Source organism: Phaseolus vulgaris, chromosome 7 (genome assembly GCF_051622355.1).
Source record: "Phaseolus vulgaris cultivar YP4 chromosome 7, ASM5162235v1, whole genome shotgun sequence".
Taxonomy (NCBI): Eukaryota; Viridiplantae; Streptophyta; class Magnoliopsida; order Fabales; family Fabaceae; genus Phaseolus; species Phaseolus vulgaris.
Window position 1 is genome coordinate 57,860,003 of NC_143504.1, and position 72,089 is coordinate 57,932,091.

The window sequence follows — 72,089 nt, forward strand, 5'->3', positions numbered from 1 at the left end:
GGGGTTGAGCCTAACTTGGTGCTACCCTGAGTATAAGTCTATCTTCGTAAAAATTGTAGTTGACCCCAGTTCATCTAGCAATTCATCAATAGTGAGTATGGGGAAGCGATCACGTATGGTGACTGCATTGAGGGCTTTGTGATCAACACAAAAGTGCCATGTGCCATCTTTCTTTTTAATGAGCAGGACTGACGAAGAAAAGGGGTTGTTACTGGGTTTGATGAACCCTTCCTGCAGCATGGTATTTTTTTGAGAGTGAGGGTAACAGTATGGGCGTACATTAATCGAGTCAGTGTTGGTAAAAGGGGGATATGGTGGTCATGGGGGCGTGGTGGGGATAGACCATGGGGTGATTTGAATATTGATTGGTGTTTATGTAAAATCATTTGAATGGATTGGGGTAATTGGTACAACAAGGAGGAGGATGTTTGCATGCTAGATTCCAGGGAGATGGAAAGCGGGGAATGGGTATCAACTGACAATAGATGTAGGGAAGCAGGGAAGCAATGGTGTTAGTGGCAATGTTATGTCAAACTTGATGGTAAGTGTCTTGAATTGGGGTTGGCGAGGTTGTAGTTGTGAGGGTGATATGTGTATTGAGGTAAGTGAAGGAAATACTGGGTATAGAAAAATCTACTTGAATGTGGCCCAACTTGCGCAGCCATTCAATGCCAAGAACCACATCAGCACCCTCTATAGGGAGGAGATAGAAGGGAATAGTGAAAATTGCAGTTTGGATAGATATCTGGATAGCAGGACAAATGTTTTGGCATGTTATGGAGGCATTGTTTCCTACCATGACTCTAAAAGGTGGACTGGGCTGAATGGGTAGGTGTAAGTGTCGGAGTTTATGAGAACAGTGACCGACAAATTGTGGATGAGGCCTTGGAATTTTAGTGTTTTGGGGGGAAATTTCATGTAAATGTGTGGGGGGATAGATAGAAATGGACTATGTTTGTTGTGTGGGTGGGATCAGGAGGGACGTCTAGGATTTCGGAGACAGGTTTTGTATCATCTAAAAGTAAAAGAAAATGTGAGGTGGAACATTTGTGGCCTGGAAGAAATTTTTCGTCACAGTTATAACACAAGCCAAAAGCACTACGCTCTTGCATCTGGGTTGGTGTAAGGTGTTTAATTGGGAGGGTATGGGTTGTAGGTGGTGTGGTTTGAGCACGGCTGGTGGAGGTGTTGGTGGGGTTAAAAGCAGTGGTGTATGCAGGGGTCGGGTTGGTCTAGGTTTGGAATCTTTGAATTTGTCTTCAATGAGCTTAGCTAGGCCAATAGCTTGTGAGATGGAATAGGGGTTCAAAATTGAAAATTCTCTCCTGATCTCAAGGTTGAGACCTGATATGAAACTTGATGGTTGGTATATGAGGAAGATCGCCCGAAAGGTAATTCCAAGGAACGGGTGAAGGAAGGTCTATCAGTAATGAGATTATTTTGGTGCATCCATTTAAACCAGCTAAGAGCTTCTCCTTTCATGTAAAAAGGAACCATGGATAACCTATTTTCTGGGGAAATATGATAAAAGTTAAAGTATTGTTCTGCTTGGAATAACCAATTTAGAGGTTCAGGTCCTTAAAAAAAAAGTGAGTTGTAGTTTGGGTGGTCTTAGAGTTGGAGGAGGTGGGGTAACGATGGTTGTGTGGTCATGTGAATTAGTAAAAGTTGATGATTGAATATGAGGTAAAGTAGCAACCTGGTCCTCTAACAGAGTAAGGGAAAAGTGGAGGAAATCATTTTTTACCTCAAGATTGGTCTGGCAAGCTTCATTAGACTTCAATTAAGATTGAATGGATGTGAGGCGGTCCTGGATGGCCTGTAGGAGGTCTTCCAGTTCCTTGGATTGCAGCTTGGGAGGCATGGAGGAAGACAAATGAAAGCACCAATGATAAAGTAAACTACCATAGCTACAATATTAACCAATACTCGGGAAAAGATACTAGGATAAAAAGTTCTCTACCCTTTTATTTACACAGATAGCATCACTTATATAGTGGTGCTTTAGGTTACAAAATTTAGGTTATACTCTGGGGTCATTACTTTTTACTACAAGCACCTCCCTATATGTAGTCCCTCATTCATAAAGGCTGTTTGTTTTGTCAGTCTTGTCCACTCGCAGGTTTCTTCTACCAAAACTGTATTACACTATTCTAATGTATAGGATATTAGGACTCGCTTTTCTGCACATTCTTCCTTTGGTTCTCTTGTATTTTTCTCATCATAAGCTGATTCTCTATTCTTCATACAAGTACCAATGTTCATAATTCTGCTTTATCGTTATAATGTTTGTTATTTTCCTTGAATGATGAGCAATATGATGAAAAGTGGTTTCATATGACAACCTTTTCAGTTACAATCTTCTTCCAATACCTTATGAAGTTGTTGCTACTGATACTAATATTGCTTTAAAATAAACATGCAACAATGGTTTTAAAACTGACTCAATTGTTTTGGTTAGGTCCAGAGAATCTTTCCTGTGTCCATAAAGAAATTGTGTTTAAGAAAAAAGAAAAAGACGTTTTTGGTGAATGAATACTATTAATTGCTGGACTGCAGAATCCATATTAAAATAGATTTCAACATACCAAAGGAAACAATGTGTCGGCGAGCAAATAATTTCCAATGCTCACTTAATTATTTTCTAAGCATAATTCTAGACTACATGTACCCATAGTATTCATTTAAATAAGTATTAATAACTAAATTTAGAAACTAAAAATAATTATTAACTATATTAATTAAATTAAATACTAATTTAAAAATTAAAAAATTATTCATATTTAAAATAGTTTTTATTATTAATAAAAAATTATAAAATAGTTTTTAAATTTGTATTTAAATTAATTACCTAGTTTTTAACAACTAATAACTTAGATTCTAAATTAGTTGCTAAAAATTAATAGAGATTAATTTAAAATATAAAGTAATAAGTAGTTAAAATTTTGATAATTAATTGTTAGATAACAATTTAAAAATCATTTTATAAATTTTTATTAATTATAAAAACTATCTAAATATCAATAATTTTTTAATTTATAAAATATCCCTAATTTAATCAAATAGTAATTAATTATTTCATCTCTAAAATTAGTTTTTATTTAATAATTTTTTTTAAGTAATAAATAAGTTAAAGCAAATTGTAACTATCATACCAAATTCTCAAAAAATAAAATAAAATCCTATATATAATTTGTGACCCAAACATTTCATCTCGTCAATTCATGGGATTTAGTCAAACCCATTTTTCCTAACTACAATGAAAATTTGAGAGGAGGAAAATGGAGAAGAGTGTCCACAAATATTTAAAACTATTATAAATTCTAAAAACTAAAACTCAAAAACACTTTTTTTTCATAAGCTTTCGTTTAAAAATATTTTAATTATCCAAATCATAGGGATTTTCAAATTAAGTTTACTACTCATATAACAATTTATATAATATTTTTTTTTCATCACATCATTCAGTAGCATGTGGATCTCCCAAAAAATATTTCACTTCCTATAGTAGCCCAAAACGAGCCCAAAGGTTCCCAACATCAGTTCTGCGCCCTAAATACCTATAACATATTACTTATAATATGATATTTAATGTTCAAATATTTATTCAATATAGAAGAAATTCATACTTAATAAATATTCTTAGACCTTATTTACAAAGGATTACTTTAAAGTAATATTAAAATCATGTTGAAAAAATACTTGAAAAATGTTTTAAATGAACTTATTAATAATGAAGATTGAGTTATTTTTAATCTCATGTATTGGTTAATTTTAATGTTACAATTTTGCTTGATACATTCTTTATAATGAAAACACACCTTATTTAACTAAAAATTCACAATTGAATGAAATTAATCAATAATTCCCTAGGAATATGATAATTTTTTAAAAAACTATAATTAAATATAGGCACATCTACCAAATAAAAAAAATTATTTCTGCCAAAAAATTTCAAACCTGCACAAAATATATAAAATTTATCATTTAGAATCAGTCATATGACAATAATTGTCATTGACTGATATCAAGTTTTTAGAAAATTTCTTAATGAAAGTACTTATAAAGAAAATATCAAATAAATTAAACTTTTTTCATGCCACTAAGTTAAAATCAATATATATATATATATATATTTATTTTAACTAATAAAAAATATGTTTATTTATTTTTATGTTGACAAATTTATCGAAAATAAGTTCATATTATTAGTACAATCCAAACTTGTGATAAAATAATTTATCTTACTTTTATGCAGCGAAATAAACAATCATGTTTTTATCACTACAACAATAATTATTTTTGTCTCACTATAACAATAATAGAATGATTGGTGAGTAATAAGTGATATTTATAATACTCTTGAAAAAAAAATAGGACTATTGATGATTAATAAGTAATATTTGTAATATTTTTTATTAAAAAAATATTGATGATTAAGGAATGTGAAGAAATGTTCTCTTTTTATTATTATTATAACACTTGTTGATCATTGTTTGAATATTTAAACAAAATTAATTTTTATATGACTCAAGATATTAAAGATTTATATGGATTAGAGATATTTTATGGTATATAAATAATTATAAATTTTATTTTATAAATTAATTTTGTAAATTTGAGTTAGAGATACTGATAAAAAAAAATTGCATGCAAAATAATATATATTAATATAATACTTTTATTAATGCATATGACTTCATTAGTACTTCAACTTAGTTAAGTTTCAATCATTGTGGTTTTATTTTCTGCTTTAGTTGTCCCCTAGTGAACCCATTACACATTCAAAATTGACAGCAACTTAAACTATATGTCTAGTTGACAATTCTAACTAACTTCATCTTAAAGAAATAGGCCTTCATATAATTAACAACCCCTACAAACTTTAATTACCTTCTCACAACTCTTTATAATAATTTTTAATTCAATAATTTAACTTATATTCCAATTAAATAACTTAATATTTTATTATTAAAACCAGTTAAAGAGTTTTCTTCCAAAGAAAAATAAAGTAAAAAAAATGAATGACGCGCTTTTTCTCTTCTATATATACACATACCACCTATATTATGAATCAGAAAAAACCCACCAACATCTGCGAATCAATACATAAAATTATGAACCATGTTTTCTACTAACAACACTTATTATTATTCCCTTGTGGCCACCATTTTGTTAGTGTTAACATTTGTGTTTCCTTCAGAAGGGCAATTGAGTGCAAGCTTCTATTCCAGCACCTGCTCCAATGTGTCATCTATTGTGAGGGATTCTGTGCAGCAGGCTTTGACATCTGATTCACGTATTGCTGCAAGCCTCATTCGTCTCCACTTTCATGATTGCTTTGTCGATGTAAGCTTCCATCCTCCATTTCTTTTTTCTTTCTACCTTTTTTCTGGTGTCATTATAGGATTAATGAAGGTTTCATCTTGTATTACTACTAAATTTTTCTGTGTTTGTTCTCTTGTTGAACAGGTTAAGTGTGTTATTGTGTCTGAAATGTGTTTTGTATGGTTGGATTAGTCTTTTGTACATGAGTCGGATCACTCGTGAAACGATTCGATTCATATATATTGTTTATTGATGAAGTATTAATAAGTGTTGTTTGTGTTTGTGTGATTAGGGGTGTGATGGGTCCATTTTGCTGGATGTAGGTGGTAACATAACAGAGAGTGAGAAAAATGCAGCTCCCAATGAGAATTCGGTTCGGGGATTTGATGTGGTTGACAGCATAAAGAGCACCATCGAAGCTTCATGTCCTGCTGTTGTATCTTGTGCTGATATTCTTGCACTTGCAGCTGAAGCTTCTGTGTCCTTAGTAACTTTCTGATAACAATCTCTTACAACATTTTCCTTTTTCTCAATATAAAATACACACAGACTTTGAAAGTACTTATAAGAAGATTGTTCTTGTGTGTTTCGAACTTTCATAATAAATCACTGAAGTTGACCTAATTAACTGTTTTAAATTCTCATAATAGACAAAAGTTCCTATACATTTAAAATAACAGTTGTGTTTATAGATTCTTTAATGAAGTGTAAATTTTTGCAGTCACAGGGTCCTTCATGGACTGTATTACTTGGAAGAAGAGACAGTGTGACTGCAAATCAAGGTGGTGCCAACACTTCCCTTCCATCTCCTTTTGAAAACCTAACCAATGTCTCATCCAAATTCTCTGCTGTTGGCTTAGACACAACTGATCTTGTTGCATTATCTGGTAATAATAATATAGTTTTGTTATGTTTTTGAACAAGGGTTGAAACACTATTAAATTATTAATGTTTATTATTTTTTATTTGTTGGTAAAAAAAAATAATATGAAGAAGTTAAAAGGATAAAATAGAAAATTTTGTAAAGTATTTATAAAGTGTTTGAATAAAATTGAACTTTGATTAGGTGCACACACCTTTGGTCGTTCCCAATGTCAATTCTTCTCCCAGAGATTGTTGAACTTCAATGGCACAGGAAGCCCTGATCCTACCTTGAACACAACCTATTTGGGCACTCTGCAACAAAACTGTCCCCAAAATGGAAATGGAGCTACATTGAATAACCTTGACCCTTCAACCCCTGATACTTTTGACAACAAATATTTCACCAATCTTCTCATCAACCAAGGTCTTCTCCAAACAGATCAAGAACTCTTCTCCACTGATGGTTCTTCCACAATCTCCATTGTTAACAACTTTGCCAACAACCAATCTGCCTTCTTTGAAGCTTTTGCTCAGTCCATGATCAACATGGGTAACATCAGTCCTTTGACTGGAACCCAAGGACAAATCAGAACTGACTGCAAGAAAGTTAATGGAAGTTGAAGACAGTACTAACACTATCTTCAAGAAGTTCTATAATCTTATCATGTATATTTAGTTTTGATTCTTCATTTGTTTGTGGCTAAGAAATTGGGTACAGTTTAATGTTTGCATTTGTGTATCTAGGGCATAAAATATGGTTTTGTTCTTTTGTCTTTCTGGGTGGACTACAAAATTATTCATAAATTATTGTGTTTACAGCTGTTGTATTATTCTCTTGTTTCCTAAAAATGATGTTATCAATAATTCAACCTATTAACTTGCATTGCACTACACCATTTTCGTTTCTCACACTAATTGCAATGAAAAAACACACACCAACTAAGAATAATAAACTCCTCTAAAACAATAGAATTGTTGCAACCCCTTCCTTTCTATTGGTATAATTTGTCTAATAAAATATTTACAGGAAAATAAATGTAATGTTTCCTTTAAATTAATTTTTTTAAGAATAAATCATCACTAAAAGAAAATCATTAAATATAAAAGAATTTTAAAAACAAAAAAAATAATAAGTTTCTATATTGATTAAATTAGATATTATTCCAAATACTACAAAAATTAATATAATAAAAACTAATTTAGAATAGATATCAATAATTTTATTAGTCTTTGAGATAGTATATAATTTAGTTAATATAATAACTAATTATTTTTTATCTTTAAAATTAATTTTAGTTCTTATATTTTAATTAAAAACATATTTTTAGTATTTAAGAGAGACTAAAACTAAATCACTTTTAACAAATATATAAATTAAAAGTGAAAACAATTTTAAAAAATCAAACTGAAATTCGTAATATTATCAAACACAAAATATATTTAGAGAAAATAACTAAGATGGTGGAAGTACAAAATTAAAAGTAAGAAAAATTTACTTAATGGTAATACGGCTCTTACATAGTGGAATTGGATCATCATGATGATGGTCCAAATCAAATCAAGCCCATTGGTAGAAATTTCTCTATATCTTGGGTCAAAATTACAGTTTCATGAGGCTGAAAGCCCCAATCCCAGAATATTTAGGGCAAGTTCTTTCTGCACCCTATCAATTTCAACCTGCACCTTATTATCTTTTAAATTTCTCAAAATTACCTTTTATTTTGGATTTGAAAATTTGGAACTCGAAAAATATAATTTAAAAATCAAACTTTTATTCTAGAAAAGGAAATTCAAAATGTAAAAAGTACATTCCGAAAAAGAAAAACTGAAACACAAAATTTGAAAATGCATTTCATAATAGTATTTTCAGAATTCAAAAATATATCAGATCTAAATTCGGAAATTTATTCCCAAAAGAAAAATCTGAAACACAAAATCTGAAAATAAAATAATTTCCAAAATTTAAAACTGTGTTTAGAAAATTTAAATCCAAAAATATATTCCAGAAAAAGAATTTCGGAAGTATTTTTTTATATACATTCTTCTTTCATATAAGGTTACTTTCGTATTTTTCAGGGGTATTTTTGTCATTTTTCAGGAGCATTTTTCTCATTTTCAATGACTGGTTGGGTGTATGTTGAAATTGATAGGGTCCATGGAGAATTTGCCAAAATTTAGGCTTTTTATTTCAGGATGTGATTAATGGGCCTAATCCCAAATAAAGGCCCATGTACCACCTGTACAAAATGAAGTAGGTTTCGTTTTTGTAATTTTGTATATACTTCCACCAAAAAAATGGCATTTGTAAATTCAATCAAACGTCAATTGATTCACTAATTGAGTTTTGATTGCAACCTATTCAATAACAACATTTTATTTTTTAAATATATTAAAAAAAATGTTCAATTATAAAATATTGTTATCTTAAACTAAGATCGAGGTGCATTAAATAAGAAGGAAGAAAGTAATTTTGTTGCACTCCAAACACGTGACAAACATTCATTGATCCAATTTATAAGACTATTCAGCAACAGTAGATTTTATTTTATAATATATTAAAAATAATTTATGATTTATTGAGAGGTGAATTTGGAAATTTGAATTGTTTTTGGTAGATAGAAATAAGAAAGTAGAAAGGGCATGATTGGACACACGAGTGAGTGTGTGTGAAGGCATCTTATCTGGTGTTTGTTTCCATTGTTTTGTGGTCAACAAAAACTTGGCACCATCATCATCATCATTCCAAACTTCACTCTTCTTTTTATGCTTCCATAATGAAACCCAATATTCCATTTTCTACCCTAAACATTATTTCTTTTCGACAAACTTTCATTATTCTTTATCATTCTTATCATCACTTTCATAATTATTATTATAATAATTATTCACTCATCCCTCTCAATCTCAGGCATGCTTCCTCCAAATTCAATTCCATGTCTTTCATTTATTCAATTTATTATTTCTCAAAACATATGTAGTAACATGAAAAATATTGGTTTATTATTATTATTATATATTCTCCTGAATGCAACCATTACTAGGCTCTACCAAGTAGTCTCTCGTAGAAGGTACGAAGGTTGTGGAAGATCATGAAAAATTTCTGAGTTTTTTTTTTGACAATGTGAATTATAATCCACAGCAAAATACTGTAAAGAGTCTGTGTGCCTTGTTGCTTTCATCAAACTTTCTTTGTACCGTTTGTACTGAAATTGAAACTTTATTTAAATGGCACTATTTTTTTAACCATGGGTCTTAAATATTTGATTTACAGAATACTTAAACAGGAATGTTGATTATACGATAAAACAAAAATGTTCTTTATATAACATATTGAATGTTAGTAATGAAATAGAACTCTTATAAGATACGCAAGTTTCCACCAATAAGTAGAGATTGTCAAAAAATCATTTGTAATTGATATAGAGAGATTACAAATCTCTATATTCTAACACGATGAGTTAGAATTAAAATAAAAAATATAAGCTAAACTATTTTGTGACGTGGTTTTACCGGTCGGACCCGAACAACCGAAAATATGATTGAATAATGGTTACAACATAATAAATACGTAATAAGGAGATAATTACAAGATATTCGGATAAATATCTCAACACAACGATAAATCGAAAGATACATCTCCATGATTTCAGGGAGTCGCTACACATGTTCTGACCAACTGATTATCTGGCTTGCACAAGTCGAGGCACAAGTCAACCTATAAATAGAACTTCTGAAAGGAGAAAATATATGTTTTTCATATCCTAAGAGAATACATCAATTATACTAGCACTAATGTGTCGGAGTGCAATCGCAGGTACCCCAACCGACGAAACACACACAGCGAGAGGAAGAACTTCAAATGATTAAAAAACTACCAGCACGTCAATAAATTATGTATCAGTGGATAAACATTACCTAGACCCTCTCATCCATACAACTACATTTAGAACACTTTACACAAAAATCCTCACTATATTTTAATTAAGACATGGAAATCTAAATAAGAATGTGGGAAGTCCCATATAATTAGTGTATTGATTGAAGAGTGTGGGGGCAGGAGGTTGTGAGTTGTAGTAATAGTTTTGCATGATGAGAAAGTAAAGATTTGAAAAGGATGAAGAATGTAATGAAATAGAGAGGCAAGTGCAAATATTTTAGGGTGAGTTGTCCCATGCTTTGCCAACAAGACGCAGCATTCCAGGTTGGAGAAGTTAAAGATTATGATGGAAATCATTACAATCATCATAATTAACCAAAACAACAACAACACCATCTCTAATGTCTCATAATGTCTACTGTCACTAAAACCAGCTAACAACTTTTCTAATACTCCTTCTCAAATTATCCTAAATTTTTATTGATCATCTATGTGTAAAAATCTTAAACTACAAATAATTTGGGGGTCAAAGTAATATTTGAGGTTTTTTATATTTTTCATATTAATTGTTATTTATTTTTTCTATATCAAGTGAAAATTTTATTTTGTTTTCCATTGCATAGTTTTAAATTTAGTTTTTTTACTATTATTTTAGGATATTTTACATATTTTTTGAAACATTTTCTTAATCAAATTACATTCATTGAATAATAGACACGTATCTTTTTAGTTCAAAAGAAAAATCCAATAGTGTGATAACAACTCTTCAATGTGTAATTTTTTAGAGTTGTTTTAACTCAATAGATCAAACTCACTAATGAAAGCTCTTCTCCACTAATACATTAGAAAAAAAAATGTATAAGGAATACAAATTAGGTCGTAACTTTTGTAAAATGCATTTTCTTGGAAAATTCATTTTGTTTAAAGGTGACAAGGCTCTTATATATCAAGATCTTTGTCAACGACCCTTTGAAATTTGGAAACATCTACATCATTGGAGTATGGTTTCCTTAGACAAAGATTTCTTTCAATTTTATAATTAATATTATACAAGTTTAAATAGTAAAATATATCTAGGTTGTTTTTAATTATAATTTAAAGAAACAGAAAGGATTAATATTGAGTTTATTACATAAAAATATGAAGATTTTTGTGTGGAGAAAGTATTTTGGTTTTGTGATGATCGTAGACAGCAGTGGAAATTCTGAGGAGTTTGTCGATTAGGGTTGGCGTATATGAAAATTATGGGTTGGATGGTGGTGACAGGAACATGGGTAGTGATGATTACAAAAAGATTAGGAACAAGAGATTGACCATATCTTCATTGAGTTCCCTGCATCTAGATTCTACACACTAGCTCTCTGTGCCTAATGCCTAATACTATTTATATTTATATTTATATATATGTAAAAATTGCAAGGAGACAACACCTATATATATGATTGCCATAATTTATTACAGACTAAACCTACCCTTACTTATTGTTCCCTTCTATTATTATATATTTCCACACAGGACCCATTCTAATGTTCATTCATAATTTAATGGTTATAAAAAATTTGGAAAATGATATTTTGATAATTTAGAGTTGTATATGACTCGAAAAAAATATTAAAATAATAGTATCGAGAGTTGTAATGTAATTATATAAAAAATGGGAATTATTAATATATTATTATCCTTTCTAGTATATAATAGGTTTTCCAACTCTCATACGGTTCTTATCAAGTTTTTGTTGTTTTCAAGATATTTATAATAAGATTTTAACGCTTAAGTTAGTTTTAAGAATATAAGTGTTGTAGGTGTGTATTTGAATAAAATTGTTTTTTTTTATCAACAATAAAAAATAAATAAATAGAAACTACTTCAGGGGTGGTCCAACTCTTATACATAAATAGCTAGCACCTTAACAACCTCCAACCAAGGAACACCTTCCTACTCAAATAAGAAACAACCAAAGCTACTCAAGAAAGCATTAAACAACCAGCCTCATAATTGTTATGATATGTTGTAAATGTACGGAATTATCTACCCTCGTAATCTTTTGGGATAAGGTTTTTGTATATGGATTAGAGTTCCTTAAGTACTCTTAGTTATATTTTTTTATTGTTAATTAAAAAAAAGGAATGTTGTAGGTTTTAGTATAAGAGTTTCATTACCTTCTTTCGGAGGGGTGATTTCCTATTTATAATTATAATTTTGAATTTCAGAATGTTGTGTATTAATGCAGTTTCAACTCAATCTAGTTTTTTTTATTAGCAATAAACAATTAAATTAAATTGGTTTACTTAATAGGTGGTTCAACCCTCATACAAAGAATAAAAGATAAAAGTTTCTTTCTACCTTCGTAACTAAAATCCACATATTAACCTTCTAGCATCAACATTAAATTGAGTACATACATACCAAGGGTACAAAACACCAAAAAACTCACTGAGAATATCTTTGAATATCTTTGAATTAATCTAATACCAAACCTTGACATGTGTCAGATTTTTTAATTGAATCCAATTTATTGTCCGAAATATTGTAGCCATAAATTTGTTTGTTAGATTTCATTTGTGTGCTAATTAAAAGAACCTTTTTACAATTTGAAACAAGCATTTTTAGAGTAGTTTTTGCTTCACCACTTCACGTGACATCTGTTTTACTCAAAGTTGGTATAATCCTTCGTATCTTTAGAAGGACAATAAATATATTTTTCTTTTACTACGAGGATAGATCATTATTATTGGTCTGGTTTATGTTGTAGTTAAACAGTTACAACATCTTCATTAAAAAAAACTTTGGATTTTCTACAATGTCTCTTCACTCTTCAAGTAAATCACTAGTAAGTACTGTTTTATAAAGCCTGTTAATTGATTCAAATAGTTTGATAGAATTAAAAGTATAATGGGAGAAAAGTACTTTTACATGCCCTCCCCCCAAACAGTACCAATGTTATTTCCTAGATTCCAAAGTGGACCATGTTACCATAAAAATGTCCCTTTCACATAATCTCTATCTTATACCCAAAATCATTATTAAGGATGCTGCAGACAAACTTTTAACACTTCATAGTTAATAAAAAATCTCAAATCTAAAGTGTAATAAGACATTAGAATGAGATTATTAAAAATAGGATTATTATAATTTTTTTCTGTTATGGTTTCTTCGGGTAAAATGGATAATTATCGACAAATATCACTTTTTTTTATTTGTTTATAACATAAAATTCTCATACAAATAGACTCACTTAGTTATCAAAAGTTACCCATATAATTCAACAAAGAAAATGGGCCACACCCTTGTCAATATTAAACTAGAAATGAAAAGTCAATAGCGTCAAACAATATAAAAGTACCCTTTAAAAAAATTAATTTTGTTTTAAAAAATAAGACTATGTGAATTGTGTTTTTCATTTTTAGATATAAAGTTGTCATTCTTAATAGATAATCTTAATTGATATTTAATTTTCTATGATATATTAAATTTAATTTTTATGTATATTTTTTAATATTAAGAATCTGTAAAATGATACTTCTCTTTTTAGTATTTTAAAATTGATATCATATTTAATTATTAATACTTATCTGTTATTTAGTTTATATTATTATTATTATATTAATAATAAGTCCATCAGGTTTGAATTATTTAAATCACTAGTTCAACAAAGGTTTGATAAATGACTAACATTTTTGGATAAATAATAATGATAGATTCACTAAAAAAATAGTAACAACACCATTAAAACTGTATGTTTACTTTTTAAAGCAATAGACATTAGTGGATATATTAAAAGTAATAAAAATATTATTCATTCGAAAGTGTAATATTATATATATATATATAGCATGAAAGCTTGAGTAAAATTAGCAATGGAATTGAAGTGAGTTTAAAAAGGCATAGTACAGTAGAAACCTAACGTACAAGTTTCAGAGGATTCAATGAATTTAAAATCAATCAACTTCCAATAATTGTCCAGTGAGGACATTGGGACCCTCTACCGAGTACCATTTTCATAATTTTCTTACAATAAGAAATAATCAAACATTTTTTGTAAAAAAAAATAGATGAAATGGGTATAATATAAGAAAGAGAAAGAAAAAGAAAAAAGAAAAAGAAAAAAGAAAAAGGAAAAGGATTGAAGGTAGAAGAATAGAGTGATAGATTAGGGTAAGATATAAGATCCGACGTACAAATGATTGGTGCTCCATAGATTGTCTCCTTGAGATGTTGCACCACGTCCCCATCACTCAACTAATCATTCTTATTAACTATTTTCATTCTCTTCTCACCCACTCTATAAATAATATTCCAAAATTATTTAATAATACATTTTTTTATCAATATTAAAAAATAAATAAATGGGAATCACTTTAGGTGTGGTCTAACCCTTATACGTAAAGAACTAACGTTTTACTAATATTCAACCAACGAACACCTTCCAACTTAAATAAAGAACAATCAAAGCAACTCAAGAAAACATATTAAACAACCAGCCTCATTGAATCCACTGGGTTCAGTGGATTTAAAACCCAGTTGAGGTACGTAAAAGAATTACAACAAGATTTGCAAAATTATTTTCTAATAATATATCCACTAATAATATTATTTTCTAAAATTTCAAGTTATCTGAAACTTTCATATAATTTATATGCACTTTTATTTTTTAACTCATAAAAACATATTTTAAATATTAAATAGATTAATTTAAATTTAAATAATAAAGTACAAGATTCTATCAGTATTATCTTGTAAAATTTAATGTTATATATTTTTTGTTTTTCTATGTCCGAATTTCTCATAGTTGAGACTAAATAATAATTCATATACATATTTTTTTAACTTTATAGAAACTTCTTTTAAATAAAAAATTACTTAATTTTAAAACATAGAACATTGTAAATATAATAATTACCTTTAATGTATTATTTTATGAACATAAATATTATAAAAAAAATGTTATATATTACAAATGTGTGTGTGTATAACTATTTTTATTAGTTTTATAATCATGTGTGTCAGATGTTCATGTCACTTGAAATTTAGTGTGAAAAGCGTTTCTTTTTGTTTCTATTTAACCACTCTTTGGAGAACAAATACTTAAACATAAGTTATGTTATTTTAAACTCGCTAAAAATATTTCCGTCTCTGATATTTTTTAATTTTACTCTGATTTCTTAAGTTTAAACTAGTTTAATTTAGTTCTTAGTGTATTTGTGTTAGATGAAATTGATTTTTTATTACTCTTTTAGATTAATTATATCAGTTTTTTAACACTTAATCTAGTCAATAATTAGAATATTATATAGTATACTTATTTTATCAGAAAAAAAAATATGAATTATTTTAGGATGATTCACCTTTATACATATGTCAATAGTTATATTCATTTATAGTACATATTATGTATATCTGAAATATAATTTTTTTTCACAAGAATAAGAATGTACAAATCAACTAAGAAAAACAAAAACAATATTTTAATCATGAGTAGTTTTTTACTATTATGTACCGTCTCACTTATTATTGTATTAAGCATGATTATAATTATATACCCAAATACAACATGATATATATGTATTACATTTATCATCACTTTACATTGATAAACATAACGTACATAAAGAAAATTTTACTTTAATAACTTTCAGTGAAGATACAAAACATCTTCAAGACATATCAATAAGACACTATAACTTGTTACAGTTTACGTTTTCAAAAAAATTATATTAAGCGTAATTTAAAGTGTTTAGATGTAAAAAAAAAAAAAAATTAACTACAAAAATTATATTAAATGTGATAACTTTTTTATTTTAATAATATTATATTTATTTATTATAATAAATAAAAACATAATTTAAAAAAAAATACATAATTATTCGTATTAAACATATAATTGATATATCCTCTATGTAATATATTTATAAAGACATAATAAATTATGTCTCTATTTTTCCTCATATAATCTTCGTATACATACGAACAAAGTGATGCTTTGGATTATCTTGTTTTGAAGTATTTATCTTATTGTTTTCCCTCCCTCCCTTCTTTTTTTCTCCTTGTATAATGCATCTGCGGTTCAAATAAATAGTTTTCTATTATTTACACGAAAGTAAAATGTTTAATCATTATATCAATATGTTACATTTGTTTTTTTCTTTATAAACACAATGAATTAATATTCCAAAATTTAGCCATAAACTAGCATGATTCGATAAGGAGATAATTAGAATATAACAAAGAAGATATAATTTTATGAACAACGAAAATGTTGAAGAAATATAATATTTCTTTTATCAGAATAAAAAAATAAAATAAAATATCTTAATTTTTATAAAAAAAAATTTAAATCAAAATTTTAATACTTAAAAATCCAATAGATATTACAACACATTTATATTTCTTACTCAATAGAAATATAGATATTACAACTGTAATTTCTTTACGTACTTAACTGAGTTTTGAACTCAGTAAATTTTATGAGGCTGATTGAGTTTGATTTAGTTGTTTTTTATTTAAGTTAGAAGATGTTTATTGATAAGGGTTGAACTTCTTGAAAAAGTGATTTTCATTTACTTATTTTTTATTGTTAATAAAAAACACATTTATATTATTTAGATAAGATAAAAAAAATGTAAAATGTAATATTAAATTGATGGTGATGAAGGGAATGGAAAAGGAAAGCAGTCAAAGGGAGATAAAGATGATTAATTAGGTGCAGATGATTAATGGTTGTGGGCAGTTGGGAGCAGTGGAGAAGGCAGAGAGTGCAGTGAACCCATTATTGTTTTTCCATGACTTGTCTCTCCTCTATCACGTCATTTCTCTCTTTCTGACACCAAACCTCATCATTACTCACTCACCCCCCTTCTCACGTGACTTCTTCCCCTTCTCACGTGCCTCCAAATTCCATTATTCAATGCCATCTCTGCATCATTCACATCTTTTATCCATCACTCACTCACTCACTCACTTCTCACTCCTATTCAATTATCTCCTTTTTCCTCATTTTTTAATTTAATCCATACACTTTTTTTTCTTTTCTATCACCAATATTTAATACCACAATCTTTAATATTCCTCGATGATAATGATCAACTTGTACAAGAGTTTTTAATCATATTTGTTAAGACAAGTTTCTTAATTACTGTTACAAAATTTTATATCCTGAAACTTCATAGTATTAATTTAGTATTTTGTATCGATTGAGATTACAACCTCCTCGATCGTTTAAAAAAAATCATAAAATAGAAAAACCAAAATAATTAATTATAATAGAAACTAAAATAAAAATCATTTTTAAAATTAAAAAAAAAATTCTAAATTAGTTTTTATTATTTTCTATTAGTATTAAATAATTTCTAAATTGATATTTAATTAGTAATTAAGATTCTAACTACCAATTATTTAATTTTTAAATTTGATAGCAAAAATCTTGATTGTTAATTAGATATTAATTTAAAAACTATTTAACAATAATAGAAACTAATTTTTTTTTAATTTTTAAAATGATCTTTAATTTAATTACTATTACAATTAATTATTTTGATTTCTATAAACTAATTTTTATTTCATAATTTTTTTCTAGTATCCATTAATATTTAGTCTTCCCGTGAGAATTCCATTTGCAGACAATAAAACTTAATAATGAGTGTGTTAATTTTGACTACAATATTAAAAGTTTAGCTTTAAGTTGATCCATCAAATTGAGAAGCTATAGTTAAAATAACTAAATAATTATAATGTATTCAAGTAGGGTTTTATTGTTTTTTCACCATTACATAAAGAGAAAAGAAAATCTTACAATTTGACATATTTTACACTTTATGATTTGATAGATGGCTGTATTTTCTTGATGGCTATGTGCACGATGCTTTTTTTTATACTTTGGAAAATATTGTTTTGATTTTTCGGTCTAATTATAGATTTTCTATACATAACTAAGCATTATAAAAAATTATTTACACAATAACCTACAACAATTTTCCATACTCATATAAAGTATTTAATTATATATTTGTTTTCTTTTAAAGTTCTAATCTGTTTTTGGCTTGAATCAATTATATATTACACCATGACATGTTTTGTACTGTATTATACGGAATTGTGTAAACTAATAAAAGAATTAAAGTAATATTATGTATTCACATTTTTAGTTTATAACAACTTGAAGACCTAATCTTTGACCGGTGTTAGAAAAATAATATACAAGTTGGTCTTATATGGTAGCATATACGTATACATGCAGCAGCATTATTTTGAATTATCTAAACCAGGTTCATCTGAAAGTCAATAAAGAAGAATATGACCTATAATGAGAACTTGTTTAAAGAAAAAAAGACACTTACCTTAATATACTAGGTAGTGGCTTTATTTAATGTTGAAGAACTGCCACGTTCACTGATCCACCAACACCAAGTAGCTTTGTTTTCTTTCATATTATAGTACAAAATCAGATTTTTTGATAGGAAAGTCTCCTTTAGATTAGAACAATATTTCTTTGTAACATTCATAACAGCCTGCACTTTAAACCTAAAATAATATCAGATGAAATCACAAATCCTAGACCTAAAATGATTAAAAGAACTCCATAATTTGAATCACGGTGATGGTACACTTTTATATACTCATTCAATATTTGTGTATGGTTAATTGATGAATGTGTTACGTGTTTTGGTTGAGATTTGGATAATGAAGCCACTAATCTGGATAGGGTCATGCAGCGTGGTTTTGAAGTCAGACCAAAAATATTTTACTCCAGATTCAAGAAACGTGCCAATTCGATTCTATGGTGGTTGTTGTTTCCTTGTTTGACCAAGTCACTTCCAGTCACATTCTAAATAAAATTTTATCCGTTTCGGTATAGTTTTACATCGCTCAAAAGTAGAGATAAATTACAGTTTATATACTTCTTTCTCTTTTGATTTACTGTCTTCTAAAAATAAAATTGTGACGAAACATTGACCTCAAAAGCTTACAATACCTCGGATGCGATGAATCACTAACATAACGATGCTATTTTTCAAATTTAAGGTAGAAATAATGAAGTTCTCCTCATTCTTTAGAGGTGGTGATTCACACCATCATAATAATGTTATCTCTTGAACTTAAGGTCAGAATCGTATAATTTTCTTACTTTTTGAAAGCTGAATTACTAGAACTTAAAGAAATATCACTCAAAATTCATCTGAATTCTGAACAACCTCGTATCGAAATCGAAAACGATGATAATAATATTTTTTGAAGAAAAGATAATCTTTTACATAGAAATTAGTGATACTGAGTTTTTTTTTCTTGTTTAAAATATGATATATAAGATTAAGTAGAATATGTAGGTATTTGAATGTAATAATATAAAGATAGTAGGAAGCATGTTGGAATGCAGGAAAAGAGTTTGTATAATAGTAGGGTGGTGTATTTTGATGATACTATTTATGTGGTTGTTTTGTCTTGATAGAATTGAATAGAAGATTGGATTGAAAGGGGTGGGGTTTTGTGAGAGTGTAATTGGATGAAGAATTATTAGATGAGGGTGACTTTATGGCATGGTTGGTTTAGAGAGAGAGAGAGAGAGAGAGAAAAAAGAGGGACCCATCCAATAATTCACGCATCTCTCTCTGCAGCTTATCATTAAAGCCTGCATGAGTTCAATTATTGCAATGATCCCAAAAGCATGACATATCTGACCCTCCTCATTTCCTCTGTGTGCCTATTTTTAATTACCACTTCTTTCCCAAACCTATCCCTCCCACGCGCAAGGGACCACCCTCCCTTTCATTCTCCCTCCCCCTCACCTTTCTTCTCACACTAACCCTAAACTCCACAATTTACCATTTTTTTTTTAAACTTTTTGATAAATTTTTAAAGAAATTTTAGATAAGTTTATAAAAACTTTTGTTATTATAAGTAAAATAAATTTTTTATTAAAATAAATTTTAAATAATTTTAATATTTTATTAATAAAAAAAAAAGAAATAAGAACTATTTTAAAATAATCCAACTCATGTAAAGAATTACAAAGAGAGACGAATAACCTTTTCTTTCAAAAACTTGCTATTTTTTTACTAGAACAAATATAGTATGATCAACCAAAATAAATCACTTATTTTTAATCAAATACATATAGACTAGAGGATAATAATACTAATCAGAAAAGAAAAAACAAACAATATTATCCAAAATTAAATCTTTAGTTAAACTTTTAAGTCAAACTTAATCTTATAATCCTATAAGATAAAATAGGTATCCAACTAAATACAATAAAATATTTTTTATTTTTTTTTTAGATATTCAACATCATATAATACATTAATCTCACCTACTTTGCATGATAAATTTTAATAAACACAAATAATTCAAACATAAACTTTCTTACATCAAATTGGCTCATACAATGTGTAACCAACCCAATTTTTTCTTTTCCTGAATGAATTTTATGATTTCAAAATATGAGTCCTTTATTAGCAAAGAATATTTGGAATTCATGCAAGAAGGAATTATTGAAGTTGATTGTAGACATCTGGGGCGACCCTCATTTTAAGGAGTTGTTGTCATTGGATACCAATTCTTTTAAGAATCCATTTTTGCATGTCGATTTTGAAGATGCTAATGGTTGAAAAGATGGGAAGAGTTAAAGAAGTTTGGCTTCCCCTTTTCACGAACCACAAACTCATTTGCTTACTTAAACCAACGCAAAGCAAGATCGAAAGCAGAAAACTTTTGTTGGAATAGTAAAATCCGGTCGGTTTGTCTCTCTAATCAATGTATTATAATAATCCCAATTAGGTCAAATTCAAATCTCGTGCTAATCATCTCATCCACCTTTTTTCCAATGTTTTTCTTCCCACACATCACGCTTATTTCTAAAAACAAAATCAATTAGTTTTCATTCAAAAACATAAAACATTAAACTAAATGAAATGTATTTTAAACGTGCTTTTGCGGCCAACTAGCTGGTGATTGCTACAGACAGCTTAACGAACAAACAAGACCAAGATCTATATATCTAACACTTTTTTTAAAGGTGAAAAGTTTCAAACCTAAAGTGGTCCATCTTTACTACACCAAAAACATATTATTATTTACTTAATAAGGATTTACCATTTTTGTAAAAATATAACCAAAAAATAAGTGATTTATTTGGTCTTTTAGGAAACGATAAATTAAAGAATTTTATTTAAAAAACAATAAATTGACTCTTTAAATGAACAAATTTTTATTATTAAATGCATGGGAAACTTTTTCATACTTGGTATCATGTCAATATCAAGTCATGACTAAAAATAATTGAATTTTGTCATTTATACATTATGGTGTAATGAGACTTTTTTATTATAAAAAATACTTATGAAAAAGAATATTATAAACCCTAACATATATCATAAATATCTGAGTGCTAGAAATAATAGGATTTTTGGGCAGCTTCAAAATCTTTAGCTGGAAGCTAGAAGCAGGTCATTTCACTTCATCATTTAAACAATCTAGTGATAAATTGTTTATTATTTAACTGGGAAAGTGCAGAAAAATATATAATATTAGGGTTAATTAATTAGAAGGGCTTGGGGAAAATGAAACCCTGAAACAGTACAGTTGAACTGTTTATAATGCCTTAATAGACATAGCCCACATGATTCTGTATTGGGTACCAAAGACAAATGATCATTCTTATCATACTGTCATGCATAATGAGAATGAGAATAAGCATGATGGTGACGATAGATGAAAGGCCAACATATATACTGGCTAATCAATAAGACAACAGTAGCAGGTTTATAATCCCAGACATGTCTCTCAGATGATATATCATTTTCTTCTTGTCATCATGACGCTATTTTTTTTTCTTCTTCTTCTTCTTCTTTCTTCTGGTTTGGTGCACCCTCTTAAATTTGAGTCCATTTAATGGGGTTGGCTCAGTAAAAAGAAAACTACATTTAATCTCTTTGCTTAAACTCAGTTGAAAATTGACTACACATTTTTTTGTACCACTTTTTCCTGCATCAGTACGCACCACAACATTACACTAGAATGGAATTTCTTTGTACCCCTTTTCCTTATACCACTTTTTGCTTAAGCATTTTATATTGTGTTATTAAATTTTGGATGATGACAACTCTGCAAGGAAAAAACTCTCATCAGAAACACCATAAAAAAAATTCTCTTAGAAGGAAAGGAATAAAAAAATGACAAATGCCATGAGGGTTGTGGTGGTTCATTCTTATAATTTATTACACAAGGAAGCCTTACCAACCCATGGAATTAAAAACAAAAAATAGGGCTAACTTGATTCACTCAAAACGGTATAAACTGCAAAATAACTAATAGAATCTCAGTCGGCTTTTCTGACCACTGATTATTTTCCTTCATTCTAGATTCTCCAATGTTTACATTATCATTTCTAAATTCCATTTGCTTCATTATATATACGTATATAATACAACATTCTCTTTCTTAAGTATATGCTAGGTTAAAAATGTAATGGAAACAACATATCATAAGGGTAGTTCATTAAAATAAATGCTCAATTGGATTTTACAATTTAAAAAATATTTAGTTGCTTGTTTAGTTTATACAATTATTTTTCATTCTTATGAATGATATGTTTTTAATCTTACATATTTGAAGCTGAGTTTGGTTGATTAGGTGTTTCTCTCAATTAACTTTAAAAAAATAACAAAAAAACCACGATGAGTGATAAAATTAAATTAATAAATTTGATTTGGTTTGTGAGTCCTACTGGGCAAGGGATATTCCTTAAAAAAATATATATACATACATAACTCATTGTCTCTCTTATCTTAAACCATGAGAAGTGTGTACAAAGCTACCATATATATATATAAAAAATCCTAGGCTATATGGGGTGGTGGTGTATTTTATGGGAGTGTGGTGGTGGGGGAAGGCATGACAACGGTTGAATATTTAAATAGATTCACGTGCCTTTGTCAACCTGTGTTTGTCGGTCAATCTTTATTCCCACAAAGGCAAGGGAAGAAGCCAACATAAAAAGGCAGTGTTGTTGCTGTTCTTGTTGGTTCTAAGGAGAAGAAGAACAAGAAGTTGAAGCAGAACAAGTTTTCTGCAACACCAACCAACCAACCCAATGTGCTCTTTCTAACCCTCTTCTCCATTCAACAAACTACAACTACTCTCTGTCGGTACATATATAACAACATCATCATCATCATCATCTACACTCAAACTTCCTCTGTTGCTTCAAATTACACACCTTTTATCAACCCTTTACCATGGAACTGGCTTTGAGCTTAGGAGACACTTCCAAGTCCTTTGCTTTTCTCGACAAGCCTGTAAATTTACCCTCCAAGGACCCACCTGGGTTCTGCATAGCTCCGGGGAAAGCCTTTGAAGACAAAAGAACCGATGCTGAGAAAAGGGGTTCTTCAGATCCACCAGTTCAACTTGATCTTCTTCCTTTCACTCCCGTTCTCAGATCCCAACCTCCTTCCCAGCTTCGAATCCCTTGGCTCACTGAACCATGTAATGCTCTCTCCCTTTTCCAACCTGCTTCATTAATTCAATCTCATCCTTTTTCACACAAACAACAAATTAATCATTGCATTTTTAGGTTGAATAAACAATTTTCCTAGTTTGACTTTTACAGATAAGGAATATAGTGAAAGCAGAAAATTTTACTGAAAATTTATGTCGGGTTTCTTTTCATGTTAGACTACGATGTTCTTTTCATGTTGGGTATATCAATGGTTATAGAAAATACTTTTTTTTTTTGTTTAGGATGAGAATGAACACAGATAATTTTCTCGTTTTTATTTTATTATATAGTTTCTTAGGATGATGAGAGCTGTGTTGTGTTGCTAAGATTTTGTTCTGTGGTTGTTGACTATAGGTGGAGCGGCGAGGGTGCTGGATGTAAATCTTTTTCCCTCGGCTGCGGAGGACGGCGATGACGGGACGTCGCTGTCGTCGCCGAGCAGTGCGGTGTCGCCGTTTCAGATGGATTTCAGCATAAGAAACGGTAATGCCGAGTTTGGAGGAAGAAACAAGAGGGAACAACAAGAGGGTGAAGGTACAAGAGTGAGCGATGACGAGGAAAATGGCTCGACTCGGAAGAAACTCAGACTCTCCAAAGAACAATCAGCTTTTCTGGAAGAAAGCTTCAAAGAACACACCACTCTCAATCCAGTAAGTCTACACAAAACACCCTTTTGTTCTTTCTTCTTTAGATAAACTAGATTAGTTCCTCTGTTCTATACCTTTTTTATTCTATAAATGGGTCCTAAATATTCTTAACTTATTTATTAACTTCTAATTTTGACCATAACTTGCAGAAGCAGAAACTTGCTTTGGCTAAACAGTTGAATCTCCTTCCTCGTCAAGTGGAGGTTTGGTTTCAGAACAGGAGAGCAAGGTAATCTACACTGAACAACCTTAGTTTACATTTTGTCTGTTAAACATTGTGTTGTGTTATGTTGGTTTTTGTTCTGTGTTTGATTTGGGAATGTGACTTCAGAACAAAGTTGAAGCAAACAGAAGTGGATTGTGAGTACTTGAAGAGATGCTGTGAGACTCTAACAGAAGAGAATAGAAGGTTGCAGAAGGAGCTTCAAGAACTAAGAGCCTTGAAAACTTCTCAACCCTTCTACATGCAGCTTCCAGCCACCACTCTCACCATGTGTCCCTCTTGTGAAAGGGTTGCCACAAATTCCACAACCACTAACCAAACTTCTTCCACCATTAACAACACTGCTTCTCAAATCCCTGTGGAGTTATCTCTAAGCAAGCCCAGAATACTGCCCTTCCCAAATGGGCAGGCCCAGGCAACCCAGGCCCAAGCCCAAACTCAAGCCCATCGGATAGCTTCTTCGTGATCTTCACTCAGTGAACATTTTTTTGGCTGGTTTTTACATATGATATATAAATATATAGCTTGATATTATGGTATATCATAGAGGATAAAGACAAAGGATTCACTTCCCCTATTTATCGTTTTGTATATATTTTAGACTTTTCATTCATCTGTTTTTTTTCTCTTCTCGATTGAAAGAATTATGAATGATCCTTTTTGTCGATCGGTTAGAATGCACCATATTTTTTGGTGGTGAAATTGTGAAATGAAAAGCTTTTTTCTCAGTCTTTGTCTTGGTTCGTTTATTTTCCTTGGCCATCATGAGGAAGAGCCAACTTTTGAATGACCTTTCTACCCTTAACGTACCCTACTTGAGCTTTACAAAATTAAGTACTTCAGAGAATAATAATTGAACCATGTAATCACAGTGTTTTATTTTGTGGGAGGTTTTTAAATCTTTGCCACCTTTGGTTCTATCACTCTATGGTATGTTGTGTACTTTCAAACACAACTGCATTTACTCTTCATTAGTTCAACTTCAACAAAATTTGCTTCTAGAAATTGAATCTGTGATTTTTAAATTTAAAAGTTAGAGATTAAATTGTTTCTATTTAATGAATATAATAGTAAAGAATGATTCAAAAGGTTTGCTTAATTGAATGTGAAACTATTAATCTATGTCAACATCCCAAGATTAACTAATGTTTTTATGATTTTGGTTGTTTTAATTTATGAGAGTTAGCAAGAAGAGGGATGTGAAAACTATAATATTGTGATACTTTTGAATCATATACTAATTGCATGCATGCACAGGGAGTTCTTTAATATACTCGTGACATGTTTTTTTTAATACAGAAGGTTGATTGGTGGAAATAAAAATGTCGACCTAACGTTCTTTAATGTACTATTTCCTTTATGTATATTTCACAACTTGATTATAATTTACGAAAAATTGTAAAATAAAAAATATTTAATATAATCTGCGATCCTCAATTTTTTATAAATTTTAATCAATTATTAAGAATGAACGTTTGAAAATAATATCTATTCCAATTAATACTTTTTTTTATTTCTAAACTCTTATTGTTTTACAACTTTCCACATATATTCGCACCTGCTTGAATGTCGTAATTGTCATATTTTCTTGTTGTATAAACAAATAGTAAAAATTGTGGATGTTATTTAATGAAGATATATATTTTATACTAAATATACCAATTACCAGTGATTTTAAATGTTCCTTAAACATTGTGCAAAGCCTTAAATATCAGGAGTTTATAAATGGAAAAAAAGTATATTCCTTGACTACTATTATTATTTTATTATCTGAGCAGTATATGCATTAAGAACGGTGAAAGTAATTTTTTGGTGATGGGTAGTGGTGGTGATGATGTTGATAGGTTTAGACAAATCTAGCTTCATTCTTGCTAATTCTTTGATATGTAAGAACTTTATTGTTTTTATTTATCCCACGAAAACAATCCTCATTGAGTTCATGATTATTCTTTCAAAAAGGTTTTGTTGTGTACTATTGAGCATTGGTGATGATGTATATATTGTTAATGGATGTGGAAACCTATATGAATGTGGGGGCATGATGGTGAAAATGGGAAGTTAGGAAAAACACAATGATGATGTTAGATTGAATCTACAATATAAATGTAAGTTTGATGATTGCAGTTTGGTGGGTGTACATATATGAATTAATTTGTGATCATGCACGTCTTACAAAAGTACCAGGCAGCAAAACTCATGCCCAAGCCTTCATTTTTTAAACCAATCAACACTTTTTTGCTCCTTTGTCTCAATACTTACATAAAAATCATGTTATTCCAACCTTCATGGCCAATTCAAGGATGTTTCAAACATGTTCATATTCAACCAGTTTGCAAGAACACCAAGATTGCTCAAAATGGCAATTTCTGATTTTTAAGAATAGAGAAAAAAATATATACACATGTTCTGATCCTTGGTAGATTCAGAAGGAAGAAATATATCTTTAACCTCGATTTTTGAATGATGTTAGACTATATTAGTGGACTGTATTAGTGTTGAGAAACAATTTTTTTCTCTTTAATGTAAATACAAAATGGGCACTTGCAAGCAAAGAAAAGAAAAATAAAAGAAAATAGAAAAATGCGAATTTTTTTAATTTAGAACAACCTTCTCAATTTGAAAAATAAAAACTCACGGGACCTAATCCAGAAAATGTTTTTATTATGAAAGTAGGATTACAATATTTGTTTCTCTTACTCGATAAAGATAACACTCAATCTCACCTAACAAGAATGAAATACAATATCTCTCTAGTTTCTCACTATGATTTCTAATCTACACTATGGTGAATATCTATAATCTCTCATTTACTCTCTATATTATTTTTCTCACTTGTCTGTCTTTGTCTTCTTCACAAGTTTTCTTTATATAAAGAATAAGAAGAAGATTTATCCGTCTTAAATAAATGTAATTCAAAAACTTTTAAATCACCATTATTCCATATATTCCATGAATGAGTTATAAGGTTCATTCATCATGATTTCCATTGAAATAAGAAAGAATTTCCAATAATATAACTAAAAAATATAGTACTATTAAACTCAATAATATAGCAGTAGGAGTATGAGTGTCCTTGTTGAGAAGGAAAAATATGAGCACAATTATTAGTTTGGATGAAGGATCAATGAGTTGAATTGACCAATGATGGGTCTCATATAATTTCCAACCATTCAGCTGAGTGAAGAGTACAACAAACGAAAATGAAATATCAGAACAGCATAGAACAAACCAAATGCCACGCGTTTCGATAATAACAACATTAACTTGAATCAAGGAGAACTTGCTTCCATTATTATATTATATCATATATTCATATTCGATTCATTTCTGTTTCTTTTAATGATTCATCCTAATTGCTTTAACAACTTCTTAATATAATTTGCATCAATAAATTAATCATTTATATTTCTACTATTTTCGGTAAAATTTAACCTATCTACTAATAAGTTCATATAGACTTTACCTTTAAATTACTTACTTAATTTTCTGGTTGTATTCATTAAGCGGTTATTAATAAACATTGGGGTGATTTTTGCTTTAGTTAAAGAATTTTTCTTAAACAAAAACTTTGTAAAGGAGAGAATTTTGGTACACTTATAATTTTTAGGAATACTACAATCCTTGCATAAAAAAATGACTATTAAATCAACATTAAAGAAACACTACATTTCCTGTATATACCAAAAATTTTATTTGATTTAGTTTTTATGTAATTAATTAAATATTGTGATAAATTAAAATTATAAAATAAAAAAATATTAAAAATAGTATTCTTTAAATATAAGGTATACTAATGAAATGAATACATAGAAATATCTCATATTGTTATTTTAAAAAATATATATATGTATATACATCAGAATAGCCCACGTACCATGAAGTTGGTTTTTAGCAATTTAATATTGTACTGCATACTTAAGTACCTTAAGTACTGCAGCCTTGAAGACTTAAATATTATCATTATTGGTAGCATTAAATGGTTGTTCTGTACACTGAGATGTAGTTTGTTATTAGAAAGACAAGTTTAGTTTTGGTGTATGTCTATGATTAGTGAGGAAGGTGAGAGTGAAGTTGTACTACTTTTTTTTTCTTTATCATTTATTCTGTAGATCATAATGGTTGAATTGACAAAGGGGCATTAAAGTGTTTTCGGCTGTTGTATGTGCTACTTCTAGGTCCAATCAAGGGATTTCTTTCTTTATGAACCAAATTTTTAGGGCTAGATATTTGCAGTGTAGGTCTGCAGTTACCCTAATCCTCCGTTACTAACACCATAATACCATAAACAACCTTTTCATTTTTTTCCATTTAATTGATTATCATGTTTTTTCGTTTGTAGTACTCGATTTAATAATGCTACAATATTTTTTCTTTTTGTTTAGTTTTAGTGTTGAGAAAGAAAGTAGATAAAAATGGAGAAAGAAATTTTTATTTTTTATTATCTTGTATGAGAGTTTAACCACCTCTTAGAAAAATTGATTTATCATAATTGTTTATTGTCGATAAAAAAATTCACGTTTTTTTCAATCATCACAGTCAAAATTTCAATTTATTCACTACAAGAAAATCATGAAATAGAAACCAATTTTTAGATACCAAAATAATTTAGTTACAATAGTAACTAAATTAGATACCATTTTAGAAACTAAAAAAAATTGGTTTCTAAATTAGTTTATATTATTCTTAAGTAGTTTCTAAATTGGTATCTAATTAGCAACCAAGGTTTTGGAGACCAAATTTAGAAACTAAATAATTGGTAGTTAAAACCTTGGTTGCTAATTAGATGAAACTATTTAACAATAATAAAAACTAATTTAGAAACCAATTTTCTTTTTAGTTTATAAAATGGTCTACAATTTAGTTACTATTGTAACTAATTATTTTGGTTTCTAAAAATTGGTTTCTATTTCATGATTTTCTTGTAGTGATTGAACAAGTTTACACACATTAAGAAAGACTAAATTGATCATACATCATAAAACCTTCTAAATAACTAGATACCAAATCTCCCCTCAACTAACATAAACAAACTAAATCGAGAAAATGCAAGTTAAAAGATCAACACCAATTAAGATAAAAGAAATAGAGAAAGAAAAATCAAAAACTAAACCTTTCGATTAAATAAAAAAAAATCTTTGAGTGATTCAACACTTTACCTTTAAAAATGATTTTATTCCTATGACACCAAATCTCACTTAATATCAGAATTCAGATTCAAATGTTAATAATAATAATAATAATAATATAATATGTATTATAATATTATATAAAATGTGAATAGATATAGAATGAAAAAGTTGGGATGAGGGAAGAGATAGAAGGCTTTGACTTTGCATGTGAATGGATGAAGATGCATATAAGTTAAAGAGAGCATCTGAAGTAGATCTTTGGGCAGGCCTATAAACATAAGGGTCTCTCAGCTATATATATCTTAGCTAAGATTCACCCTTTTCTGCGACTACTTGCCCTAGACTACCCTAATATCCACCTACACTTTGGCTCCATCTTCCATTGGGAAATTAAATCAAATAACTCTATTTCATGCCTTTTTTAAATCATCAATTCATACATTATAACTTACATATAAACTAATTTAAAAATTCTTTTCTTTAATCTAATTTTTTAACTTACATATAGTTGCTCTTTTCTTATGTTTGTTGCATGTGATAATCCAAACAAATCATAGGTAAAATCATTTATTTGACACAGATTAAAGAATCTTAGCAATGAGATAAATGGATGAGTATATAACGAGAAAGTTGAGGAGACTAAGGAGTTTCTAATGCAATAACTTTGTGAAGAGAATGTTTATTTTCAAAGCCAAGCATTAATGTCTCTCTTACATGACATGACCAAGAGAAAGAAATTATTCATTGTTACTTCTGAAACAATTGTTTATATTAACAAGACATGGTTTTCTTATAAAAAAATAAATTAATTTTGGTGATTTTGACACTATTTTTTAGTTTCCATAATGTGATAACATTCTTTTAAAAATTTACTTAGTTTTATTCCATAATAACAAAAATTAAAAAACTTATTCTTATATTTTTATTTTTACTTTTGTTACGATTCAAATGGATTTTATTTAAAAATTTGTTTAATTTACTTAAAAAATTATGTTTTTGCTTTGAATGAATAGTTTCTTATATAGTAAATTTTTCTTCAATTAAAAAGTTACTGGGTGGTTCATATAAAAAATTTCCAAGGAAATATTTGTTTTCTTCAAGTTAAACAACTCATTAAAAAACCATCACTAACGATATTCTAACATATTTACTAACTAACTGTTCAACTAATAAAAATAGTAGAAGGTAAATGTCAATAAAATTTAAATAAAAATCTATTTGTCACTTCCAATATCTTTTAAAGACAAAAATAAATATTTACTCAAAGAGAAACAGTAAATTGAGAGGGATAAAAAAAGGTGTGGATAATTTAAGATAGAAGTTCTTACTTGACTCCTAAAAATCTTCTTAACAGGTAATAATTTCTTTTACATGACAACCTAAGATGAAATTCACAAAGTACTTTCATAAATTTTAATTAAATTATTTTTTAAATATATAAAAGTTTAAAATGAGAACAAATTTCACATGGCAGTTCTATTAATCATTGCCTAATATTGGTGACGAAATCCAGGCCCATGTTTAAGTGGCTACTTTAATGCTAAACAAATTCTTCCTACACCCAACATTTTTCAAATGCACCCAACACAATTTAAGAAAATTCCGAAAATAACCTTTATTCCGGAAATAAAAATCCTGAATAGAAAATAATTCACTTCAGAAAAATATATATCGAAGAGCATTTTGTGTTCTGGATATAAAAATCTGGAAAAAAAATCAAAAACACATTTCGGATAAAAAAATCCAATACATTAAGGATATTTTTGTCCTTTCCATTGAAAAATCCGATACATTAAGGATATTTTTGTCCTTTCCATTGAAATTGGATACAATGATATGGTGCAGGAAGCAATTGCCTTAATGCTAAGCTAAGTCCAGCCCAACTTTTAGTTGGTTACTTCAATTTTCTCTTTGGTCATTGTTCATTGATCAATATTATTAGCAACCACTATTAATTAAACTTTTTTAATTTATGCATAGTTCTTTAATATGAATTTTTCTAAGATTGAATTTTTAACTTGCGTTAAGTTTTTAAATTTATAAAAAATGTTATTTAACTTTCAAACTCATAAAATTTTAATCAAATAAATTATTTAACAATTATTAATATTACAAATATTAATGGGACTACCACAACAACTGTTACAAATATAATGTTTTGTTAAATAGAGAGTTCTAGTATAATTTTTTGTTTATAATATATAAAAGCTGAAAAATAACTATTTTATTTAAAATATGATAGATTTAGTTCAATTTATTTAAAACATTTTACAATTTAACTATTTTATTCAATTCATTTATGTTTTATGTGTTTAAAACTACAAAGGTCAAAAGCGAAGACCCATTCTTCTTATATTCGAAATTACAAAGGAATTTTTGTATTAAAAACAAGTTAAAAAAATTAAAGAAACTACAAAGGTGATATTGTTAATAAAATCAAAGCAATACATATTCAGAAAAAAAATCTGAAATAATTTTTTTACGTTCTAAAAATAAAATTCCAAAAAAAATCTGAAAAACAAAAATTCAGAAATCTAACTACAGAACAGAATATATTTAACACTGTACCTCATTTCTATTTAAAATCTAAAAAAAATATTTTTATGATTTTGCAGAAGACATTATAAATATAGTGTGTATGAACCGACAGAGACAATGGTGAAAACATGATTTGTAATAGTCAAAGGCTTCACGTGGCTTAACACAAAAAAGTTCACACCCATTTGAATTCTTTATGAAAGAAGAATCAAAGAATCATCATTTATGGCGAAAACCAAATCCTGACAAAAATCAGCTTAACGTTTTCAACATAAAAACAATTATCACTGAACCAATAAAAAAAAAAACTCTGAAGAGACAGTGGGAAACCTCACAGAAAGAACCAAACAAGCACATAATTCCAAAGAATATAAATTAAATATTTTTCTTCTCACCAATTCATCTGAACAATGCGTCACAATATTATAGAACTGAACCTCTCTTTAGAAACAAAATTTAGAGGGTGGTTTACAATCACAAATTTTGCCACCCATCATATTCTTCTATCTTTTCCCATCTCCTAACTAACTTCTATATTTCATATGAACAAGTTCATTTGGTTTAAACTTTCAAGGAAAGTGTTTTTTTTTTCTTTTCTCACAACACTGTGAACCTTTATACAAAACTAGAAAAACTTGTTCTATATGGTTTGTTCCTTTCCATATCCTTTGGTGGAAAGGGTAAAAATAGTATATATATTGCATCTGGTTCTGTTTTCAGCTAAACTCACTCAATATGAGTGATTTGTAGTGTAGTTTACCTATGGTTTCTTCTTCAGATGCTGATTCTGATACTGTTTCAAAAGAAGCTCAGCATAAAGGATCTCATTCCATGTATCAGGAACACCAGGGAGGCACCAGTGACTGCAGTCTTGGAACCTCAATGGTGATTTTCTCTCCTCTGCTGATAGGTTTTGCTTCCTATAAATAGAGGGATGACCATCCTTCCTTAAATCTGTCATTTTAGTCACATTTAGGTAGGTGACTTGGGTTTTCATATTCTTCAAAACCTTTTCCAAAACCCTCATCTTAGGAGGGTATTCCTTCAAGTACTTCTCATTTTTTATTGGCACAGTTTCACTGTCACATTGTCCACCAGAATTCCATTGCCCCCCACTGTAGAATAAGAAACAAATGTTTTTGTGTCAATCTTCTTGTTCTTTATTACAATAATGTGCTTAAAGGAATGATATTGAAACTAAATGCCAAAGTAAAGATGATGGAGATTTTATATCGACTAGAGATTAGAATATTTCATAGTATAAGAGATTAAGACATTTCGTAGTATGTAAGTGGATGTAAACCTCACCTTATAAGTCGGTTTTATGAGGTTAAGTTAGACTTAAAATTCACTTCTTAATATGATATCATAGTCATTTTGAGTCTATCCTAACGATTGTTTGTTGGCATGAAGATTAGTACAATTAACCACCATTTATGTGTTTGGGTTACAATTTGAAAATTTGATTTTAAAGTAAAGTAATTCATGGTTGGATATTTTTATACTAAAAACCAACTTATCCAGTGTTAAAACTATCTAAAATTACGGCTCAAAATCAATATTTTACCCAGATTCAATTTTTCAGTGAGATCAAACATATATGAACATTTAACTAAAATCATGTTAACTAGTATTCATCATGATGTTGAATCAATGTGAATCCAAACACAGTACAGTGTACCTGAAATGTGAAGCAGAATAGCCTCTGAAGAATATCATAGACTTGGATGAATCTACGTTGGCATCAATCCATCTACTCCAAGTGGTTATTGCCTTTCTAAATGCCTCCAGAACATTCAATTCATTATAGACATGGCTTCCCTCTTGGTAGTAGTCCTTCCTAGAATTTTTCTTGAACAAGTTAGTTAACAAGGTCTTGACTTGCTATCTTAGAAAACAGACTAAGAATGAAAAGCCAGAACTGCAGTCAAATCTAAGAGATTTTGTAATGCATTTACCCTTTGGAAGTTTTATCATGAGTCCACCAGTGACCAGTGTTGAAGATGATTATATCTGCATTTTTATATTGGACTGAAGATTTACCAACCAAATCCAAACGAAGTGTTTCCTTCTTTGTTCCATTCTTCACTTGAACTTCCCATTCTTGAACTAAGAATGGGGACACAAAAAGCTCCGCGGAGAAGTTATAATCCTAGCAAGCAATTAGTATAATAGTTAAGTAAACACCATTGAAAGAAAAATTGAAAACATAGAAGGACTTGGTATTTACTTTGAATATGAATGAATAAGAGGCTTCCCCTCTGAAATGGACTCTTCCTTTTGCTTCATAGACTTTGCTTTTGTCTTTCACAGAGTTTCTCAGGATGCAGATGAGAGATTCCCACATGTTCCTATTGATGGAATCACCCACAAAAATAAGCCTCTTGCCTCTCAACATTTCCAGCATTCGTTGTCCGTGTAACCTATTAGCAATTACAAGCACAGATTGCATACCAAGTCAAAAAACTAGGATCCAAAATACCAAAGAAACATTCCCAAAGCAACTTCCAACATCATCAAAGTAAAACACCAAGATGAATCTTACAAAAGAAAATATTGTCAAATTTGGACAAATAACAAACACTGTCAAATGGAAGGAAGACCTAAGAAATTAAAGTACCAAACTTAAATGCAATTCCTTGATGATTTCTGGGGTTGTTCCCTGACCAGAATTAGAAATTTGCTTTGTAATTACGTAATAAAGATTTGAACTAAAGATCAGCATATGTTTCATTGAAACGAAACTTCAATTTTGATTAGATAACATCAGAAACATTTAAAGAACTGTATCTATGTTTTATCCAAAACTAAATCATAAAAGTTAAGTGCAAGTCCAAGGTGTTTTCGAAGTTAATGCGAATAATTGAAGTTTTAATTCTAAATCTCGAGTGATCTAAAACACCGAGTATTCATAATGCAAAATCAAAACACCAAAAGCGTTAATGGAGGTACACACAAGGTTTGTCAAAACATACAGGTTCTAAAACAACAGAAGATCACCATGTTCTCTTACCTTGGGAGGCTGCATCCCTTTGGCTTCCACTTATATTTCTGATAGTCTTTATCTGCTCTTCCATTTTGTATGCAACTGAACTGTTCATCGATCAGATTGCAAGAACCTGGTTCATAGAGAGGATAAGAATCATCCTTAATCCATTCCCCATCAAAAAAATCACACTTGATCAAAGCCTTAATCGTTTCATCTTCCACCTTCGAATCCTCTTCCTTGTTCCCATTCTTCTGTTTCTTCACCACGGAAGCCGTGTAATTACTGTGCACAACCTCCTTCCCTGTGTCCCCTCCTTTCCCCAAAGAACTCAGACTCTCATGGGGACTCCCCCCTGAAACCTTGGGCGCAGAAGCAACACCATTTGAAGAATGATTTGTCTTCTTTAAAGCTTTATCCTCATAAGAAGTTCCAGAAACTCGGGTATGATTGGAAACACTTGATGGCTCTTTATTCACAACATCACCATCATGCGGTTTTGCTGTGTGATTGCTGGATATCTTGCTTATAGTTGGGGTGGTTTGAGTTTGGTTTTCAAAAGGGGTGGTTTTAAAAGGCCTTTCACTTTTTGGAGGAGATTGAAAAGTGTTGTTGGTAGATCTAGAGGAGGTGGTGTTATGGGCGGTAGCAGCTGTGGAATTGAATGATGATGATGAAGAAGAAGAAGAGGTGGTGTTGTGGAAGAAGAAAGAGAAAATGGAAGAGAGTTGGGACTTGTATGCAGTAGTGGAGGAAGTGGAGGAGGCAGTGGAGGAGAAAATGTTGGTGAAGAAGGGAGAGGAGGTGTTTGGAGAGGGGCAAAAGGCAAGGAAAACAGTGAAAACAACAAAAGCAAAAGTAAAAGCATAGGCAAAAGTGAGAGTTTTTCTGGTTTTGGAAATGGAGAAGAGGGTCTTGAGGTCTGAGTTAAGGGTGCCCTCTATTGGAATGTACTTGGCATCAGCCATGAGGGTGAAGGGTGGTTTTGTTTGAGTCCCTAAGAAGATTATTGGAAGAGAGAGACAGAGAAAGACATGTGTTGTTGTTGAAGACTTATACAATGTTAGAAACATGGAAGTTTCAACTTACAAGTGGTGTTGTAACTGTTTGGCCGGTGGTGACTCCAAACACACAACAGAGACAAAAGATGTTTGGTTTAGGTGGATTGCCTCTAAATAGATGCCCACCAATTTTGTTACCGTCAACAAAGATTAAGCAATTTTAGAAACTGTGTTATAATTTGGTTTCCATTTTTAAATATTGTTTTGAAATTTTTTATAGCTTTTAAAAATATTAGACAAAGTGCATATAATAATTTATAGGTTTTAGTGTAATTTTCTTCTCTCTATTTTATAAAAATTGTAAATTTTGGTTATTACTTTTTTTTTTATAGTTTCAGTTTTTGAAACAAACATCCAAACTGTAATGTCTCATTTTTTTTCATAAATATGACATGTTACTTATTTATGTTAGATATATTTTAATGTGTGTTTTAATTCTTATTGTCTAGTTTTAATTATCACCATGAAGATTTATTATGTATAGATCCCTACTATTATAAGTGATAAGATTTATATAATATGTTTTTTGTGATTAAATTATAGTGTAAAATTGTTTACATGTAATCTACTTATTTTTATATAAATATATTTATTTTTACAAGAGAATAAATATGTTTTAGTTTGTTCTACTTTTTTGGATTAATTTTTTTGAAATTTTTATAATAATAGATGGAACAAAAAATTATGAAAAAAATCATATTTATAATTTCTCACATTTTTTCCGTAAAAACATGGTTTATGTTGATAAACTTGTTAACATATGTTTTATTTATAAAAAAGTAATTTTTATTGTCATTTAGTTTATTATTAATAGGTATAAATTATTTAAGTATTATTTTTTAAAATTTATTATATGAGATTTGATTTAATTCTTCCATATTTATTAATATTTTTTGTTAATAATATTTTTTCATTTAAAACTTGAAGTGTTAACTAATATAATACGTAATATAATAGTTTTTTAAAGTAATATTTTTAATTATACAAAATGAGTGAATTTTAATATTTTTCATCTTATAAATCTGAAATAAAAATAAAATATACGAATTTTAGTTTTAATTCTCCTAAAATATTTTTTTTACTTTTATTCTTCCAAAATCTAAAATAATTAATTTAGTTTCTAACATTCATTTAGAATAGAAATAGATAAATAATATTTATTTTTGTCATATTAAAAAAAACATTATTTATTGATACTGTGTCCATAATACTCATGAGGAAGTATAATGTAGAACGATTATCGATTATTTCACTTTTCTTTCAAATACATAAGAATTAAATTAAAATGACATAATAATAATAATATAAAAATAAATAATTTGTTATGTCAATATTAAAAATATATTTAAACCAAATTAAAACATGTAATGTAATATTTTTATTTTATTCTTGACTATCATTTTCGTGACGAACAGCGATTCAACTCAACGGTGACAGTCATGTTGCGTTGTAATAAGAGTCAACAGTGAACTGTACGGCGTTCAAACTATCCCGTTGTCGGTTATTTATATTTTACGAAACTTTTTTTAATTTTAGAAAATAAAAGTAGGGGCATTATTGTAAATATAAAGATTATTGTGGTCCATGACACGTTGCAGTATGGAATAACATGGTCACGATAACAACTTTATAAAGAAAAGAAAATTCAAATAAAATTTCTCAAGATAAAATTAATTTATAGAAATTAAATTTAAAATCAGATCAAGATTACTTATTGAGCGTTTATCCAAAATATGATTAAATTAGGTAAAAAAATAGTTAACAGATAAATATTTCATATCATTAAAATGGTGAAAAAAAGATAAGAGATGATGTGCATTTATAACAAACTGTTAAAGGTTGAGAGAAAGTGATGTGTGTAGAACTTGAAAACGAGTGCTGCCATTCTTCATTTATCCTATTCTTTATCATTTTCACAAAATTGTCTAAATGCATGGATTATGTTAAATATGTGTTATTGGGTCTATAAATTTTAATATATTTATATGTATTTGAATAAATATGGAATTATCAATAGTTTTTGGAATATTTTTTCAACTTATTAATAATTCGTTACTTATCATTAATCATCATAGATAAAATGATTAATTAATATCTTGAATGATGAACGACTATTTATAAAATATATAATAACATTATGTGGTTATCACAAGATACTCACAACCATTAACTTAGAAAAACTACTTGATGAATCTATTTATGAAACATTGAATAGCAGTTACATGACCATTACAAGAGGCTCATAAACATCAATTCAGATATCACGAATAATTTATAAATACTCACTCTTTCCAGAAAGTACAATATTATTTGATCTCATACTCTTAACTCACCTACAATTAAGAATTCATCATCTTTATATTTTTATTGACTTAAACATCGGATAGTGTTTTTCAGGTGACCATTCCCTTTGAGACTAACTAAAAGTTCGTTTTCCGAAGAACATCCTATCTTCCGAGCTCATTTTCCGTAAAAACATTATATATTTAAATTAAATTTTAATAAAGAATAATTAAAAAATATGGTAAGATAGATAAAATTATAAGTCATCTGAATCCCCCAAACTTAGCCGGATTAGTTGGGTGAGAATGCATTAGTTAAATAAATTAATAATAATTTGAATTAGTAAAATTGATTATATAACTTAAGCATGGACTTCTGTTCTGTAAAAGAGAATATCATATTTGACGCTATTTTTGTACAAGTTGACACTTGGTTCTTTGAACTTTAAGCTTTTCAATAATAATAATAATAATAATAATAATAATAATAATAATAATATTTTTCTTAACAAACAAACGTGACCGCAAGAACTTATGTGAAGACATGGTTTATATTCATTGCAACCAATAACAAATTTGTTTCAATTTTTGTTTAATACACTGTTGATAGCTTCCACGTGGCATTCTGATAGGGTAATAGATGTGGATTGGAATGCGTTTTATTTTGGTGCAGATGTGATCCATCATTAAATAAATATTGTTAGATTAAATTTCAACAAATATAACATCATATCTAATTATTTTTAATTTAGTGTTTCAAAACAATGAAATATAAAATAGTTGTTTCATTTAATTAATCACAAATACAAAGTCGTAATCTTTAGAAAGATGATAAGATATATAGTAATTATTATTATATATTACAACTCAACTAATAAATACTTATATTGTGTTTTTTATCTGTTCATCAAATATCTTCCAACTATTTATTGTATTTAAAGAAGACATATTTATTGTATTAATCCTTAATATTTTTCTCTGATAAGTTAATTTGAGGATTTTTAGGATGAAACAACATTAGAAAATACAAAATTTGAAAACAAAAAAATTTGAAAAATGAAAGGTGAATTCACAAATTCAAGATTTATTCAATTCCCTTTATCATAGTATCGAACAAATATTATTAAATAAAAAAATTAAAATAAAATAAAATATTATTTAATATATTATCAAATAAGATTTATTTGATTCCTAATTCGAATTCTAAATTCATAAACACAAATCATAATCATAAAATGAAAATTTGAAATTAAAGAGAAAAAGAACACCAAATGGTGAATTATACAAAAATACTCTCATACTCATTTTTACGCATAATTCCACTATATGAACATCAAAGGGTTAAGCATATTTTTTTTTCAAATAAAGGCATATGGGAATTGAATTTAAAGGGGATTAAGACCTTTTTGATGTTAAATAGCGCATTAGATCTTTGTGGATGTTAGAGATATATCTGTGGTTTCTAAATTTATGTGGAGACTAAAGACACATGAGCAATTTCTTAGAACTTTGTGGAGACTATAAATATATGTAATTTCTAGATTTTTGTGAAAATTAAGAATATATACTCGTTATTTAGGTATCTATGAAAGTTAGAGATATGTGTGTTATTTATAAATATCTTTAAAGACTAAGATTGGATTCATGATTCCTTAAACTTTTCTTAAAGTAAGTAATGTGTGTGTTTTGATTATTTTTTAAACCAATAATTATTATTGATTTATGTTTAAAACATTTTTATTGAATTATAATTTGTTTAAGTTCACTGCTCTTTGTTATAATTTTTAGTTTGTTTGGTAACTATTATGATCGTACTTAATACAATAACATATATAGTCAAATTTTACATAAGTTATCGAAATAAAATTTCTTATTTTTGAAACACCCTAAAAACAATAATGGCACTCTACCCAAGCTCTATGTAAATGTTAATTTATGAAAAAAATTGACTTATAGTGTTGGCTATGAAAAAGAATAATGTTTACCCTAGTTTGTTATAAAAGCATACAAATTTACCTAATGGGTTTGAATGAAAAGATTGGTGTGGTGGTGAGAAATGTAGTTTAAGATTGGTTTGTGGAGAATGAACTGAAGTGATGAAGTTTAGACCACTAATACTTAGCCACTTAGTAAGTAATATTGAGGAAATGGTTACATTAAGTCAAAAAATGTGGCTTGGTGGGATTGTGAAAAGTGTCTTAATTGTTAAACATTATTTATTCACCAATCACATAATATGATCAAACAAGAGCTAAAGTATATATAAATCATGTAGTGGAATTTTTTTATTTGATTTCAATAATTATAATATCTTAAGGATTAATCACCGCACTAGCTCCATCATAGATTTATTTTTAAAAGCCGTATAAGTGAATTCGAGAAGAAAAAAATATATAAATTATTTTTAATCTCAATTTTTTTTTTAAGTGATATAAAATTATCCTAGACATACCAAAATAGTTAGTATAACACCTAATAGGATAATATATTTTCTTTCGTATAGATATATACATGGAAGGTAGAGCGTTTCCTATTATTACATATTTTTTCTTATTATCATTTTTTTTCCTTTTTCCTATAATTAAATATAACATTAAACCTTTTGTTTTCTATTTTATTATATTTTTCTAAAGAATCCATCTCTCTTTTATTATATTTTTATATTTACACACATATAATATATATATATATAAATATTATAACCATTAGGAGTTGATACAAATTTGAATATATTTAACAATGATAAACTCAAAATCAAACGAAAAGAGAAAAATTAGACTGATTGAGATGACCGATTTGGTCAGTATTTTAAAATTGCAAGCTTAACTATGCTAGTTCTAGAGTCAGACATTAGCACATGCAATACTTGAAAACCTACACAATTTTATATAAAAATTAATTTTTTATTTTACATAATTTTATCACTGTGAATTTTAAAATTATTCATCAACTTCGTTTTATTTATTTTATTATGATTTTTTTTCTATGTTTAATTTTATTATTATATATGTAGACCTTATTATTCAATTATCAAATGATTTCTATAAAAACTTAAATAAAATCAAGATATTGAAAAGATTAATTACAATATAAGTATCTTATGAACCCAATCCAGTCCAAATCTCATGCTTATCCCTGATTGAAATGAACATCATTTAAAATTATAACATGTATATAAATAATTTATTTTTGTGGGATGTGACTAATTCAATGAAAATATAAATTCATGGGGCAGCTGAAAATATAAAATTGTAGATGTTTTTCAGAAAAGAAAAATGTATTTTTGGCCTCTCTTGTAGATGAAATTTAAATGAACAATAGTATTTAATTATAAAAAGGTTTCTGTTAATCAACGAGTCGCTTTGGCCGAGTGGTTAAGGCGTGTGCCTGCTAAGTACATGGGGTTTCCCCGCGAGAGTTCGAATCTCTCAGGCGACGTTTGCTTTTTGTTTTATTTTTTTTACCTTTCAAAAACATTAGCAAAATCTAAAAGTATAAATCTCATGCAAATGTCAATAAAACAAATAACTAAAGATGTATTTTTTAAATATTCTTCAACCTTCATTTTTCATCTCTTGTCTATTCAATATCATTTAATAACCACATTTTGTTATGTTCCAACGAGTTGTATACAAATTAGTGTTACTCTTTTCATTATTAGCAATGTCAATTTGTAGAATTTTAAGGTTTGCGGCTATTGTTTGGGAATAATTGGGTATTCAACAAAAATATTTATGATTACGAAGAGACAAAAGAGTGAAAGAAAGATTTTTTTTAGAACAAAACCAATTTTGAAAAGTAAGGTTTACAATATTAGAAATTAGTTTATTTAAGTCTTTTTTTTTAGAGAAACCACGAATATTAAGATTTATTTGAAATTAGAGTTTTTCATGAAGGTTAAGACTCTCATAGGTACGTAATGAAAAACTAATACATTTTTTTTTAATTTTAAAGTATTTATCGTCAATATTTATATATGATAAGCATGACAAACTAAAAACAAAACAAACAATAGAAGTTGCAAAAGTCAATGATAACATTTTGTATAGAATTTCTTTAATTTTAAGAAGAACCACACTTGGATACTTGTAGCTACAAATTTTAAGATTTTAGATTAAAGATAGTATTAGATTCTTATCTAATCAAAATCTCATTATTATACCATAAGTCTTGGTATCTTCACTCAAAGAATCCAAAAATTAAAGTCATCTATACGAGTAGAATACCTTTGCATTAAAGGTGATGTTATCTGCAAATTTTAAAATTTTGAAAAGAGATTTTCAATGTCATATAAAAAAAACTAGCAATTAACCAAAAAGTAGTGAAAATTTTAGATATAAAACTAAAAATCACACATTAGATAGAGATGAACAAAGTATAAGAAGAAAAACTCACAAAAACTCTTCCCATTCTCCAGTTTATTACTTGCTTTTTCAAAAAAAGTATTACTTCTAGTAAAAACATAATAGCAACTTATTAAAACATTTTGCTAAATCATCGTCATAATACACAATCATTATAGTATTTGTTTACTTTATACAACAATATTTATATAAATTACTTTCCCAACAAACCTACATATTTTTTAACTTGGTGGCATAACTACTTATATAATGATATAATTTCATAATATATATTGTATGTAACCTAACAGAATTAAATACATGAATTCTCCATAATTGATATGATAATAAAAAATCGAATAATCTATTTACTATACTTGAACCAATAGTTTGTACAATGTAACCGAATTTGTTAAACCAAACGCATGGAAATTGTTGAAGGTTGATGCAATTTACAAACTTCTCGCACCCCCTTTAAAAAACAAATCCTTAAGATTATTACATGTAAATTTTTTTCCTCTTGGTTACTATGAAACAAGACATTCTTGATATTCGATGTTGAGTAGTGATCATGATAAAGAATAGTTGTAATTTTGGACATTAAGAGAAAATGTATAACAATAATCAATAGTATTTGGTATTTGGCAACCAAATTTATTTTAAGACGATAATATAACCCAACTTTGATGGATCCTATTATCTTCTTTCCAACTGTTGAGTTCTGGTCAAGGAACCTGTGCTACATTTCATTAATCACGGTTTGTCATCGTTCTGAAAAACCAAATGTTTCACATACATTTTAAGGGATTTCAATAAAGGACACAAATGAAATAAAAGTATACAATGAGAAGAATCAATGATAGTTTAGAAAGTTGTGAATAAGATATAAACGACAGATTAAAAAAATACTTCTTCAGAGAAACATGGACCAACTAGGATCTTTGTTATTAAGTTATATAGTATGGGTAGATGGTATATAAGACTTTCCTTATACACTTCATCCTCCTTCCTTTGCGGGTAGAGACATTGGGACAAATGATTCAACAAAATCATTAACATTTTTGGTAGTAAGAATGGAAACAGGAAACAATCGTTATGAAATTTCTAGATCAATCAGGATGTGATCTCTCCCACATGTTCCAAATTTGGGTTCATGGCATAAATGATCGTATCCACATAGAATTTATCCATCCTTTTAAATCTCTTTTAAAGAATAGAATTAGTTTTCTTCCAAAAGGAATTACAAGTTCTGAATGGTCCAAGTGATCCTAATATATTTGAATTCCACATATTGTGACACAGTTGAAGTTCATCCTTGTCAAATGCTATTTTCCTGTGATCTTCTTCCAAACTATCATGGGAACCTTGGCCTAAAAACAAAGCTCAAGAAATTTAAACCAAGATAGATAAGTTTGGCATTGAACAATTTTGAAGTAATTGTGGAGGGCTAAGAGAAACAATCCAAATATGGTGCTTGAGAGAACATGACTAGGTAGTTATCAAAGAAAAAGTGAAGGTGGCCAACAAGACAGCAGCGAAACAACATATCAAGCCGACAGTGAACTCCCTCACCCTAACAATGACAAACAAAACAAAGTCTACCCCTCTATTACGAACTTAAAAGTGAAAAATAGAAAGAATGCTTAAGAAATTAATCATCTCTTACCCAATTCATAAATTCATAGGGATCGATATTTAGGGAAAAAAATATGAACAATATACACATAGGTCACAAATAGGCAATAAGCAAAAGATAAGTTAACACGTTCTGACAAAGCTAACTCACTTACAAGCTACATGTAAGTGACGAAATAGGCAACACAAAAAAGACAAGTTCTAATCTAATCTAATCTAACTCACTCAAATATGTTAAATAATTATGACAAACTAATTCAAATTCTAGAACTGGCATAGGATCCCAATAACTTATAATTATGTGTCATGATTATGCAAGACCGCTCCCAAATACGCGCATGCATGGCTGCAATCTAAAATTCATAGTAGCTACTCCAATACCCATTTGAATATCCAATTACAACTTGAATTAAAAACCACATTGCAGCTGGAAATTAAGTAGAAATTAACACATGTAACCGGAAATTTGTATACACTAAGCATAGACCAATTTGAACATCCAATTTCAACAGAACTAAAACCACAACACAGCTGGAATTAAGTAGGAATTAACACATGCAACTGGAAATTTGTATACTCTAAGTAATAGTTTTGTGAAATGGGAGCAATTTAGCTCTAGTTGAAATTGTGACTGTTGTACAACAAAAGTTAAAGCAATGACAAAAGATGCCAATAACATTAACAACATTGATGAATGGTGACAGATCTCATTTTTAAATAAAAGATACAAAAGTAAAAAGAAAACAAAAATCCCTTGAAAGGAAAAAGAAATATTCTACAACACAAATAGTATACAGAAAACCTCAAATTCCAAAACCAAACACAGCCCGTATCCTTTGGAAAATGAGATCCCGCCATCCCCTCTCTGTGTTTTCCACCACAGTTGCATTCCCATATCTGCATTTACAAGCAACCACATTACTTCACTAACAAAACAAATAACAAACCAAAAGCAAGGACCAAAACAACCAAACACTAACTCACCTGTCTTCTTCAGGCACATCACTATGCGTGAGCTTAACAACTGTGATTCCACCTTCAGGCTCCTCAAACACAATCCTGACCTACAGAATTCACAAAACAACTCAGAAATAAACACTCCAGTCAATTTCAAAAGAACACAAAACACCAGTCACAAACACTTCACCATGTTTAAATACACAACTTTTAGTAAGTTAAAACAATTTTAACAATAACATATTTGATACTTCTTAAAAATTGTTTCTAGTTTACCTCCATAAACTTAATAAAACTTATAAATTTTTTTTCATTACATTAAATCTCATCTTCAAATATGACAAGAGCCTATTAACAAAGCGCTTAGTTAAACATAAAATCTAACATCACAAGCTCAATCATATCTAAAGAGTAAAGATATACGTCCCTCTATTACAAACACTTCACTAAAAAACATCATTTTTCTCCATTGGTCACTTTTTCACCCCGTAACATCATCTATCATGATACCTACACACCTCTCTCAACTCTATCCCTATTTGTTTGTGTTTGTGTCCAATAGCATTTCAGCGTCCACCCATCATTTTCTTCTTTTCCTTAAATTAAAGAGAACTATTTTGATAAGTGTTTTTGTAAAATTCATTGAGACTTTTGAAAGATCCTGTTCGGTTTCATAAGAAAGTTCATCAAAATATAATTTAATTTGACTTTTAACATAGTTACTTTAAATATCATATCTACACTGATTTCAGATCAATCACCATCCAACTGGTTGTGAGTATAAACTGCACAAAAGTTTACCCAAGGAGTGGATCAAAATAAAACTCTATACAATTAACATTTTTAGGATTTCCCACATACATTCTAATTTCTAATTAAGAGACATTTCTATACTAATCAGAACCTTGATTCCACGTGATATGAATGTCAAATCCCTTCACTAAGTCAATCTCCCGTAGGCTTTAACTATCAAACTTAGCTTTAGAATATGTTCTTTCTTATACCATTCTTACTGTAAAATTCTGATTCCACGACAATTGCATAAAACCAATCCAAAAAAAGAAGAAGCACAAGCCTAAACTCAAATAAATTCACTTCTTTCATAAATCTTACCGTGGATTGAATCCCGTCAAGCCAGCTCCCAAACCTCCACCTCTGTACGATCAACTTCCCTTCCTGCAACTCCAAATGTCTGCCAGTAACAGACCCATCGAAAATACTAAACTCACCCCCAACCTCCTTGCTAATCTTCGCGCTGCTCTGCGTGAAACCCCTCCACCTATTCTCATCCAACAAAATCTCAAATAAATCCTGCGCTCTACAATTAAACCTCTCCGTCAAACTAATCGTTTTAAACCCCTTCTTCCCTTCACTCTTCTCATTCTTCTTCGAATCATTCTCATTATTACCATTAATATTACCATTACCATTACTACTACTACCGTTGTTCTTCTGAGACACCACTTTCTTCGCTTCAAGATCATCCTTCACGGGCCCACCCTTCGCCATGCTCTCCACCCAAACCCTAACTTTCTCCAAAATCACCGGTTTCGCCTTCTCCACCACCACCTGCTTCAGCCTCTTCCCAACCTCCCCGCTATCCTTCACCGTAATCCTAACCTCGGGATCCTCGTCGGCGTTCTCGTCGGAGATGTACGGGATCTCGACGGAGCCGTCGACCTTCTGCAGGACCTTCCCGTCGGAGCCACGCACCTCGCCCTCCCACGCGAGCGTCACGCCGATCTCGTACCCGGGAATCACCTTCCCCTTGCGCACATTAACGTAGGCCTCGCCATCGAGTCTCTCCACCTTCTTGACGGCGACGGAGACGTCACCGTCAGCGACGGCGACGTTGGCGAAGAGCTTTCGGAAGAAGGTTCTGGACCATTCGAGACAGTTGGTCTCAGCCCAGTGCCAGTTGTGAACGTTGGTGCCGTCAGCACGCTCCGTGACGATCCAACGTTTGTCACCCTCGCCGAACTTGGCCATGGAAACGGGATTGAACGTGGAGATAACGGAGTGGTGTTGAAGGGAAGAGAAGGGTGGTTTTAATAATAAGGGTGGTGATGGGTTTGGGTCTAGAGGGTTCGGGAGTTGGAAGGATCTAGAATGCGATGGTGTTGAAGGTGTTGTGTTCCAGCCAAGTGGGAAAAACGAAGAAAGGAAGAAATTGAAAAGCTGAGTTTGGGAAGACCGAAGAAGGATCTAGAACACAGCGGAGACACTCGTTTTTTGCAGTTACAGGCCAGGTAAGCCGCCAAAGGCCCACAACTTTCGCCTTTACACAACCAAATCTCATGTGTCATTCAATATAACTTAAGTAAATTTACAAAATTTCTACTATTTATTGCAAACCCTACACTCATCAACTATTTTCCAATAAAGTTTTTGTTTCAATTAGGGACTAAATTTGGGAAAGTAGATTTGAGGTGAAATAGTGTAGAAAATGAAATTGTTTGAATTAAGTGAAAAAATAAAAAATTAAAGAAAAAATGTATGAAAGATTTTGAGTGGTGATATGATATGATGTGATTGAAGTTTTTATTTTTATTAATTGATAAAAAAAGTAAAATTATAACTTTAGTCTTGTGTTTAAAAATAATTGAAAAAAATATGATTTGTTTATTTTGTGTATTTTAGTACATGTAAAATTACTAGATATTAAATAGATTACAGTATAATCAAAGTATGAATAGAAAAATATTGATTTTAGAATAATGTTTTAGAAGATAATAAGAGTGAATTATGTATCATTCATAATAGTCACAAAGTTATTAATGAGATGTTACAAGTCGTTAATTCTTTTATGGATCAGGTCAAAACGTGTGTTGATATTGAGGTTAGTTGTCTCGCTTTACTTTCAGGTTTAATGTGTTTATTCAAAAAAAAGTTGTATGGGGCACCATATATGTAAACATGGATCACCATTTAATATTAACTTGGAGCTATAATTGATTATTGACAAAGGATAATATCTTATACTCTAGAAAATACACCTATTATCGGTTATGGCATAAGGATAATCAATTATCTTTAGAAAACACAATGTATTTATTCAACAAAGTTGTACAAAAACCCTTATCAGATCACCACATACATAAACATAGGTTATCATTTTAATACCAATATGAAACCATAATCAATTATCACACTATACACCTCATAACTTTCACATGAAAATGAAAACCAAGCAAGATAAAGAGAGAGATTTATAAAGTCAAAAGGGAGTTATTTAAAAAAAATATTATAATAAGTGATCTTCACTTAGTCATCATTTCATTAGTGTAATTTAATGAATAAAAAGATGAGAACTGACTTCTAAAAATTAGAGAGATGATAGAAGAGGAAAAACTTGAGCAGAGAAGAAAAAATTCGAGAAAAAAAAAAAGAAGAAAAGAAAGTCTTAAATTTATAATATTATTTTTGTTGTTGAACTTAAAATAAGTTTTTTTATTATAATTCTAATGTTAAAAAATATTTCCAAAAGTTGTTATACAGACAGTTACCCTTTCTTGTGCATATATATTTTTATTTCATATTAAAATTATAATAACTATTAATTTTATGTTGCACAAAATTATTAGAAAGCTTTTTTCTGGGTTATTTAATATGTCGGCTGTTTCTTCCTGCACCTCCATATATTCTTCTCCACCTCCATACATTTTCATATTTCTAAACATAACCCTATGTAATATTCCGGATTATGTAATAGAAGTCTTTTTTCAAATTTGCAATTAGCTTTTGGATTACATAATTCGAAAGCTTTTTTTTCAGATACATGATTAATTTTTGGATTATGTAATCCGAAAGTCTTTTCTAGCTTCCAGATTACATAATTCAGAAATCTTTTTTCAAATGTGTGTCTAGATTACATCATCCAGAAACTACTTTATGGGGGTGACACAAGAAGGTTAAAAAATGTATTTTCATGTTGTGTATAGGGTGTCAGAAAAACATATGGAGGTGCAGGAAGAAACCATAAGTGTCATTCTATTTCCTTTGAAATGATTGACGAGTTTTTTGAAGGGCAATTTCTTTCTGTACCTCAATGTTTTCTTCATGCACTTCCATAGAATACGATAAGATGACAATTTTTTTTTATTTTTTATTGACACTCAATTTTTTTTTGAATTCATACATTCTGAACTTTAGAATGAAGAATACAATTTTGTATTATTTTAAATTTTATAATTTAAAAGGTATTTTTGAATTCAAAAAGTACATTTTAAATTCTAGAATTAAGAATTTAAAGGTCTACGGATTATACAATTTAAAAATGAAAAAAAAAATCTCGTACCTTTTACTTAAGGGTAATTTTGAAATTGAAAATATTATGGAGGTTCAAAAAATAAAATATGGAGGTGGATAAAGAAATTGCCTCTTTAAAGAGGCTCCCACATTAATTTTAGCTTATGGGCCTTGGGAATGAACCCATATCGACATTAACTTTTAACTTTATGGGCCTTGAGACTGAACCCATAAAACAAAATGGTTGTTACACCATAATCATGGTATTATTAGTAAATCGAGAATATCACAATTTGTTGTCCATATACCCAAAAGTTCCACTCATGTTTTTAATAAGCCGAGATAATTCAAATTAGTGACCATTAATACTTTTTATGATTTATTTCTTTATTTTTTCTCTCACTTTTCAATTTATTAAAATTTTAAACAGAAGTTAATTTTCTTATTTCAATCTCCAGTATTTTCTAATTTTTTTATATAGATTTTATAAGTATTCGTTGAAGGATTGTTGAATTTGACAATAAAAACTGAATGATGAATCACTTGTACAAGATTCTTACTTGTTTAAGTCAGTAAAAACTTGTATATATGAGTGATTAAATGAATATAAAAGTTTTAACATTATATTAATACTCCTTCAAATTATATTTATAGTCTTTTGTACTTGTTAAAATATCTCATTAACTGATATTCATCAGTTTTTGAGGATATTTGAATTTTGTGGATATGTAGATAGTTAATGTCTACTATTGTAAGTGAATATTATTTTCTCGGTATTTTTCAACATACAAAACCAAATGATTTAAATGATTATTAAGTATGTAAATAATAATTGTAACTATTCAATAATTTATTTATAAAAGTTATTTTTCTAAACTTTTTAATATTTTTTATAAAGTTTTTGAACTGAATGTTCTCTTTTAAATACACCTTTTTTACGGTATTTGTTTTGAGATTTTTTTTTAAAAAGAACAAAATTGTGATGGAGTTCCAAAGCAAACAAATGTATTGAATGTGGTGATTGACTCTAATCATGTTATCTCAATGGATTTTGTCAATAAATTTATCTATGATTATTGGATTATAATATATAACTTGTAATGCTTATTTCTTCAACAATTATAAATATTTTTTTAACCTTTTATTTTAACCAATTTACAATCTTTGATTTCACTTTTAGAAAATATAGTACGTATACATTCACCAAAAACTCATAAAATAAATTATATATATATTATTAAAATAAATAAATATCTACTAAATAAAAAAGAGATATTTATAAATATTTTTTTCTTTTCTTGTTTTTAACATCATCCTTGACTTGATCTAAAAAGAAAACATTGATAAAACGAATGATTACAAATCATAGTTTTAAATCTATATAAGAAATATGTAGTATTGTCATGTTGCATGAAAATGAAAATATCACCCTTTAATGTGTGGTGTGACAGGGAACAAATCATAAAGTTGTGCATTAAAATAGTAACAAACGAACTATGTGCATCGTGGTGGTATATACACAAACTTCGGAAGGTTAATGTTAAGATAACACTTAGTTTAAGTTATGGTTTTTTTGGTTAAGAACCGTTTATTTCGGGACACATACCAACATGTCCTTTTTGTTCAGAGTAGAGATTCATTTGATTTGGAAGAAGTTAGAAGAAAAACAACAAATTATGTTTTCTTCTTCTTCTTCTTCTTTTCACCAACCTTATCAATTATTGTACATATTTTTTTCTTTATAATCCTTTAGTTTTCATCATTAACATAGATTGTCTCCTTGAAAATTCTGGCTTGTTCAAGAACAAGTCAGAGGTAATACCTTTGAGGCATATTTTCTTTATCTTGTTTTCTTATGTAGATTTTAGTTTTGTTTATGTTTTTATGCATGGTTGTTTGTGTAATGCCACAATGAAAAACTTGATCTATAACAATATAATTTCTTCATCTTTACCTTTTATTTTCTCTCATCTTCTTAATAATTGACGATCTCTGTATTTTCATTTACACTGTTATATCTCAATGTTATGATCAGAACATGAATCTTGAATTTAGTTCTCAAAATATAAAAGAAACCATAAATGAACATATCAAAATGGTTATATTTGAAATTGTTAAACAACAATATTTTTCTTTTTCATTTATGAAACCAAATTTTTTATTCTTCTTGGATCTTAAATATGAGGGGCTATGCCATTTTGTCATATTAGTTTATGATACTAGTAAATTGTGGTTGGCTTGAATTTGAATTTCAAAGACAAACTTTCTTCTTTAACACTAGTGTTAATAAAGTATTTGGAAAATGAAAATCCGGGCATTAGAATAACTTCATATAATTTTAATTTCAATGACTTATTGATAACAATTTGTTTTTGCTAGACTATTTTAAGCTATGTCGTGTTGCGGAGGTGCTGAAGAGGATTTTGGCTTTCCACCTGCAAACCAATACAATACATCACTTGAAAAAGGCAATGCATATGGTGGTGGAGGTAGCACACTTAGTACACCCTTTATTCTATTCACCATATACATCAATGTCTTTCTTCTTATTGTTTTACCTTCGAAAACAAACAAAAAATATTTATGTATGATGTAAATGGATGACATATTCATTAGTTGTGTTTTGACCACAAGTCGGAGAGATAATATCGTTAGGGTTAATCACCGCATCCGAGGTATTGATCGCTTTGAGGTTGGTGCTCCATCACGATTTTGTTCTTAAAAGACTCCTCTGTGGGTTAAAGGAGAATGAATTATTTAAACTGTTATTGGTCTCGACTCTTAAATGATGTAAAACTATATATATTGGCGGTACCAGAAGAAGTTGTTTTGCACATTTTGTCTTGAAATAAACTATAATGTTATAATTTAGTAACTTAATTGTTTAATTACTATTTATCTTGATGAAATAATATCCTAATTTGCATTATAGTAAGTTATTATTCTCTTTGAATATAGGAGGAGATAGAGGAGAGCCAAGGGGAAACATTGTGAAAAGTGGTGCTCCAAAGAAAGAATTGCCAATTGAGATACCTGCTATTTCATTGGATAAGTTAAATCAGTTAACAGACAACTTTGGTACAAATGCTTTGATAGGAGAAGGTTCTTATGGAAGGGTTTATTATGCAAAGATGAGTGATGACATGGATGTTGCAATCAAGAAGTTGGATACTAGTTCTTCTCCAGAACCTGACTCTGATTTTGCAGCACAAGTAGGCCTTTTCTGATTCAACATTTTGAAATTCACCAAGGCATTGTTTTGGATAGTAAATTTTCATAGTTTACATCATGCAGTTATCAATTGTTTCAAGATTGAAAAATGACCACTTTGTGGAGTTGTTGGGATATTGTTTAGAGGAAAACAACAGAATTTTGGTTTATCAACGTGCGAGTTTGGGTTCTTTGCACGACATATTACATGGTAGGCCAAACAACACTAATGAATGAGTTTTGTATATTAGTATTGAGCAAAAATTTCTCTACTTTAACCAAACACTATGATTTTGGTGTTGTAGGAAGAAAAGGGGTGCAAGGTGCTGAACCTGGTCCAGTTTTAAATTGGAGCCAAAGAGTAAAAATTGCATTTGGTGCAGCAAAAGGACTCGAGTTTCTTCATGAAAAGTGTCAACCTGCTATAGTTCATCGCGATGTTAGATCTAGCAATGTCTTACTCTTTAATGATTATGAATCAAAGATTGCAGATTTCAACTTGTCAAACCAATCTTCTGACACTGCAGCTCGACTACACTCAACAAGAGTCTTAGGAACATTTGGTTATCATGCTCCAGAGTATGCTTCTACTCTTCTTAAGTCTTTAGTTTTTATAGAAGATATAATTATGTGAAGTCATGCATGTTCAATGTTATAAATTATTTTCACTTTCAGGTATGCAATGACAGGACAAATAACCCAAAAAAGTGATGTATATAGTTTTGGGGTTGTTCTTTTGGAGCTTTTAACAGGAAGAAAGCCTGTCGACCATACAATGCCTAAAGGGCAACAAAGTCTTGTAACTTGGGTAAGTCTTATTCCTCATCATATTTGATGAATGAAAAATGATACATTGACAATCTTGTTCCATTATACAACCTTTTTTCTCTCTAAATTTTTAATTTTTATATTAAATAACAAAAATATCATTTTTTATATAATCAATTAGAGGTTGTACAGTGGAGCAGGTTGTCAATATATCATCTCTTTTTGATGAACATATCTCTAATTTATTTTTTCTTAAAGACTTTGAGTTTTCTTATAGGACTGTTTGAAATAGATATGCCTTGTATTGTCAAATAGAAGTTCATTTGGATAGGCTGGATTAGACTTTTAATGTATAAAAATTGAGATGCTGTTAAAGTATTTCGTTTAATTATATTTATTTATTGCTGATAAAAAAAATATAAAATATTTTATAGTGATGTTATTCCCAACTATTACAGGCAACTCCAAGATTGAGTGAGGACAAAGTGAAACAATGTGTGGATCCTAAACTAAATAATGAATACCCACCCAAGGCAATTGCTAAGGTTAGTTTTTTCTCTCTCTCTTTATTTGGCCTTTAATACATTTCTAGAAGAAACTATTAAAATAAGTTAAGTAATTATATCATCATTCCACTAATATGATTTTATTATTGACTAAAGTTATTAAAATTTGTAGGCCATACTTCTTGTTTAATGAATATTTTTCATGATTTTGTGAATTTGTTTTCACGATTTTGTAGTTTACAAAAAATTTAAACCAATAATAAAGAGTTTGTTTCTAGCTTTCATTAAGCATAAACTTATCGAAGAAATGTTTAAGTTGTCTTCAATCAATGTTCTCAATGTTCAATATAGTATGAAATTTCTAACAAATGTTTTTATATGATAATGTAGTTAGCAGCAGTTGCAGCACTTTGTGTGCAATATGAAGCTGATTTCAGGCCAAACATGACAATTGTTGTCAAAGCTCTCCAACCACTTCTCAATTCTAAACCAGCTGGTTCTGAACAAAACCCTAATGCTAACACTATAGCCACACCTAATTAAGTCTTGGAGACTAATCAAGTTTTTATGCTAATCATAATCCACTTTTACTGCTCTAGAGGTTATACTAAGACTAAACCAATGTTGATTTTGTCTTCTTGATCTCTTGTACAATTGGAAACATAGTATTGTGATCATAATGCATGAAGGAGACCACACTATTTTCCTTTGACAAAAAAAATCAAAGGTACAAAGATTAACAAATGAAGATTCTTAGAAAAGATATCAAGAATTCATTACTATGTGTGGGTCTAAATAATCAAGTTTTTATTGATCAATATGGAAAAAAGGAAAATTTTATTATTTAAGGGTAACACATTTTTCTTATATTATTTAATTTAAAAAATAAAGGAAATACACCTAAAGACGTCTTTATAATGAATATGACCAAGGAAAGAGAGAAAAAAGAAATAGAAAAAAGGCTAACAAAGGAAAGAAAACTAGAGGAAGGAAAAAAAAGTGTGAAGAAGAAATTAAAAAGCATATTTTTTGTAAAAAGCTAGAAATTCTTTGTATTTAAGTATGTAGGAAATTTTTTCTCGTGGAATGTGTTAATACATAAGGGATTAATTCATGATCATATGTAAGTTTATATTTGAGTATCTCGTCTAAAGCTATAAAATGATTTTGATCATAACAAATAATACAAAATTTTGATTATCTAACAAAGTTTGTTACTGTGAAACAATAGATAAAAATTTATGTGACAATACTAGATAAATGTCTCTGACAAAATTACTAGACGAAATCTAATTAAAGTTTTACATGACTTCTAAATAAACATTAGACGCAAGTTAACAAGACCTAACGAGTTTGAAGATATGCTAGATGCTATCGACCATGAATAGATGAGTTTAAGATGTGCTAGATGTAATTTATCATGCAGGTTAGTTTTAAGGTGAGTTAGATGCAATCTACAACACCAAGATACTTATAACTTTATAAGGTGACGTTCAAATGTAACATTTTTAGACGCATTCTACATGCATGATTGTTTTATCCTAAGAAAGAATGTTCACGCTCTCCAAACAAGATCCTGATGCATGTATTTCTTAATATGACTTTGTATACTATTTTTATGTTATTATTAGTGCAAAGAAAGTAATTTTAGTGAACATTTAGTCAAATACATTTTAAAAAGACTTTGCATAGAGGACAAGACACTTGGAATAACTTTTCTTTTTGTGAAGTCTATAAATAGAAACAACTTCATACAAAATAAAGTTGTTCTAAGTGCTTTATAAAAGTTCAACTTCATGACAACATAGAGTGTGAGTGTTTTCTAGAAATTCTTCATAGTAAAATTTAGTCTTTAAAAGCAAGGATAATCACCATTTCATATCCTTATTTTTAGAGTGATAATTGTATTCTAAACAATTTTTTTTTTTGCTTGGACAAACATTTTGTATTTTGTGTTTAATTATAGGAAAAATTAATATATATATATATATTCATAAATGACTTAATATATTCACTCTAATTTAGACTTGATATTTAAAATACTTGTAACAATTATTAATTGATAGAGTCTTTGTAGTTTTGAAGATTATTTATCACTAGTTTTAGTTAATTTTTTTAATTGATTTAAGTTAAACCTATTCCAAATATAGGATTTTTTTTTGCTTTTGTTGCCTTTTCTTAAATGACGCGTTAGACATAAAAATTTATTTAAAAACTTGTTAGGTTTTATCAACAAACTCTACCCTAACAAGGTTAATAGGCCTAAACTAAAATAAGTTTATGGGCTTAAGTTGTTAATTAGAATAATAAAATAATAAGTCAAAGGAATAAATACCAACTTATCTAAATTTAAGCCATTTTTAATCTATACTATATAATCTTTATGATAATTATTCTTTTCGCTATCAATTCTCTCATCATGCAAATCTAGTGAAGCTTCACCAATGGATTTCAATATGAACTAAACTATATTTTCTATGAAGTCAAAAAGTTTTTTTTTTTTGTGGATATTTTTCATTAATTTTTCTATTTTACATTACGAAAAACATAATTTACCTAATTTTGATGTATAAAAAAGTAACCGTTGGAAAGTGAATACACACTTGTATTCTATGTAAATAGAAGCAAATCTATTGTATATTGCTTCACCTTTCGATATATAGTAATATGTTGGAGAAATAATTTTTGTTTAAAAGCTTTAGAAGTTGCAAAAAATGGCAAAATATTTTGAGATTTTTCTGGGGATATATAACCTATTATCATTTGTTTAATTAGAACCAGTAATTACCCCATTAATTAGCATTCTCTTTAATTATAACCTCACTATTCTTGAAAGCAAAAATCACCTTCTCAAGTTTTTCTAGTTTTCAGACTTTTTATTCATCTTCATCACATCTTTATCGTGTGCTTGTATATATTATTTGTTTCTTTGTTTAACGTTCTTCTTCATGTAAAAACTATAAACAAGTCGAAACCATCATTTTGATTTTTCTAATAGTGATTATTGTTAAGAGTGAGATTAGAATAAAAAGAGGAAGTAACGTCCACTCTAAAAAAAATCTTTAATATATTAATATATTAATGAAATTGTGATATTATTAAAGTTGACTGCACTGATTCTAATACGATATAAAAGATTAATCTTTTAAAAAATGTTAAAAATTGTAAAATTTTAACGGACACTAAATATCTATATTTTCTTATGATAATATGAAATTAGTTTGATTAAAAAAATAAGTGGAATTGCTTCATTATTTTATTAGGATCAAGATAACCCTTCATTCTCCAAATCACAATATCACTCCTATGAAAATAGGTGGGACTTCCTTATTTCTTTTTCAATTGCTTTATTCTAAAATATTCAATACATCTTTAGTTTTTATATCTATTTTAGTCATGCCAAGAATGTAAAATAATTCACTTACTTTTTTTTTATTGTTATATCTGTTATATGATTGATAATTCATTTCGTTAACAAAATTAATGTATAAAATAATATCCTATTCCTATTTTTTTTTAGTAAACTAGTACAAACTGTAATTATTTAGTGTTTTTAACGACGACTCAAGCATGAACTGTCATTATATGTCTATTTATGAATTTTTAATGACGGTTCTAGATTGAATCGTTGTTAATTTGTTCATTTTTCAACTCCCGCACTTGCACTCCTCGTCTTCAATTTGCGACTTCAGTCTTCTTCACTTCTTCACTCTTCATTGTGTCTCCTTTCGCCCCTTCAATCTTCTTTACTCCTTTACTCTTCATTGCCTTCCTCTTCTTTCATCTTCCACTCTTTCCCGTTGCGCCATTGCGATCGCTAGCTCTACCACACCATACCTTTTGCGCTTGTCAAACCACTGTGACTGAGACTATGCCTGCCGCAAAATTGCACCCCATGACAAAGCCCACCATGCCACAACTTTCGCGCTTGCCAAACCACCGACCATGATTGCGCTCACCGTGCCGCTGTGACTCGCAACAGGGCCCACCACGCCATGTCGTTGCTCCTCGTGATCGTGCCCACCCCGCGTGGTCTTGTGTCTCCAACCACCGTGTGCGTTTGCATCCTTCGCGCGTCATCTTCCATTCACTCTTCGCCCATAGTGCCACTAGCAACCGCAACTGCAACCGACGTTGACATCAAGATTTTTCCACATGTCGTTAATATAATTTTATAACAACGATTCGGAAACTATCTTTATATGATCTTTTTAACCATGGTTAATGATATTTTCTATACTAATTGTATTTTGGTTCACATAAATATTTTTCTCATATTAATTTGATTCTATTGACTAGTTATATAAATTCTTTTACATTTTCAAAATTTTGTATATACATGCTAGATAACATTTTATTTATTTATTTTAGTTTCAACTCCGTATATTTTAAATAATCAAAACACACACAAAGGTTCCGTTTTATATTATCATAAAAAATAAATAAAATTAATTTTGATTTTTTTTTTCATAATAATTTCTTTTCGATTGAAGAAAATATTTTTTATATCAAATTATTGATGAAGTTTTATTGATGGAAGTTATTGATGTAATCTCATGTTATATTATTATGTATATACTTTTTTAATATACATTTATGCAACTAGTTAAGTGTTACTTGAATATTAAATATATTTTAATTTATATTATCATTTAATTTTATGGTAATATCTTATTTAGAATATGAATCTCTCAAACATTTGTTATCATAATTAAATTATAAATAGTAGTTTTTATAGTCCTGTAAAAGTTATTAAGTATCAAAATAAATCATGATATAAAATAAATGAGAGTTGAAATGTTTTTACTTATAATTAAATGATGATATAAAATCATTTATAAGCAATAAATGATAATTTAAGATTTTTAAATTTATTGTTTTAATAATTAATTAAATATTTATTGGTTATTTAATTGTAATGCATTGATTTAAAATACACCTATATTTATTATAAAATTTTGAAAAACATAAAATAATAATATATAAGCTAAAAATGTAAATATTTTTTTATATTAATCACAAATCACCATTCATAATATTTTTTACTTTTATTTTGCCAATTATTTTAAAATTTATATCCACCACAGTAAAGTATAATATTTTACATTAACAGTGCATAATCATGCTTACTTTTAACTGTTGTATGGTATTTATAGGATTTTAAAAGGAAAAAAATTATATATTTTTTATTCCATATCATGATTTAATATTTGATGTTCATATCTGATTCTATTAAAAATCATAAAAAAGAGGTTATTCATGTCAGTAAGTATATAATTTGTGCATTTCTTTTTACATTAAAATAAATTAAAGATTAATATGTATTCATTTTTAATGATTTTTTAAAATAAAAATAAAAGATATAATATGTATTTAGTTGAAAATGTCAGTAAAATAATAATTAAGAATTTAAATGTAGATATTTAAAAAAGGTTAGGTAGATTAAAATAAGTTAAATATTAATATTTATTAGTATCTTAAAAAATTAAAATAAAAGAGAACGTACCATGAATGTTGAGTTAAAAATATTCAATATTAAAACTAATTGTTGATATTTGATAATAGAGAAAATCATTCTCAGAACAATTATTTTCATTAATATGTATTAATCTTTTATAAGAAATATATGATATATTTGTGTTGAGATAAAACTTGAAATACTATTCCTTTTTGGAACAAGTTTTTATGGAATTTTTTTCTTTTTGAATCACAATATTTTTTTCCTTCCTTTCCAAATAATGAACACTGTGACAAATAATGAACACACTGTGACAAAAAATGACAAATAATGAACACACTGTGCCAAAAAATGATCACACTATTTTGTAGTAAAGAAAATCATGTTGAATATTTGGTGAGAGAATACATAAGAAAATATAAATTATGGAATAAAACTAATTATAAAATAAAAAATAATTAATTATTATATTAATTAAGTTAAATATTATTTTATAAACTAAAAATTTATTATATTAAATAATTAATTGATAAATTTTTATTAACAATAAAAACTATTTTAAACGTTTTAATTTATAAGTAATTAATATAATAATTAATTATTTTTATTATTAAAGTTAGTTGTTAGTACATTAAAAAACAAAAAATACAAAAAATAGTTAATTAATTAATTAATGCTATTTTATCTTTTACAATAACGTATATATTTAAATTAAATTAGTTTTATTAAACTTCATAATAAATATAAAATATTTTAATATATAAAACTGCTTATAAATACTACTGTTATTTTTTTTCTTAAAATTGTTACAGAATATATAATGAAGAAAGAAGACGTTATAAAAGAAAAATTCTGACAACTTCATGTGAATTCTTCTTTCCCAATGTATATCATTAATGTAAAAGATTTAAATTTAAGACTTCCACATGTTCATTTAAAAAATTATTTAATGCTAAACACTAATTTAATTAATGAATAAAATCAATAGCCAATGCATGTAAACACGTTAATTTGGATAATAATAAAATTATTAAAATATATGAAAGTAATAAATATAAGGAAGTAAGAGTTTATGTATTGTGTAGAAATTCAATTATAAAATAAATGCAAATTTTGTGGACCTGTTGGAATTAAAATTCAATAAAAGATCTTTGAATTAGAATGTCACATCTCTTCATAAATATTCATTATACCTACTCTAATAATTGTTTTGACAAAAAAAAAACAATTTATTACATTTTTGTTACAAGCAGTAGTTTTGCAAAACTAGAGAACATTGTTTTCTATAGAGTTTTCAAACCATTTATATATTTTTAAAAAGTTAAAAATGGATAAAGGTTTATAGATAAGTGATATAATCCTAACACCAAATTTTAAACATTAATTTTTCTTTATAAATTAAAATTTTGATCAGGTTTATGTATTAAGTTTAATTATTTATCATGTTAATATTTTATTTTAAACCTAAAAATAAATCGTTAAAAAAATCAAATAATTTTTATTTTATATATTTAGAAAGTATAGATTTTTCAAATGAAAATAATCACCTATTTCATATTAGAATGAATTTGAGTTCTTTAAATAAAACCTCACAAGGCCAGTTTTGTAATTAAAAACCTTACTAAATAAGGTGAATTGTATTTTCCACGTTTAATCTATTCATACTAACGGGATAAGTATATATTTATTTATATAAATAATACATGAACTACTTACATATTTGTGGGTATATATTACTATATACTACTAAAATTCAATATATATATATAACTATATCTATAGTATATAACCAACTTAAAAACCAATGGGAAAGAAAAATATTTTTCTTAGTTTTGTGTTACTTGTGAAATATGGATTAATTGTTTTATAAATAAAATATGGATTAATTGTTTTTAAATTATTATTATTTCCAAGTTCAATAATTATATTCAAGGTATTATTTATTTTGGAATTTAAAGTTCTATCATAATTTTCTTCTTAAAAAATATTTCAAACTGTTAAAGAAAAATGTATTTAAATTACCTATTGATCTCAACTCTTAAATAATGTGAGACTATCGAGCATACTAAAACAAATCTTGAGATCTATCGAGAACGAGAGTTTGTTTTTGGAAGAGGTTGGAGCAATGTAAGTAGGAGTGATGTTTGAATATAAGATACACAAAGATGATGAGACACTCAAAACTTCGAATTCTAGAGCAACATGACATGACAAGGTAAACCCTAAATGACGTAATTGTCTTGTAAAAAAGAAATAATGCATCATTAAAGGTGAAAACATCTCATAAATGTGTATGTAAATAACCCTAGACATACCACCTATCATATAGTAAAAGTGAAAATACTATATACATATTAACTAAATAAAACCTAACTCCATGATAAGGTTGCAAAGTTTTGACCTTTAAAAGATTATTGTAAAAAATATAACCTTGCAACTAATTACTCAAGTTGAAACTCGACAAATACAAGAACTCGTTCATCCACCAAATCGATCCACCTACACCTCATTCATGTATTTCGAGCTTGAGGACTTATGTACTACCCACATCCAAGATATTCAGAGGTAACATATAAAATATCATCAATAATTTGAACAACTCGAATATCTATACCTATATATATTTATATATACATATAATAAACATAATTCGTTATAAATAATTGAATAACAAGTATTCACCAACTAACCATATCTCTTACTTATTTGAATATCTTTTGGATATTTTAGCCTTGGCAAAAAAAAAATTTGATTCCACAAGGAGTACTTGCTCAATACTCATATTTTCTTCAATTTTTACAGTTTTTACTTTGAACGTTGAAGAATCTTTTATAAACAAGTTTTCAACAATAACTCGATGATCATTCATCAAAAATTCAAGCTCAACTTTCTCAAAATATCACACTTTCCACCTTAAAAGAATCATGCTCCATTCTAGTAAAAACAAGTACATTATACACATAAATATGAACTAATTATTTATAACTCATTACACGATATGAAATCGATAAATAAAATTCTACTTTAGTTCAAATTATATATCGTTAATAAGTTTAATTGATTTAGATATGTAAAATATTTAACTCAGATAAGTATATAGAAAGTGATATCTTTAAGTTTAATCACATAAAATATAAGGGTAAAACATTTAACTTATAAATTGAATATTCAATAAGGATATATCCACCATTGATTTGTTAGTCCTACAATAATTCACAGAGAAGAATCTTAGGTTTAAATTATTTACTTTTCGAAGAGGAAATCTATATATAGAGAAAAAAACTACTAGGTTTAAGAAAATCAAAGAATATATAACTAAAATCAAACTTTATGATAATCAAATCAAATCTAAGATCCATTTTTTTCCTTCATGGAAACAAAATAAAAGTAAGTAGTGGTAAGTATGTTGAAGTAATCACTGTAATTAACATTACTAATTACAACAATCTAATAATAATCTTCTACATTTTTCATAAGATTTTTTTTCTAAAATAATGATTTTAAAGCCAAAATATCATGATTATTATTTTGATTCTAAATAATGAAAGAACTATTAATGAAAAGTTTATAAGATTCAACTAATGTTTTAATTTCGATCTCAACAAAGACCTCATAAATAGACATGCATGATTTTCTTATGAAGTACAATACTTCTATCTTATTATCAATTTTAATCTTATATATATATATATATATATATATTTTATTTAAATAAAATATATGTATTATTATTTTCCATACTTAATGTGTTTAATCTATAATTTGAATACAAATAACGCTAAATGAGAAAAAATATATATTGCATGAAAAAGGAGCAAAATATGTTATGGAGTAGTAGAAATATGTGTGAAAAAATAATTTATATATATTATTTTACTTTTTTATCTTTTTTTCTATTGTTGCGTTGCATTTTTAAGATAGTTAATAGTAAAATAAGAGTTTTCGAAATATTATAATTTTAAAATATAATTAAAAGTAAAATAAAAATATATAGATAAAACGAAAATATTTCATTATATATTGTTATATATATATATATATACATTTATTGTTGTTTTTGGTATTTGAAAAAACTCACTCTTAACTCATTCCCACAATTGCAAATTGTGGTTAGGTTTGTGGTTAGGTGATGCAATGTGCAATGTAGCATTATTAAACTACTATATTAGAGTGTATTGTTTTTAATGTAATAAATTGAAGTTTGGTTAAAGTTAACAAGTTTTATTATAAATATAATTTAAATTTAAATACTAAATTAGCAATAGTGAAATTCAATTTTTTCTTTTTAAAGAATTTACTCATTTATAGTAATTTAGTTAATATTAACCTAGTTCAATTTGGATATCTATGAACACTCCATATCCCAACCATTTATTAATACCAATATATTTTATTTCAAATTTTGAGTTTACTTCTTTATTTTTTTAGTCATTTTATGTTATATTTATGCTAAATAATTATAAAATATTATCTACAAGAATAAAGAAAATATTTTTTTTTTCTCTAAACAGATATTCAATTATCATAATTATACATATGAAATCTCATCCTTCTTAATAAATCATCAGAATTTTAGTATAATTGTTGTGAACTATGTTTCAAGTCATATGGTGATTTTTGGCTTCTTAATAAATCATCAGAATTTTAGTATAATTGTTGTGAACTATGTTTCAAGTCATATGGTGATTTTTGGAAGAGTTATCTTCAAGAAAATTCTTAGGTTCTTTTATACATATGATCTCTTCTAATTTTTCAATGTAAATAAGTTATTTTAAATGTTCAATTATTTTAACACCAGATTATAATATACAAAATTTACATCAACATCCTTATAGATAAATGTTTCATGAGAATAATTTTTATAGTTTTCTCCTTGAATATTTTTTACTCCACACTTTTATTCCTTCCTTTTTCTTGAATATTCACTTGCATCTAACCATTTTTTGATTTATAGATAGATTCACAAGTGTTTCCTCTTCTAATATTCAAACTCATCTTCCATAACAAACTATCACTACTAACCTTCTATACTTCCTCTTTAAAGTTTATAGGTTCAAAACCTTTTATCTTTCCAGTTGCACTAAAGGGATAACAAATGAGATTAGTATACTCAAAAGCTTTGTGTTGGTTTGATCATCATCCTCTCTCTATCACACGTAAGTTCATAGTTGGAGTTCAATTTTGCACGTTTTAACCTTTCGAGTGAGAAGTTGATGATTGATCTTCATCGTTCTACCCCTTTAGATGTTCCAATCCAAAGCTAGCTGTCTATATCAACTTTCTATTTGGTTTTCTCTAGATTTTTACACATCATAGCCATCCAACTTTCATTAAATGTGACATATATACTTATGTAACATCTAGCTTCCCCAGGTTTCAAGCTCCACATGTGCAAATGTCAGTGTACCAAACACTTTCAAATTAGCATAATTTGTTGGATTTTCACATCACACCTTCATGAGAGTCTTAAATTTTAGAGTAAATGATGGATATCCATTTATCAAATATACGCTAATATTTTCATCTTTATCCTAAAAGGACTTAGACAATTCAAATCCTAATAATATACATTTTACCCTTCAAAATAGTTTTATTCATCTTTTCAACAAGACCATTTTGTTGAGGTACACTAACAACTGTTTTATGCATCTTCATTAACTTTTTCTTGTACATGTTAAATTGATTGTGAGTTCTAATTACCTGTTGATTTTCGATCATGGTGTCCTTAAATAGTTTATGTCTTACTTTTCAAGATATAAATTTATAATCTCCTTGAGTAATCATTTATGATATTGAGAAAACAAGACTTTTCATTGCGAGTTAAAGCTTATGTTAGATCTTAAAAAAATTAATGAGCATATTTAAATGGTATACTATATACATTCATATCACCTTAAACTTCAATCTATAAGAATTTTCAAATATGCATTGATCACAAAACTCTCATTCCTCTATATTATAACCTTTTGGGAGGTTCTAATTATACAATTCCACCAAACCTCTTTCACTTACATGTCCTAGTCTCAAGTGCCACAACTTTGTCTTATCTTGTATCACCTGACAAGCCACAAATGCATGCATAATCATTGTTGAACCACTGAAATGTGGGGATTATTCCTTTTTCAATCGTAGTTATCAAACTCATTAGACCAAACATATTAACATACCTCACTTATTGCAATAACGCCTATTAGCTGTCAAACATTTTCAATATGACCGACCTCATACCTTGCATTGTTTTTTTATTCTCAGGTCTTAAAGAACTATTTTATTAGACATATATCCTAAGCGCAACCTAAGTTCATGACCTAATTCATCTTTGCATCTTAAATTGATTCCACAAACCCTTAGTTTTAAAACTCCTTACTCTAAATTGGGGTTTAAATCTCTTCTAAAGTTATTAAATTTGTTCCTCCTCGAACAATAAAGTGTTCTTAAAATGCTTAAATATATTAAATCATTAAGAAGCAAAGAAACCTTACCTTTATATTTTAGTTTCATTTCAATGTTTTAAATATCATATAAAATATTGTTAAAATCTGCTAGTTAGTCCATAATTTATAGATTTTGTCATCCTGGAACAAATATAACTGTTGCTTCAAACAAAGTTTGTGTGTCAAATATTTTTGTCATATACAATGACTAAAGTTTCCTCCATATTGACACAATAGTCTTCTCCTCTGTGACTTCCTTGAATGCTTTATCTCCATACACATAATTATGACACTTCTGACTTTGTTGATCATGTCAATTTTCTCCTTTTGAGACAAAGATAATGACATATTTGCTTCCCCCTTCATCGTATGAGTACATCATTGTTATATTAAGATAAATTTTATATTGATCCTCCATGATTTGAAGTCATTCTATTCTAAATGTCAAACTTGGTGTTTATGTATAAATTCTTTATCTTCTTGACTTTCTTTTTTCATTCTTAAAGACGATGTTAATATTGGATTCAAACAATATAGAAAACAAACATAAGAACAAAAGAAAGAAGGAAATTAAGTTACACAAGACTCTATACACTAAAAACACATATTGTACAATGTACTCCAAATAATTTAATATGATATAGAATTGATACAACAACGAAAGAATGTTAAAATAATCAAAGTAAACCTCATGTTGGAGTTCACATGAGACCTATAGTATAATCATTAGATGTTTTTCACAATAATCATATACACACATCCACTTATTAGACGAAATGCTATCATCTAATCTTAATGCTACTAAACACATCCTAATAGACAATATTTCATACTCTTGATAATACAATCATGATTTTAGAGAGACAAAATATCATAATCATTGTTATTTGACAACATTAATTTTACATGTTGAGGCATATAAATGTAAGGTCTATCTCCCTCAAGTGTTAGCAAATGAAGATTGTCCTTTTTTACTAGGTCACCCTTCCCTATTACATATCTTTCATTATCGTCACCTTTATAAATAAGGTTATCCACCAAATCAACATGAATTTCATCTCTCTCATGTTTAGCAGAAACCACATTTACAACATCACTCAATGAAATTCATTTACAATTTTGTGCGAAATGATAGATTTGTAGAGAACAATAAGTTAGAGAAAAAATTGGCTTCAAAATAAATAAAAAAATTAGGATTGATATTTTATATTGCTTCAAAATATAACTCATCTAAACTTACTTTTTACCTCCTTCATTTTTTTTATTTCTTTAGAATTTTTTGCACAAAGTATTTTACAAGCAATATTAAAAATACAAATAATTGTTAGATAAATATAACTGTTTTTTTTTATATTTAACATAATGAATTTTTTTAGTTTAGATTTATTGTATTACTTGTGACAACTCAAATATTTTGTGCATTATAAATAAATAACATATCTGTTAACCTACAAAATTGTCCAGCCTACCAAAGTCCTGCCATTAGGTTAACCTTGAGGCTTCCTTGGAAATAACAATAATATAAATTTAATGCGAGAGAAAATAAATTTATTTTGACAGAACAACAATAATATCATAGAATAGAACAAAATAAAAATTATAAAAGCATTATATATATATATATTATAATTAGTATTAATGTAGATTTGGTGGTATTTACATGAGAAGTGAATGAAGAAAGCAAAGAAAAGAGGTTGGGGTAAGTTTTAAAGGTGTGAAGCATAGTGCTATTGGTACCACACCACACTTTCATTCATTTCATTACCATTACCGTTTTGCAATTCTCTATCCTCCTCCAAGTGTGTTTCTTCTCTCCTTCTCTACAATTTATATAAATTATTATATATATATATATGTATATATGTGTGGGTGTATATATATATTTCTCTCTCACACACCCATATACACACATGACACAGCACAAACACAGGTCTCGCATAACACCAAATCTCATCACCATCATCATCATCGTGGTCACAATCATCATCAACCATAACCCCCTCTCTCTCTAAATCTCTTCCAATTCTTTCTCCCTCGATCTGTGAATTGTTAATCCGTTTTGGATAAACGAAATTCAATCAAGCAGGTCGGATCCTGAGGGAATGAGAGCGTGGTTAGTGGATGAATCTTGTAGAGTTTGAACGGGAAAATGCCTGCGTTACCGAACGGGAATCACCAATTCTGTGCGAATGGATTCTGGTCGAGGAATCGAGACGATGTTGGCTACAATCAACTCCTCAAGGTACTGGATCCAATTTTTATTTTTTTTTATTTTGTTGTTAATGTTCGTTTTAATTGGTTCCTGAGGTTTTTGTTTGTTTTGTGAATTGGTGCTGGATCACTGTTTTGGTATTGGTTGGAGTTTGTGACTGTGGTGTTTTGTTAATGGTGAATTGCGTGGCCGTGTATTGGATCTTGCGGCGAAACAATTCGGTGATTGAATTTATTTTTTGGGGCTGGGATATGTTATAACTGTTGGATGCAATTGTGTTTTGTTTTTTCTGATTCGGTTGTTGGTGTTTGACGAATGGAAATTCGGTTTGATTCTTTATTCACCTCACTGTGTGTGAGAGTGTCTGTGCTTGGTGGAGGTATATATAAAAAATTAAAATTGATGTTATGTTACTTGTGTTTGATATTTTGAGTTGAGTAATATTCTAATATCTGCCACTTTGTAGACATGCATTGGCTTGCCCGTGGTTGAGATTCCTGATGTTTTTTTAACTGATGGAATGACGTATCAATGAGTGTACGCAATCAGTGAAATTGTGGGAACAAAGGGGGCAAGCAATGAGTGGCCACTAGAACTGGATATTCTTGTTTTGATTTTTTTTTTTTTTAAATTATCGATTGGAGAAGGTAGCAAGAATTGAGTTTCTTACACAAGTTCATTTGTACCTATGAGAGGAACTCAATTAATTTTACTTTCTTGTTTTTCCTTTACATATATTCTCATGGATAAGTTTATTCAAACATGACCTTAATTAGAGAGAGTTTGGCCTAAGGATGTGTTGTGCATGCTATTAGTTTTTTTTTTTCTTTAATTTATTTTAATTAAATTGCAATTTGTAACGAGCTAAATGTGTTTTTTGCTTTCTTGTGACGTAGTTTTGGTGTGAGTTGTCACCACAATCTCGGCTGGAGCTCTTGAGGATAGATAAGCAAACCCTTTTTGAGCATGCACGAAAAAATATGTACTGCTCCAGGTGCAATGGGTTACTTCTTGAAGGATTTCTGCAGATTGTTACGTATGGGAAATCTTTGCAGCAAGAGGGAGCAGTCGTTCATTTTCCTTGTAGCAGAGCTGGAGGTTTGAAGAATCAAAATAACGGTGGATCTTCCATCTCTAATGCGGTCCAGGATGAAATCCAAGATCCAACTGTCCATCCTTGGGGTGGTTTGACCACAACGCGTGAGGGTTCACTAACACTCATGGACTGCTACTTGTATTCAAAGTCTCTGAAAGGACTGCAAATTGTAAGTGTTGTTAATTTGTATTGTGTTATCATGCTGTCCTTTTCCCTGTTTGGTAGCTTAACATTTGCTCATTAGGTGTTTGATGGAGCACGGGCTAGGGAGCGGGAAAGAGAACTTCTTTATCCGGATGCCTGTGGTGGGGGTGGCCGTGGCTGGATAAGCCAAGGAGTTGTGAGTTATGGTAGGGGGCATGGAACAAGGGAAACCTGTGCCCTGCACACTGCCAGACTTTCATGTGATACGCTAGTGGATTTTTGGTCAGCACTAGGAGATGAGACAAGGCAATCTCTTCTAAGGATGAAGGAAGAGGATTTTATTGAGAGACTCATGTACAGGTGTTTATCTATTTTGTTAACTCCCCATTCTGTGATAGACTTAGATACGTGATAGCTTGTTTTCAGTGGATTAATAATATAAATTCTTGTATTAGAAGCAGTGATACAGTTGGAAGTGATATACAAGTGATGAGAATATGATATATGAATCAGAAAGGGCGTAAATATCCTGAATATGGCATCTTCACCACGATCAAATATTGTGTTCCCGTGAAAATTCAGGGAAGAAAAGAGAAAAAAAGGATTATTTCCTTTTGATATTCTTACCATTGGTATGCAATTGATTTGTAATGGATTAGCTATCTGCTAGATGTTAAAAAGTTGAATGGTGGAGCACTATCCTAGACATGGAGTTCAGTTAGGTTAGATTAAAAGCTTAGTTCAAATTGGTCCTAGAGCTCAGCAACTAGGGGGCAGCCAGTGGCTGGATCTGTATTTCATTAGTTGTCTAAGCCTGTCTGCATTTGAAGGTCACATCCTGAATCTTGATTAGGACAGATTACACAATAGTAAAATGAAACAGCAAATGATTATAGTGCAAGCTAGAAATATGAGCTTGATGTCAAGAGCTGTCAATGCAGAATGATTTAGATTGTTTAAAGGAAAGCCTTCATTTAGGATATTACGGAAGGTATTCAGTTGGATACTAGGGATTTTCTGGACTGTATAAATGAGTGATTGGATAAGAATTGACTTTGTTAAAGACTTACAAGTCTAGAAAAGTATTAAGCAAACTCTAGTGGGTTAGATGAGGAAACCTTGACCTTAAAATCGAGGGGGATTAATTGGGGATTGATTCTTTAGAATATATTGAAGCTTGAATGACAAAATATGCTTGTAACATTCGTCTAGTTTTAGTATAAGTTGACGTGTAGGCCAGGGGCAATTTTTGTGTGTCATCTAAAACTTGTCACCTCATGGGGTTCTTCATGCTATTAGACTTAGAGAAATGATTCTTTTTTATTCTTGAGTGAGCTCTTTCCCATCTGTTCTCTCTTACTAATTAAAACACATATTAGCAATGCTTCCTTAATCTTGGAATGAGTTTATTTTAAACTAGTTATGATGCATGCTTTAGGGCTCTGTCTGTGTAGCAAATTATGTATTAGATTTGATCAAAAGGTTACTCTTGATCTTCCAGGTTCGATAGCAAGAGATTTTGCAGAGATTGTAGAAGAAATGTTATTCGAGAATTCAAGGAACTAAAAGAACTGAAGCGCATGCGAAGAGAACCTCGTTGCACCAGCTGGTTTTGTGTTGCTGATACTGCTTTTCAGTATGAGGTGTGACTTCCATATTTCTGTGTTGTGAATTCTCTTATGTTTGGAATTTCAATGAGAGAGTTTATACCAACATTCTTATGAAAATGTTAGTTTTCTTTCAAGCTATTTGAGGAGTAAACTCAATGCATCTGTTATTGTCAGGTATCTGATGACTCAATTCAAGCTGATTGGCGCCAGACATTTGCTGATACTGTGGGATTGTATCATCACTTTGAGTGGGCTGTGGGGACAACTGAAGGAAAATCTGACATTTTGGAATTTGAAAATGTTGGAATGAATGGATGTGTACAAGTTAGTGGCCTAGATCTTGGTGGTTTGAGTGCATGCTTCATCACCCTCCGAGCTTGGAAGCTAGATGGACGCTGTACTGAACATTCTGTTAAAGCTCATGCCTTAAAGGGTCAAAGGTGTGTGCATTGCAGGCTTATTGTTGGGGATGGCTATGTTACAATTACAAAAGGGGAAAGTATTAGAAGATTCTTTGAACATGCTGAAGAGGCAGAAGAAGAAGAGGTAATTCAAGTTTCACTAGGGAAACTATTTTAAAATCATGTATGAGGGATTTTGTCAAAGTTCATTTGTTAATTATGCAACATTTGTTTCTAGGATGATGATCTGATTGATGAAGATGGAAATGAGCTTGACGGAGAATGCTCCCGACCCCAAAAGCATGCAAAGAGTCCTGAACTTGCTCGAGAATTTCTTCTAGATGCTGCTACTGTTATATTTAAAGAGCAGGCATGTTTTGTTTTATTGTTGTTACAGCTTCATAGTATGTCTTGATTTCTCCTGCTTGTGATATCTTTACATTGTGTTTGAATTTCCATCATTAATTACTAAAGGATAATATGGTGTCTTTAGTTGTATGTCACATAATAGTATGATTGGTCCAGTGAGGAGGGCGGGGCATTGGATATCAATATGACAAATGAATGATATGTTTGTACTGCTAAAGTAATAGGATGGTGTTAAGTGCGTTTAGCTTACTATTGGTCTCTTATCTTTTTG

The 72,089-nt window shown here is 28.9% G+C and overlaps 6 protein-coding genes and 1 non-coding gene across 8 annotated transcripts in view; 5 read left to right on the top strand and 2 right to left on the bottom strand.

The window, feature by feature from the left end:
* The first annotated feature begins 5,073 nt into the window (after window positions 1-5,073).
* LOC137830653 (peroxidase A2) lies at window positions 5,074-7,022 on the top strand. Its single transcript, XM_068638113.1, has 4 exons — window positions 5,074-5,349; window positions 5,621-5,815; window positions 6,050-6,215; window positions 6,395-7,022. The coding sequence occupies exons 1-4, from the start codon at window positions 5,125-5,127 to the stop codon at window positions 6,811-6,813; spliced, it is 1,005 nt and encodes a 334-aa protein (XP_068494214.1). The 5' UTR covers window positions 5,074-5,124; the 3' UTR covers window positions 6,814-7,022.
* A 16,042-nt stretch (window positions 7,023-23,064) lies between these two features.
* Window positions 23,065-25,159, top strand: LOC137830655 (homeobox-leucine zipper protein HAT14). The gene is made up of 4 exons (XM_068638114.2): window positions 23,065-23,548; window positions 23,916-24,211; window positions 24,358-24,437; window positions 24,540-25,159. Exons 1-4 carry the CDS (start codon window positions 23,299-23,301, stop codon window positions 24,895-24,897), a joined length of 984 nt encoding a protein of 327 aa, XP_068494215.1. The 5' UTR covers window positions 23,065-23,298; the 3' UTR covers window positions 24,898-25,159.
* Window positions 25,160-32,469: 7,310 nt separating this feature from the next.
* LOC137830657 (protein trichome birefringence) lies at window positions 32,470-36,290 on the bottom strand. Its single transcript, XM_068638116.2, has 5 exons — window positions 35,112-36,290; window positions 34,329-34,521; window positions 34,057-34,250; window positions 33,780-33,938; window positions 32,470-33,213 (listed from the first exon to the last, which is right to left on the bottom strand). The coding sequence occupies exons 1-5, from the start codon at window positions 36,155-36,157 to the stop codon at window positions 32,859-32,861; spliced, it is 1,947 nt and encodes a 648-aa protein (XP_068494217.2). The 5' UTR covers window positions 36,158-36,290; the 3' UTR covers window positions 32,470-32,858.
* Window positions 36,291-41,783: 5,493 nt separating this feature from the next.
* Window positions 41,784-41,865, top strand: TRNAS-GCU (transfer RNA serine (anticodon GCU)). Its single transcript has one exon. It is a non-coding gene; the product is annotated as a tRNA-Ser (tRNA).
* A 3,129-nt stretch (window positions 41,866-44,994) lies between these two features.
* LOC137830659 (uncharacterized) lies at window positions 44,995-47,680 on the bottom strand. The gene is made up of 3 exons (XM_068638119.1): window positions 46,476-47,680; window positions 45,390-45,469; window positions 44,995-45,302 (listed from the first exon to the last, which is right to left on the bottom strand). The coding sequence occupies exons 1-3, from the start codon at window positions 47,349-47,351 to the stop codon at window positions 45,209-45,211; spliced, it is 1,050 nt and encodes a 349-aa protein (XP_068494220.1). The 5' UTR covers window positions 47,352-47,680; the 3' UTR covers window positions 44,995-45,208.
* A 3,537-nt stretch (window positions 47,681-51,217) lies between these two features.
* On the top strand, window positions 51,218-54,946 carry LOC137830658 (protein CYTOSOLIC ABA RECEPTOR KINASE 4). Its single transcript, XM_068638118.1, has 8 exons — window positions 51,218-51,425; window positions 51,990-52,099; window positions 52,569-52,822; window positions 52,905-53,031; window positions 53,126-53,399; window positions 53,496-53,628; window positions 54,047-54,133; window positions 54,485-54,946. Exons 2-8 carry the CDS (start codon window positions 52,003-52,005, stop codon window positions 54,635-54,637), a joined length of 1,125 nt encoding a protein of 374 aa, XP_068494219.1. The 5' UTR covers window positions 51,218-51,425; window positions 51,990-52,002; the 3' UTR covers window positions 54,638-54,946.
* A 12,770-nt stretch (window positions 54,947-67,716) lies between these two features.
* LOC137830660 (uncharacterized) overlaps window positions 67,717-72,089 on the top strand; it is a 7,653-nt gene continuing 3,280 nt past the window's right edge. Inside the window, exons 1-6 of one of the 2 annotated variants that reach the window (XM_068638120.1) lie at window positions 67,717-68,228; window positions 69,095-69,463; window positions 69,539-69,798; window positions 70,940-71,081; window positions 71,223-71,594; window positions 71,688-71,819. In XM_068638120.1, coding sequence (XP_068494221.1) covers window positions 68,136-68,228; window positions 69,095-69,463; window positions 69,539-69,798; window positions 70,940-71,081; window positions 71,223-71,594; window positions 71,688-71,819 — 1,368 coding nt within the window. In that variant the 5' untranslated portion in view covers window positions 67,717-68,135. Of the gene's footprint in view, window positions 68,229-68,664; window positions 69,464-69,538; window positions 69,799-70,939; window positions 71,082-71,222; window positions 71,595-71,687; window positions 71,820-72,089 lie in introns of both variants that reach the window. The other variant, XM_068638121.1, reaches the window with a different exon arrangement.

Bases quoted from the DNA above. Each gene is read 5' to 3' on its own strand.
- LOC137830653 (XM_068638113.1), top strand. From the start codon at position 5,125: ATGTTTTCTACTAACAACACTTATTATTATTCCCTTGTGGCCACCATT. The intron at 5,350-5,620 runs GTAAGCTTCCAT...TTGTGTGATTAG, and splicing joins TTCATGATTGCTTTGTCGAT to GGGTGTGATGGGTCCATTTT. The intron at 5,816-6,049 runs GTAACTTTCTGA...AAATTTTTGCAG, and splicing joins CTGAAGCTTCTGTGTCCTTA to TCACAGGGTCCTTCATGGAC.
- LOC137830655 (XM_068638114.2), top strand. From the start codon at position 23,299: ATGGAACTGGCTTTGAGCTTAGGAGACACTTCCAAGTCCTTTGCTTTT. The intron at 23,549-23,915 runs GTAATGCTCTCT...TGTTGACTATAG, and splicing joins CCCTTGGCTCACTGAACCAT to GTGGAGCGGCGAGGGTGCTG. The intron at 24,438-24,539 runs GTAATCTACACT...ATGTGACTTCAG, and splicing joins TTTCAGAACAGGAGAGCAAG to AACAAAGTTGAAGCAAACAG.
- LOC137830657 (XM_068638116.2), bottom strand. From the start codon at position 36,157: ATGTTTCTAACATTGTATAAGTCTTCAACAACAACACATGTCTTTCTC. The intron at 34,522-35,111 runs GTAAGAGAACAT...AATTGCTAATAG, and splicing joins AAGGGATGCAGCCTCCCAAG to GTTACACGGACAACGAATGC. The intron at 33,214-33,779 runs GTACACTGTACT...CTTATTCTACAG, and splicing joins TATTCTGCTTCACATTTCAG to TGGGGGGCAATGGAATTCTG.
- LOC137830659 (XM_068638119.1), bottom strand. From the start codon at position 47,351: ATGGCCAAGTTCGGCGAGGGTGACAAACGTTGGATCGTCACGGAGCGT. The intron at 45,470-46,475 runs GTAAGATTTATG...TGAATTCTGTAG, and splicing joins TTGACGGGATTCAATCCACG to GTCAGGATTGTGTTTGAGGA. The intron at 45,303-45,389 runs GTGAGTTAGTGT...TTGTAAATGCAG, and splicing joins GATGTGCCTGAAGAAGACAG to ATATGGGAATGCAACTGTGG.
- LOC137830658 (XM_068638118.1), top strand. From the start codon at position 52,003: ATGTCGTGTTGCGGAGGTGCTGAAGAGGATTTTGGCTTTCCACCTGCA. The intron at 52,100-52,568 runs GTAGCACACTTA...CTTTGAATATAG, and splicing joins CAATGCATATGGTGGTGGAG to GAGGAGATAGAGGAGAGCCA. The intron at 52,823-52,904 runs GTAGGCCTTTTC...TACATCATGCAG, and splicing joins ACTCTGATTTTGCAGCACAA to TTATCAATTGTTTCAAGATT.